The following is a 70,487-nucleotide window of genomic DNA, read 5'->3' as shown; positions in this document are numbered from 1 at the left end:
GCCGGAATCTGTAGACGTGTGTGTGTGTGTGTGTGTGTGTGTGTGTGTGTGTGCACAAGTGTGTGTATATGTTTGAGAGTTAATGTGTGTGTAAAAGAGAGAGAGAGAGAGAGAGAAAGAGGAAACGTGTGTGCGTGAGAGAGAGAGAGAGAGAGAGAGAGACATATAGAGCTCTTCTTTCGATTCGTGGCACAAAAGTAGCTTTTGGAAATTTAAACCAATTTAGTGACCTGTTTGATTTAGTGTGTTTTAAATTTTATGCCAGATATAAATCATGTATAAAATAAAAATAATAATAATAAAAAAAAGACCCGAACACACACTTAGCGACTAGGCTGCAGGCTAATTAACTGATTGTTATTTGGAAGATTTCCGACCAGACCAGTTTTAAGCCCTGATCAGGCCTGCAGGGCATCTGATTTAACAGCCTTGACAAGATTTTTAAAAGCCTGCAGTATGAAATTTGATGGTAAATACATAAAAACTGAGCCTTTTTTTATTCATTCATGCATTCTTTTGTCCCTGAGCCCTAAACTTATTCTTCCCTGTGTTGTCTGTTCTTTTAGACTACTTAAAACTTTCATTTCAAGTGCCTCTGTGGTTTTAAAGCAGTTATATGAAAGCATATTCAATACCCTTCTTGTTGGCCTTATTCTCTCCCACCTGTGTTTATGGTTGATGAAATATGGCTCAAAAAGAGCCAGGCCTACCTGAAAGTTTGAACTGCTGACCATCGGACGAGAGCAGCGGACTGGAGCTGACCACCGAGGCCGAGCAGGAGCCGTTTAGTAATCCGTCTATAGAGAAAGGGACGGCGGCCGCGGACTGCAGCTGGTGTCCGCTTGTGAGCTCGTATACGTGCTGGTGATGGTGATGATGATGGGGGCCGAGTGGGTACGGGAAACCCACCAGCCCGCCCAAGGAGCCTCCGAACTGGGCGTGAGGATGCTCGAGAACCCGACTGTCCATGCTCGCCGGGACTGCGGCGGGGCCGAAGTGAAGATACAGAGGGAGGCGGTGTGGCTGAACATGCAGTCAAAAAAGTCAGGGAGCGGAGGGAGAAGCGGCGGCTGGGAACAGAAGAAGGAGGTGCGGAAGCGGAGGAGAGAGGTGAACCAGGCAGACGGCTTCTCCCGTGGCCACGTTGGGGTCTGAAGTGAAACGGTGGTACCTGGCTTTGGGAGACACTTCACGTTTACGATCCAGTCGAGATGATAACCCTGCTCTTTCTCGCCGCGAGCCAGCTCATTAGGACTCCCCCGTCTGCTCGCGGGACCAATAGGAAACGTTAATCGCCGTGTGACGTCAGAGACCATCTTAATGGAGTAAGAAAGAGAGAAAGAGAGAGAGAGAGAAAGAGAGAGATATTTCTCTTTTTTAACTCTTCTGGATCACTCGCTAATTACCTGGGGCGGTCCTTTAATTCAGACCTGTCAAAACAATGAGGACAAGGCTAAACTGGCACCTGGAAATGATCCAAGTAACTGGAAAAACCAGCTCCATGAAATTCTACTGAATAAAAACCACAACTGCTAAAGAAAAAAAGTTACTTTACAGCAGGTCCAGGGAATGGGTCTCTCTATCTTTCCAGCAGGTGCTGCTGCTTCATGAAAATAAGTGTTTTACAGGGACGTTCAGGGGCAGATTGATCCAATAACAGTGTCATACATCCCCCCTCCCTTCCTGAGCTGTCACATCATATTTTAAACTACAAGCCTCTTTCCACACCATCACTCCCACCCGAACACAGAAACCCTTTTCTGCGTTTTCAGCTCGCAGCAGTGTTACAGTGAAACTTGGCTCAGTGATCAGTTTCTTGCAAACATAAATCACAATAAATGAGTGGCTTATTATAGCCACGAAACTTTCTTTAAATAAGATGAAGAAAAAATAAATGCATTTTTTTTAACTTTGTACAAAATTAAGTGACTTGACAAGAAAAACACTCTAAAATCTTTTGATTCATGACAAAGCATGTCCAGTGGTTATGGAATTGTAAAATATCTAGAAATCACTTATTTAAAAGTTGAGTTTCACACATCACTCTTTAATACTTTAGATTAGTACTATAAGTTTAGATGAGTTTTTAATTAGTATTAATAATGATTTTCAAAAGTAATACATTTTGAACACTATCTTTTTAATCAATGGTGAATTGGGAAAAGTTACTTCAAACCGGTGTAATCATGTCTGGAAAGACGTTTTTGTTCGCTCCAGTGACCTGTCAGTCACCTGAGGTGGCACCTGGGGCTTCCAGATTTTAGAAGGGGCTAGGATGGCACTGGCCACCTCTCAAACTTTGCCTCTGTGAGCAACTGCTTTAAATGATAACTGTAGACTGGTCTTACTTCAAGAAATCTATTGCAGGTCTTGCAGATTTCTTTACTGTCAAACACCATGCATTCAACACCTGACTCAAAAGAGTCCGTCATTGTGCTGAACGCCAGGCTGTTGGATCCTTAACATGGAAGCCAAGTGTGATGAAACAGGGATACATCAAAAACCTGCTGGAAAGCGGCCCTTGACGACCAACTTTGAACACCTCTGTAACCATATTTTTAATTTGTATAGTAAAATTAGTGCTTGTGGCTCTGCACCCCCCATTGATTCCTTTGTTTTTATTGTGTCGTTTACTTTTCTGCACTGTTGAGCAGCACTCTTTTCGCTATCTTGGTGATTAAGGGGGCTCCATAATCTGTTAATCAATTACCGGTAAGCTTTTCGTTCTTTAATCTGTGTTATGTTTTTTTGAGGAATATTTTATCTTGTAAGAATGTAATATTCAATCATTCATTTAGTTGACATTTGATCAAAGTCCTTGGTAGCTTTTCTGGGCCTGAGGTAAATCTTGACCTTTGCTTGATGATAACGTATACGCCTGATCTATTTAGCAGTCTATTTAGAATGGACTGTTTTACCAGAGCTGCTTCATTGGTCCTTGTACTGATGCGAACATTCAACGGAAGTCCGAAACAGAGATTATTAACATGATTCTTCAAAGAGAAATTTGGTTACTGTGTTTTGGTGACTCTGGCAGTTTAAAATGGTTTAAATTCTCCCATGCATGTTAAACTGAGAATGTCATACAGTGTGTAGACTGCACATCATTTTCAAACACATCGAACTGTTCAGTGACCAGTTGTTCCCAAGTGATGTTGGGAACCAGTGGAGAGCAGTGTTTGTTTCATGATACAGATGATCATTCAAAGCAGCATCGTACCGAGTTGCAGTCACCTTGGTTTGCTAAGAGAACCAGTGGACTTCATCGGTTCCTGTTGTTAAAAGTCAAGACGCCTTTGTTGTTGGAATCAAGAGTTTAAGTTTTTTTTTATTTCTTGGCTGCTGAAGATTAAGGAAATAAACATGAGAAACACTTTGTTTCATTTAGATGAATGCAAAACCATAAAGATGGTGACCATTTCATTTTAGGTATCATGTCTTCGTAATAAATGTGCTGGAATTAGGAAAAAAGTACAATTTTGACTTACATTACAAGCAGATTTTAAAACCAATTGTGAAAAGAGATTCAAACTTTTACAAACATCTGGATTTGCAGCATTGAAGACCACATTCATTATTTTTTTTGTGTCATCCTGGTTTGTATTTATAACCTTTGATTGACAATGACATTAAAACTTACTGTAGAATTTTAACCACAAGAACTGGCTTACTAAGGCAACATATTGTCACACAACAACATCATATATACACCACAGAACATCCACAGGATTAGACTACAACAGTTACATCATATATTAAATAAATAAATAAAGGGCAAAAACTTTCAAGTAAGTAGTTATTAAAATGAAAAATCAGGGCCACAGAATCAACAACAGCTCTAAAACAGCTCTAAAAGGGCTTTATTATTGTGGCTGTGTCAGATTTGAGCTGTGAAATGTTTTAGAGTTGCTCAAAGAGCTGTGCACAACACTGAGTCATAACAAAAGCAAAACAAATAGACAGGAAAAACAACCACCATGGTGTAAAAGTATAAAAGCTGGTGTAAGAGTTTCTCATTTTGTTTCATATAAGCATAGGTCTAAGCACAAAGCATTGTTTAGATGGATGGAAATAGTGTAAACTTTTTTAGGCTTTGGGTGACAAACAAAAAAAAAAAAAACAAAAAAAAAAAAACATAGATGGTGGAGTCGAATGAAAAGTAAAATAGTTTCAATTTGTCTTAATGAAGTTCAAAGCAAGCCAATTCACTTAGAACAAAAAATGGTTACCCTCAAAGTGGCAGAGGAAGGAAAACTTACTGCTTTACTGAAGTGAAATACACTTTTGGATGTTGTGAACATTGACACTTCAGTTTATCAAAAGTATAGATAGACTGATTTTATACAGTGGACCAGCCAACAGCAAAAGCTGCTAAAATACAAAGCCAAAAGTGTAGAACGTCATTAATAACATTAACAAAGTCTTTTCTAATGACCAAAGGGCCAATTCAGTCAAAGTGAGCAGAACATGTAGAGCATTTAGAGCAGTCCTCTTGTGTACAACTGGTGGATTTTTAAAAATAGGAGATTGCTGCAATTAAAATTTGAAGTTATCCTATCACGTGAAGGGTCTGGTCTATTGTGGGGGGAAATGGTGCTCAAATTGAAGTGCACATTGGAAAATGGAAAATGAAAGGTTTAGAGCTTCACAATCATAGCAGAGGCCAGGAGCAACCGAGTGTCCAGGTGGACATCTTTGGGGAAGTGATGGAGAGAAGGAGAGAGAGAAAGATTATACATATAAATTGTAAACGGTGTCGCAGGGGCCAAATCTTGCCCGAGGCAGTGACCGCTTCATTTTGTGTTAAATTTCTTGACAGAGAACCACCCTCGTGCTGGTGAATACTGAATGGTAATCAGAGCTGGTTGAATAAGTGCACCCCCCCTCCTCCTTCTTCCATTACTGTGAATTAATTCAACTTTATTTATCCAATTTCTGGAGCTGACAGAATGTTAATTTGAGTTGAGATTTCTCTCTGCTGTTCTGCCTATGACCCGTAGCCCTGGGATTGGTGTGTTGTAATAACCTGAATCTTTCACCAGAAGCTCCGATAATTGTTACCTTATTAGCATGTAAATTGTTTAATTAATATTATTATGGAGAACCATATAATCCCTTCGTTACTTGACCCTGAGTCCACACATGAGCAGGCTCTCTGCATTTCAATGTCTCGTTTTTAAATGGACTCTTTAATGTTGGCTGGTCGTCTGGCTGTTATAAACCCAATCTTAGAGCAACTTTGAACGACTTGAGTGGTGCTTTTCATGTCTGCCTTCTCTATCTCTCTCTGTTTCCTTCTTTCTTTCCTTCCTTCTTTATTTCTTTCTCTGATGTATATTTATTTTGTTGTTGCCATTTCTGAACATCAAACTCCAACGCCTCCTTGTCATTTGCTTATAAAAGCTTCAATATATATATATATATTTATTTTTTTAAATAAAAGAAAAGAAAGCAACCCCTCCCTCCACTTTCCCAGTGGCTCTGTGAGCCAAACACATGCAGTGCTGAATGAAAAGCAGCCCTTGACATGAGGTCCTGAGAGACCTCAGCATTTAAATTCGCTTTTCTTCCTTCCTCCTCCTTTTTGCTGGGCACGAGCGACATTGTCAGATGCTAGCTTTAATTAACTTGATAATAAGATGGGCGACTTGCGCACAGGCTAGGGTTCAGCCTGCCTTGCCTCCAGCCCTCCTCCCCTTTCTCATCTCTGTGTAGACAGCCCCACTCGGGGAGGAAGAGATAAAACCAAAACAACAATGTGCTCCTGAGGTGACCCATCTCAAAGCTATGTCATTGAAGATTTGAGGTAGCTTGAGGAACAACACCTAAAAAACATTAATGATTATGTCTAAAAAGGAACCAGAGATTCCAAGTTGAATGGGATTTCAAAATAAACATCAGTGCTGTTATAAGTTGATGACTAAGTGGTATCAGACCATTAAATTCAAATAAGAAAATAGTGTCTTTTTTAATATATTCTAGTATAAATGTAGCCTTTATATGATCCTATTAAGAAAGACTACTCAAATTACAACAAAAATCAGATTTTAAAAAGCTAAATTAATCAGCAAAATAAACTTTGAAGCATAAAATGGAGTAAAATATCTCACTTTTTAAATCAATGATATTCAATCAAACATTTCACATGACAAACCAATGACTCGCTTTAAAGCTGAAATCTACATATGTATGTGTTTTGGTCTGCTGAAGTCTGCACTGTCATCAAACTTTAAAAAAAAAAAAAAAAAAAAAAGCTCTCTGATGCTTTTAAAAGAGCAAGAATGCCTGTAACCTTTGCAAAGGTTAAAAAAATATCTGCAAATTATTTTAGCTGAATAGTTAATTCGTACTGAAAATCATCCGCTAGTATTATAGATTTATAATACAAGACTGCAGTGAAGTCTTCAGCATTTTTAAAACGTATTTATTTAATCTGCAAATAACTCTGACACATGTAGATGTCGAAACAGAGTTGACACTTATGGAAAGGTTACACAAATTTGACCTCCATGGAGGGTGTGCCTGTGCATAATCTGTGCTTTAATAACAGATTGATATTTCTTTTTTTTTTAGACAAAAGTGGCACAATTTAATCAACAGGTTAGACAAAAGTTACAGTTTTTATAGAGTCCAAAACACACATAATACGTGTGTATCTTGTCTTAAACACAAACAAATAGTCATTAAAGGCCTTTTTCAGCATTCATGTGATTTACTATCATTTTAAGTGTGATGTTTTGAACAAAAAGCAGAAGAAGAGTTTTAATTTCTGATTTTGTTTCTTAAGCTTAATCTTTAAAGTACAGCCATTTTTAATTGTCAGCACTACTAATGTCTTCAGCCATACATAACGGTCATGTGTAAGGATGGCTGCTCTGGTGATGCTGGAAGACCCTGCTAATGAGATTTTAGGAGAAGAAATGTTTAAAGGTCATTCTGATTTTAAAACACACTCATTTGATTATCTGCATTTCACATCCAGCAAAAATTTAGTTTCTTCTTTGTTATTTTAACTATCATGTATATTTAACCCTTTTTGGGGCAAGTGACAATTTTGATCACTTTGTTTTCTTTCATATTCAGCACGAAACTATTTTTTTTATGTGACAACAGAATAGAGGTCTTGATACATGTCAGAAGGATAATTTTGGGTTAAATTTTCTAATTTCAAGGTATTTCACTGAGTCCCCTATAAAGGGTTAATTGTGGTGCAAAATATGTTTTTTATATGTATATGATTAATTATTCATAAAAATATATTTTGTAGTTAGCGCTTAATTCACATTTCACAGTGGCTGACACTTAAAGGAGAATCAAATACTTGCACAGCTTCATAATTTCAGTAAAAAGAAGTGTGTACACAGTTTAAGTCATTAAACAGTTTTATATATCTGACCCAAAGAGTTTGAAATAATGCGTAGGGAACAATAAGACAAAGACAGTTCTTTGGTTTTGACAGCAGGCATGTTTGATGCTGGACAAAAATGGCTTTCAGAGGAAAATCTCATGACAGTTCTGAAGCATGGTGGGGGAGATATTCTGGTTTGAGGGTTCTTCACTGAATCAGTTGAAATGGCAGCTTTGGTTGATTAACTTCATTTTCAGTTCTTCACATCAAGAAACTGTCTTCCCAAAACATAATGATGACATAGCAATTCTCAATCCAATGGTTCAAAACAAAGATGTGTGTGTGCAGGGTTGGTCTAATCAAAGGCCAAATTACCAAATCCCACAGTTGGGTTTGAAATAGACAGAAAATGCAATAAAAACTTTTAACATGTTGCCATTGAGAGAACTTTTACATGAAATGGGTCTAAAAGTTATGCAAACTGTTGTGACTAGATGACAACTGTGTAAAATGCTTAAGAAATAATTAAAGCAACACTGTTGTAAAAGTGTGCACTTTTTTCTAAATAAAAATATTACTTTATACTTTTTCCTAATAAGTGGTTGAATTGGCAATGCAAACATAAATGATTCATGTACGTTCCCAAGAATTATCACTTCCCCGGTCATTGTTCTTGACCTTTTCCAATATTAGGATAATGAAACTGCTAATCGTAGAACTGGCACTGAAGTGAGCACATGCCCTTCAACAGTGTCAGATTGAAAGTCACTTCTTTTATCCTTTCTCCCTTTTAATTATAATATAAAAACTGGCAGTCTGACATACACAGGCACCATTGAAGTGTCTGATTTTGGCCCCTAAAAATGGCTCAGGCCTTTACAGTCTGTAACCCAAGGTCTTAAACAAGCTATGTTCATAAAACAAACTAAGATGTTCTAAATAAAATAAGCCTAGCAGCAACTCCTTAAACACAATTTCTGTGTATCCTTAAATTTGTGAGTTCTTGAATAAACTGTATCAATCTTTCTAAAGATGAATAAATGTTTAATTTCACTGAAGAATTTACTTTAAAAAACCTTATTAATAAATCTTACATATATGTGAGTTATATCTTAAAAACAATTCTGTTTCAAACTTTGCAAACAAATGTAGCTAAAGTATTTACTTGTATTTATTTGTCATGAAATGCCATTTTCTGACACATTATAACAGGCATTACTCAGCCAACCATATTGTCTGTCACAATTTACTCTCAAGCCACAGGGCTGAATTTGCAGAAACATCTGCAGTAAGCTGAAAGCTAAGGGTGTATTACATTTGTACTGAGGAGTCAGATTTCCTGAGTTCCCAAAGGAAATTTCAAATAGCTGCTAAAAATTCAGGAAACCGAATGAATCCCAACAAAGTCATACAATGTTGTTGTAAAAGCTGTTGTCATCTTCTGTTTCTTAGCATTTTTATTTAAATGTGTCTTATAAAATATGTTATATAAAGTAAAAGCAGGGTCAGCCCTGCTTCAGAGTTTAAATGACATAAAAACAAAACCGTTGTTATTCAGTCCAACATTCGATTGTTTTTATATACAGTCTATGGTTTAAACATGTTAATTCAATCTAAATAGTAAAAAATCAAAGCTCTCAAAACTGGATTAACATACTAATATAATGTGGCTGAAGGAATATGAACTACTGCATGTAAACGGTCAACTACACAATAACAGGTAAATTCCCCAAAAGTTTTACACAACACCATTCAAGAACAGTAACCTCAAAGACAATGTCTGTGTTGTGAATTCAGCTGTACTTACGCATATGACGATATACCGCAGTAAAAGAAGTGCTAGAATGTCTTAAAACATTTCCTCCTTACTATCCACAAAGTCATGACGAATGGCACACTGTTTTAATGGAAACTGGAAAAGCACCTTGAATGTGCATACCTCCAACAAACGGCTCCTTTCTGTCCATATTGTAATTTCCACCCCACATTATGCCCTACATTCATTTTGTATGTATACACAATTAGATCCCAAGATTTGCTTTTAATGAATCCAGTATCTTGGCTCTATTTGGGTTGTTTATGGCATGTTTATATCTGAATTTGGCTCTCTTGCTTGCTCTTGGATCCTTCCAAACATTTAATGGAATCCAAGTTAGATCAAGAGTCATTCTCAAAAAAAGAAAAAAAAAATCCTAAAATATCTGTCCACTAGTTTTTATTTAAAGTTCAAACAGACAGACAGACAGACAATTGCCAACAAAAACATTACCGCCACCACTACTTTGGTGGATATAATAACCTTATCAACCCTTTTAGTCTATGTACATTTGGTGGCAATATTTAACAGCCAACTGAAACTAACTGCAGCTCAATTCATCTGTGCACTAAACCGTGTGTGTGTGTGTGTGTGTGTGTGTGTGTGTGTGTGTGTGTGTGTGTATGTGTTCCTATTTGTAAAATACAGTGTAACCATTGTTATGAATTGTATTATTAAGCAAATATAGTGAGAGAACAAACCTCACTTTCCAGCTCGAAATGTGCTGGAACTTGTTTGACTTTGCTTTGACACTATTCTAAGCTCCATCATCTAACCTCAAAGATAAGTGGTATAAGTAATACATTACAGTATGTTTTGCATTCAGTCTGTGTGTGTGCAGAGACAAGTCAGGATAAAGTAAAGAATGGATTGGATATGTTTAGTAAGGGAAGACGGTAATTGGGTAACTTAGGCCACATCAGACAAAACTACAAACCATTTGGAGATATAAGTGAAAATTATTCACAACAATATCTAAAGGGATACAGCTTTCCCAGTAAAAACCTGGATCTAAGAATATTTTATTTTATCTTTTAAAATTAACAATATTTCCAACAGCCCATGATGTAGCAACAAAGTTGCATTTGTTTAATTTACATTTATGGAACTTTACTGAATGAATTTTGGATGCTGACCTCTATTCCTTCAACCTGGTACTGATGACTAAATTTGGTCTCCAAACATTTTCATATCTATCCTGCTATTTTAAACACCCTCCACCTCTTAAATAGTAGACACGTACCACAGCTACCTCAGTGAGGGAAAGTTATGTCTGTGGCAACCAAACAGCAAACAAGTTTCCCAACTAAATTTAAATTGGTCTTCCTCTTTTAATAACCACAGTTTAAGGGAATAAATAGCCATGTTTAATGGTCAGGTTGGAATGTGTGTGTTTGTATATAATGTTAGCATCACTTTAATCTTCCAAAAACTAGTCAGGCAGAATAAAGTGGCCAGTTAGCATTACTGGTTGACAAAACACAGAAACAACTTTCAGAGGAAGCCTACCTGCAAAATAAGACTTAGGGTTATGTATCTATTTATTTAAACATGGCTTGTGTGGATAAAGATGAACCTCTGACCATGTAGGTCACAACATACATAATGAAAATCTCTTTTGAGCCACCAAACCCTCAATCTGCCTCTTGAGAGGAAGAACCAGGTCATGTTTATTTTTTAATTAGCAAACTAAGGTGAAGCAGTGGAGAATTAATTACTCAATTACTGCTTGCCAGTTAATTTTTAACTAGCTGAAATGAAGTCAGTCATTATTTAGTCGATTGGTTGATAATTAAGAGTCTAATCTAAATTAATTGGTGGGAGATGGTTTTGATCGTGCTGCACGCTTTGTGCAGATTTTAACCTGGAAAATAGATGCAGTTCCAATTAAAAGTGAAGGGACTTGATGTATTGATGTATTTATTTATTAATTTTTACACAAATCATTTTTGTAACATGAAATGGAAAGAACCTATTTCCTCACTTGTGCATTTAGCACTTTCCCTTCATTCAGTTTTAATTATGAGCATAATTGTTCCTCTAACAGAGCACTGGGAGGAGATGCAAATTGGGAAGTTTCTTTTTTAATTCACATCTCTTGTTCTTAAGATTAAACCTTAAGCCTTTGGAATATGAGTTTGTCAAAGTTGAGAGTATATTTAAAGATGAGTGTCACTTCTTAATCTATTTCAATTAAAAATAACTTATCACCTTTTTCTAAAGTGTGTTTTTATGCCAAAAAAGCACGATAGAATCTAAAATAACATTTTAATTTTTATCAGCGACTCAGAGCCTTCTCCGTCCCCCTTTTTTCTCCCTCTTTCCTGTTTCTTTAGCCCACCGTTTCTTTTCCTTGGCTGTCTTGGCACAAACTGCATGGAAATAGACCTAATTAACCCCCTTCCCCACAGGGAAATTCACTATGCAAATTAACAGTTTCAAAATATAGTAATTTCTGTACTGGGGTTGCCAGCTTGTTATGCATTAACTCCAAGTATTTGCATGCACATTTAGCAGGACAATCAATAACTCCCTTCTCATCTCTTGATCAACTATTTGTGTGAGCATTGTGTGGAAGGTGTGGTGTGGGATCTAATGAAGTAGCACATAAAGGGAAAATGGATCAGCCGATTCGGCCACTGGCTGACTACTGGAGCCCAAAAAAACCATCTGCTGACAATGAAGATGTGAGGAGAGGAAGCGGGGTGGGCTGGGGTGGGGGTCCCCGCTTAACACCACAGAAGAACTCAGAAAAGCCTAAAGCCGCTCAGTAAACGAGGAATTCATTTAAATTTTGCATCCCATTTAAATCACTTTAATGAATAGTTCAATCAGTGGCCCATGAAACCTGACAGAAAATAACTGATGCCGCCTGGAACAAAAGCCTTTTTTCTGATGCACTTGATTCATGATTTGTTGTGAACTCTGAAAATAAATATCCTTCTGATAGGCATAATGTGATTAATGTGATAACTTTGTATTCAAACAATCCAGAAACTCTTAAAAACAACTCAAATAATCTTACTTTGCTAACATGTACATCAATCAAATGATCCAAATTTTTAATTAATGCAGACCTGTTAACAAATGTGTAAAACCAAACACAAGTTAGATGCCATAAAAGTGTGCAGCTGCTGTTCTTTATTGTTGGCTTCCTGATGAATGATTACTCCGACCCACAATCCACCAAAATCATGGTTTTACAATATTAAGGGATATAACTGTTAGATATCACTGTTGCTTGGAAATCTTAGCAGTTTTATCACTATTTTATTACTTGTTCTGCCCAATCAACAACTACAAATGTAACATCCTGTACAATGCTTACAACACAAAGTTTACATCATACAAACTTACTTTTGTGGCTTGAAACCTGATTGATTTTTTTAAGGAATACTTGGTATTCTTGAGAAAATACAAATACAAATTGTGAGAAAATACATGAGAAAAAGACAATATACATACAAAACAGCAAAAGCCTTTTCCCCACCTCACAATTAATACTCAGCCAATTGTGCTAATCCTTCAAAATACTCAGGGGCAGGTGCCATGCCAAAAGATTAGTGCTTATTACAGAAGTTGTCTTTATAATTGAAACAACCACTTTTGTTGCTGGATTTTTTTTTTTTCTCTAGAATTTGGTTTTCTCAAAGTATGACAACATGCAGTCAAGGGCGCACAGCCAATGTCTCAGGAAAGTAAAAACAACAATGTTAGAAAATATCAATGAAAGCAAATAGTTTCAACATAAACTGCCAGTCAGCCAAGAGCTGCATGATGATACCCTCTGGAATATCCCATCCTAACATATGCCTAATTGTTTACCATCACTTGTATACATAAATAGAAAATGCTGCAGGGGAAAATGGGAGAAGGGGGCAGAGGGAGGGTGTAATGGGGCGGGGGGGGGGGGGGGGGGGGGGGGGGGGGGTGTAAAGGAGGGTTTTGAGTTGGTACATTACACGATAGAGCTGGAGAATTAATAACAATTTGTGGCAAATAATTACTTATCAATTAAAGCTGTTATCCTGCCTAATTAGGCAACGTTCATTAAATTCAGCCAATTTAAACCTTAATCAGAGTTAGCGGCGCCTGACAGCAGAGCCAGGATCAGTGGAGGAGCGCCCCCCAGTGGAAACGAGAGGAGATTTATACGAAAGGAAGGGAAAGCAGTTTCATTTTTACAAAGTCTCACAGAACTCAGCAGAAATTTTTTTTTTTCACTGCTTTTACATTATTGTGTACCAAAACTTTTTTTTTTTTTTTTTTTTTTTTTTTATCAGTTTGCTGTTTGGTGGAATAACGTACTTTGCATTTAATGGGCAATATTGATATAAGTAACTCCCAAGAACTATAAAAATGCAGAAGAAAAATAAGCATTTACCTTATTTCTGAAATTCAGATGAGTAGAAGGTGGAGGAAGACTAAGCTGAAAAGTGCACACATGCTCAAATTAACATGAGCTGCCACCACACGATTTGAACAAGCTTTTACTGATTTATTCATTTACTGCTGTGTTTATCTGCAGGTGGGCAGCAGAGTTGCTTTACTGTCCCCAAATAATTTAATAAGTTAGTTCCCATGGTTCATATCAACTTAAATTTACCCTAAAAATGTGTCATAGAAGAATTAAAATTACTCTTGCCAGCAGGAGATCCAGTCGTAGTAGTAGTAGTAGTAGTAGTAGTAGTAGTTATTGTTGTTATTTTCCACGGATTATCATGCTGATTGGTGGCAATAAACAATATCAGTATGCTACTTAAAGTAATAGTTTAAGTGGTGGAAACACACATTTTTTTTCTAAGTAAAATACTTTCAGGAAAACAGCATATCAAATAGATTAAAAGGATTAGAAAACAAACTACACATATTAGGTATAATGAAAGTATTAAACTGTTGTTCTTTCTGTATTGAAGTATTACAGCTGTGTTTGTTTTGTGTTTATAGTATGCATGCTATTTGATACTATATATGAGTGTTTAGTACAATGCTATGTGCAAAATATTTATTTACAAACTCATTTACTGAGAGCGAAAAGTACATTATTTTCCCCCAAACTTAAGATCAGTAGGGTATAAAGTTTCCCATAATATTTATCAGCATAGTTTCCAAAAAAAATCGGAGCTAACTGATTTAGTTGTTTATTGCTTTTCCATTCAAACAACATGAAGCTCTGCTTTTGGGCATATAATGATCCCAAACAGCTTCTTTTACCCACTGGCCTGTATGGCCAGATTCAAACGTTTGCACTTCCAAGAATGTGGTGGCCATTTGACAACAAAGCACGCGCTTCACTGGGCATGAGGCACAAGGACTGAGTTAATTAATATTGGCTCTTGTTTGGTGTAGTTAATGAATGAGTAAATTATGCACCTCTGGGACACTGCCTCCCCAATTGCTTTAAATTATCCCCCACATACCCCCTCTTCCAACATTGTCCTCCAATTTCCCCACTCTGATCCAGCTCTGATGGGGTCCATGTCACTAACCAAACCACCACACACACACACACGCATACAGACGGCTACCCCTGCCGTCTCCATCTGTCTGTCTTTGTCCTGTTCCAGTGTACTTAGTTCATTGTGTCCTGCATATGTATTGATGCCTTTCTTTTTCTTTTTTTCCTCAAATATTCAACACTTCTGTTCAACCTTGCATCTCAAGCTTAGGGAGGCAAATAACTTCCATCCCATTAACTCATTTGAGAGGAAAGGCTAATCAAACAAAGCTTGTCCACAATCTGATCCTCTGCATACACACTCATTCATACTCACTCGAACACATTCAGTCCTGTTGGCGACAAAATAAGAATCCATATTATTTGCATTAAAAGCCTTGCACCGTGAAATTCATTTATAATTACAAAGTGGGGTACCATGTGTGTTATGCAGATCAGGGGCATGTGTGTGGAGGGAATCTGGTTTGGATTGGTTATTTTGTGATAGGCTAACACTGAATGTATGGTGACAGATTGCAATTATCCCATTATTGTAATTGTCAAAGTCACTTCACTGCAAGCTGCTTGCAGGCAGCATGAAAAAGTCAAGGATTTGTAGATCTGATTTTTTTTTAAAAAATACCATCTCAACAAGCACATTACAGTAAGGACTTTTTGCTATTATCAAATTTGGGCAAGGATTTAAGGTTGTGTTTTACTTATGTCCTATGCATTCATATTTTTGTCCAATAAAAACGTAAAGAATTTGTTTTCTTTTTTAAAACTATTTTTAAACATTAATTAGTATTTCATGATGTTAAAAAAAATGTTATAGCCCTCTACACTCATAGTGGCTTTAATACTTATTTGACCGATGTGTATTGCCAAATTAAATCCTTGTTTGTGTGGCCTAGCAGCTCAATTTGAATGCACAGTAAACACCTGGAATACCTCAGCTTCAGCTGAGCTCTTCTGTTCTCATGGATCTTCAGCTACCTCTTGTGGTAAATAAGGTACAATACAATACAATATTTCCTTCAACATTTATTCATTCATTCTTTTTTACCACCCACCTGTTTATTTTCCTGGCTACTTAGTCTGATTAAGGGTCGCAGGGAAGCTGGAGCCTATCCCAGTCATCAGAGGCAGAGTACATCCGGGACAGGTCGCCAGTCCATCACAGGGCCAACACAGAAGGACAAACAACCATTCTCTCTCACGTTCATTCCTAGGGAGAATTTAGAGTGATGAACTAACCTAACATGCATGTCTTTGGAAAGTGGGAGGAAGCCGGAATACCTGGAGAGAAGCCACGCATACATGGGGAGAACATGTTAACTGTACAGAAAGGTCACTGTTCAAATCCCCAGGCGTTGAGGCTCAAACCAGCGACCTTTACTTCCTGCATCAAGGGCACTTTGAGTATCTTGTAGTGTTTTGTTCCTGCTGATTTATACTTAGTTCCTAACTATTATTCTTAGTTGTTCTTTATTGGTTTTTGTTTTGTTTAGTTGTTTTTTTTTAAACTGTGTTCATTTCAGTGCTGTCCTCATATGTATCCCCCACGCTGGAGGCCATGTCAACTCAATCTGCAGGGTCGTAGCCATGGCATTGGCTTTAGACTGAGGGGCCCTTGTGTTGGAGCCTTTTGGCTGTGGTGTGAATCAGGGCCAACCAATTGTGGCCATTGTGGTGGTGATGCCCTCATGGGTAGACTGGCAGCTAGTGTGAAAGGATCTCCAGTATCTTCATTCCTTTTGGTTTTTAAGGCCAGATGTTCTTTTCTTTTGTACTTTTTTTTTTTTATTTATGTCATTTAAAGCACTAAGTCCGGATTTAATCGTGTAAATCAGTAGCCTATATATAAAGTCTCATTTTTACATAAGTAAACTTGCACTTGAAAACAAACTCAATCTAAAATCCAAAAGTGTGTTCATTTAAAATACCAGCAAAGCAATAAACGCGAACTATCGACTTGTGAAGAAGCCTAAACGCTTAGAAAATATTCCATAAACGCCATTGGCGCAGAGTCCGGAAACTGGCACTGATCATGCCAGGGGCGCGCGCGCACCTGCAACCACTTTTACTTAATTAGACTTTCTGTCACTCAAATGAAAGCACAGTCTTGTTGTGGCAGCAGGTAGGATGGCTGAATCCCGCAGAATTCAGCTGACTACTCTGAGTTGTGATGTGCCTCCCTTTAGTGGTGGATCCGCTGCTGCGGCCCGAAATTCTTTCCCGGATGTCCTGGAAGAGAAAGAAATCCGTTCCAGTCGGTCTGGTGACACCAGCACAGTTCGTCTCGACATCACGTTATTTGAGCCCGACGAGCAAAACTTCCCAGAGTTCAATTACTGCCAGCTTGTTGATAAGGAGGTGGGGCTGCATCCAGAGTTTATTTGAGAAAACCTGGTGTGGGGGAGTGTAATAAAACAATAAATAAAAACTGTTGAAAATGCCGGTATGTAGATGTAACTAGACGGTGTCTAAGTTAACATAGAAATTGCAGAAGTAGTAAGGCCAATCAAATGAGCACATGTGTTTTCTAGTATTGTTTTTTGTTTTGGTGAGGGGATTAGAGTTTGATAAATGGCTCTAAAAATAGCTATTATTTAATTCTCCACCCATGTCGCTGATTGTCAGATCTTGTTTCAGAAGTATGATTTGCCCCTGGAAACGCAGTATTTGTAAGTTACAGGATAAGGCATGAGCTTAAATAGTCCTTGTGGATCTTGTGAAATACTGATGGCTCCTCTCTGCTGGTGGCTCCTTTACTGCAAGCAGTCATGACTCACAGTTTGTCAGATTATTCAAATCTGACAAAAAAAAAAAAAAAAAGGATGCTCTTGCTTTTTTCAGTGTCATTAATGTAAAATTTGACAGATCAGCCAAACGGATGATTTTCAAGTGAGCAGACTTGAACAAGAAGCAAAGAGAGAAAATGATGAAATTGCTGCTGTTGCAAGAAAGTTGAAGGAAAAATATGTGAGTAACTTTTTATCTTATACCAGTATTTATTAATAATAATAATGCTTTATGTTATTTTTGACTGAAGCAAAAGTACAAATGTTTATTCTTTTGTGTTCCAGGCCGGCAACCATAAGAAAAAGGACCGTATTGAGGACTTGATTGATATTGGATATGGTTATGATGATGAGGATTCTTTTATTGACAACTCTGAAGCTGTGAGTCATTGAAGCAGCTGGGTTTGTTCATATGATTAAATCAAATCTAATAACTTTATGAAATTGTGTTGTTCTATCACTTTTGGTTGGTCTCCAGTATGATGAGTTTGTGCCATCTTCCATCACAACCAAATTTGGAGGATTCTATGTGAATTCAGGTTTGCTTCAGTTCCGCCAGGCCTCTGACATGGAAGCTGGTGACCTCCCATTGGAAGATGAAGCATCTGAGCCCACAAAAGTAAGTAGTGCATATTGCAATGGAAACCAGACTGGATGGATGCATTTCAGATTAAGATGTACAGCTTTATAGATAATTCCCAAACTTTTCTCACTCAGATTTAGTATCATGATTAAAAAAAAAACAAAAAAAACATTTATTACAAATTTTTAGAAACGTAAAGAAAATGGCGAGCTGGTTCAGCCAAAGAAGAAGCAATGCAGAGCAACTGGCGAGAGGAGAATTGATACGGATCCAAAGTTGAGGTAAGGAAGAGTAAAATATGATTTGTTAACATATCATATGGCAAAAAAAAAAAAAATTGTCTGTTTGTTTTTGTAGCACTTTATCTGCAACTGGGCCAGATAACAGGATCAAAAAGAAGAAAAAGGCCGTTAAAACACTGAGTGTTACCAGCATGCTGAAAAAGTTCCAAAGAGAAAAGGAAAAGGAACGACAGAGGATGGAGAAGGCGGCTGTAAGTGCTCCAGGGGCCCACCTGTTTCCAGCAGATGCAGCTGGCGGTGGCAGCTCGGGACTAACTGACCCTCTGCTGAGCTTGATTGGCTCCACCACTGACCATGCTCTTATCCAGGCAGCAAGCACAGTGGATTTTGATATCGATTTGGACTCCTTACTAGATGTCAGTGATGACCCTTTGTCACCAAAATCCCTTCCTCAAACTGCTGAAGAGACACAGCTCATCCAAACCAGAGCAGATGATCAGACGCAGCTCAATTTTTTGGCAGATGCTGAAGCACAAGTTGTAAAGACAAAGTCAAGCTTCCAGCCAAAGCTTCTTTCAGATGAAATCCAGTCTGAATCCAGTTCTTCATCACCACAGTGTCCACCCCTACCAGAGGATCTTCCCCCAGGACTGGAAGACAACATTAGAAAGCTCATAATGGTAGGGTTTGGGTACCCACGAAGGCTGTTTAGGATGTGGTGAAAGATAATCATTACACAAATGCAAAGTGGACGTAGATGTTCAGGCTTGATTTTCCCCTTTAGGCTGCCAAAACATCAGAAGGGGAATCAAAACTCAAGTTCTTCAATCCAGATATTAACTCAATCCTACTGGAGTAAGTTAAACCAACACTACAGTGATAATTTCTTTTAAATCGGGATTACACTGGGAACGGTAAAGACCATAAACCTGTTCTCTTTACACTCCAACTAGTTTATACATGATCAGTTGATCCTTGTATGAAAGCACACATTTGGTTCTTTAAACCCAAATTAGCTAGTTTTAGTGGGTGCGCAGTTATTGGTATGACAAGTGTCTCATATTAATTAGTGACATAGTTCAGTGATGAACATTGTGTCTTAATGATGCAGCAATGATTCTAAGCAATGTTTTCCACAATAGGTAAGCTTACAGTCTTTCAGCAGTTTATAAATAAAGCTTAAAGGAGCTCTATTATGCCATTTCTAGTTTTGAGTTTTCTACAGTGTTATAGTGTTGAAAACTTATCACACATATGAGCGACGCCGTTTTTTTTTATCACCTCAACGCATGTTTGAGTTTTCCAGCACATTTGGTTTCCATGGCAACAGAAACGGTTGGTAGTTTTTTCTACTTCGAAATTTTAGTGACGTCCCGCGGGAGGAACGAAGTGATTGGTCATCTTCTTTTGGTTGTGCACATTCGTGACAAGAAAACCACACCCACCTTCACCACTAAGGATAACTACTCCTAGCAGTTGACCAATCAGACGCAGCCCGCAGGCAGGACATAGGGCGGAGCTTTCTCTGTTCACTTGTTTCTGGCATAGGCTGATCTGGGAGGCTAAATACAAAATGAATGAAGGGGATTGTGAAAAATGCTTGATTATTTCTTGCCCTTCTGGACTTGTAAATTAAAATAAATTAGACTGAAATGTGTATAATAGAGCCACTTTAATTTTCTATCCTATTCTACAGTCGTTTAGTAGACGTTTTTATCCAAAGAGACATACATATATATACCCCAATAGGCACATTGGGAAGCAACTTAGGGTTCAGTGTCTTGCCCAGGGACATTTCGGCATGGGAAGCCTGGAGTCGATCCCCTAATTTTAAACAAGTTAAACACAACAGCAGACTATTTGACAAAATGTTAAACTATTTCCACACTAATTACAGTGTTTTAAGTGCATTGCTCCGCTCTTTCTCTGTCTTGACCTAGCATTGAGTTGCAGTGTCAGGGACAAGGTGGTCAGCTTCGTTCCAAGGTGTACCGACACCTGTCATCTTTCATGCCCTGCAGCAAAGATACACTTCTGAAGCGAGTGAAGAAACTTTTAATCACACGTGTGGTGAGCATGCTCAGTGTTTCATCTGCATTTCTGTTACATGGCAGTATTTACAAGTGACTTGCTTCTCTTTAAGGAGGACCCTCCTAGCGTGGAAAACCCTTTGCAGAAACTGAAGGAGGCCATTGAAAGATCAATGCCCGAGCAGATGGCATCTTTTAAGGAAAGCTGCCAAGTGTATGAACAAGTCAAATCTTTAAAGTAAGTTCATTATGCATTCACAATTTATATATATATATACATATATATATATATATATATATATATATATATATATATATATATATATATATATATATATATATATATATATATATATATATATATATAAAAAAAATCTGTGGGTTTTTTAATTTGTAAAAGGCTTTTATAGCCTACAGACGTGTAGAGTTGTCACCCAAATAAAATAATTTAAAAAATCGGGACCATATCGTCCCGATTATAACATGATAGTTCTTATAAAAACTTTATACATGTTTTATTATGCAATACTGTTTATTAGCATGGCTGCTATCATGTGGATCCTTCCAACAACCAAACTGACCTACATTTTTGCTTATAAAGGGGGGGGCTCTATTTACTTAAGGAAGTGTTCTTAACTGCACCAGGCTGCTATGTGCAATCAATTCCTGTAGAAACAAGAAAGGTGCACTTAGTTTACATCTATGGTTTTTTAAATATTTTTTGTTACATTATTAATGGCACCATATCATTTCTGAGGCTGCATTCAGTTTCAAAGTTGTACAATAACCTGAAGTTTTTTTGGGGTTTTTTTTTTTTTTCTTTTTGATCATTACATAAAAATGTCTCTTTTCATCTGGATCTCACTTTTGTCAGGGTCACTGAGGAGGAAAACATTGAGGAGAAAGGTGGGAGAAAAGGAGGTCCAAAGAAGTTGTTCAAATGGAATCAGGAGATTAGGTCAGGCGCATTAAGGATGACTTTCTATTTAATCCCTGAAACAATTAAACATGGGACAAAGAAAATTTTCACTTGGTCCCAACGTTATATTTTAATATATGCAGAGAGTGCCTGGGCCATGTATTGAGGGGGAAAATGGACACTTTTAAAGAGGGCCAAGAGGTGGAGGAATACATAAAAATACTGCTGGACGACATCAAACCTCTTTGGCCGAAAGGATGGATGCAGTCTAGGTATGCAGCCTTAAATATATAAGATTTAATACTTTAAGTATTCTTTCACATAATTTCACTGGTACATATAACATTGTGCTATATGTCTTGTTTCAGGGTGCTGATAAGAGAGAGCAAGAAACTGTTGGGTCTTACAGCCCTACCGTGAGTTTGACAGTGCATGTGGAGTTAAATTTTGTCAGAACATAAACTGTTTGCTAACATTGTAAACTCTTTTCAGAGGGAATAAGGCAAAGATTCTAAAGGGAACATCTCCGGTCTGTAGTACTTCCAAGCCATCAGACGGCTGCAAAAGTCTTCAGGACACTCCAGTGCTTTCTAAAGTCACCCAAAGAGCAGATCTTATTCTGTCTGAGGCAACAGATATGTCCAGCTGTGTGTCTCTTTCTGTTGACCAAAAGGAAGATGCTGCTTTTAAAAATGGTGAGGTTAAAGTGGAGTTGGGTGCCCATTTCTCACCACTTGCAGCTGGAAACAATCTTCCAGTCAACACCACATCAGATGACGCATTTGCTCATGAGCCTCCAACGCTTTCTCAGAACTCCTTTGCAAAGCAGTGGAGCTTCTGTGTGGACTCCAGTTGTCCTCCTCTCCCCCCTTCACCTCCTCAGTACCGTTCAGTTGATTTCCCAGTGAGCAGCATTTCTCAGGTTATCCTGCCAGGGCTGCAGCAGGTCAAAGATGTGAGAGTTGAGGGTTCCAGCCAGGCAGCGATTGGCTCTGATGATGCTGCTGTGACCGTACGCTGACAACTCTTCTCATGGACATGTGGTAAGTGTTACTAATCTACCATTTATTTTCTGAGGGAAGCAGAATATTTTACAGAGAAAACATGTGGACTGAGAAGTCATGTGGTGATGTGTTGGCTTCTGTAGATCTACATTAGGTAGGCATGAAGGTTTAACAAAGTTTTAACAGTATAATTAGTTTATGATTCATTAAGATATTGCATTATGTAGAAAACATGCTAAATTGCTGGATTTGGTTTTGAGTTCGTTCTTGAGCCAGTATTTTACGTGAGCAATGAAAATGCATCCATCCTGGAGCACCTCAGGCTTTTTTCACAAATGCATGCAGCCTTGTAATGTGTTGGAGGTTAGTGGCGTCGTTTGTGAAAATGGAATAACCAGGTTATCCACACATCCCCTGAGTGAACAACCTGATTGACTATTGAGATGAAGCTAAGTGGCAAATCTTACATCCTGTATTTAAGTGTGCAACCTGCTTGCTGCTTTCCACTCTTTGTTGTGTGTACATTAGGCATTAAAATCAACACAAGATAACCCTGGAGCTATTTAACATATTGACAATAAAACTGACTTTTTCAGTGTGTTGTCGGCATCTTGTCCTGCCTCATATGCATCTTTCACAGATGCTCCATCATATTTCACACTGTGAGCATCTCCAGTAGAAAATCTCCCACTGTGAAGTACATCTGACGGCAACTGTGAGAAGTCTGGAACCAGTTGTCTGCACATTATTTTGAGCATCTCTGGTTTTCTGTGAAAGCTTGATTGTAGATTCAATCAAGTTGCTTGATTGTATATAGATGCTTCTTTGAACAAGTAAATTAGATTTTAATTTGCTTGATTTTTAATAGAACTAATGGTCAGTATCAACCCATTTGTTATATAGCTAGAGAATGACACAATATTTCCTATCTTTCTAGATTGATGCAGAGTTTGGATGATGGACTAAACTCTAGAGGATCCTATTAAAGCAATGTGATAAAGAACTTTCCAGGCTTGGGATGCAAAGTTTGAGTTTGTATGTTTATTTTGATTTGATTTTTCATTGCTTGTTTTGTTTTTTTGTATGCCATATGTAATGTAGTTATGTTTGCAATTGGACAAAATATGGAGGATTCTATGTTGATCCAAACAAAATGAGATGAGTCATCTGACATCCCATTCATCATGTGATGCCAATAACCTTCCTTATCCAGTGGATGACAACAAACTTGAAATAATGTTTAAAAATAAACAAAACATGCATCCTGTGAAGAAAGACGGTTCCAGTATTGCTGCAGACATTTCTGCTTAATATTGAAAATAAGTATATTAGGAAAGTCTAAACCTCACATGGTATTGAAACACAACTCTACCACTTTCAGCACTTGCTTACACTGTTTACTCTTTTCTTTTTAAGGTGAAATTAATATTGGAACTTGTTTTATTGTCCTTCATTTCAACCTATTAGTAGTAAGGTTTGGTGGGGTTTTTGGTTATTCATGTACTGAACATAGACCAGCAATTGACTGACAGAGTTCAGACTTATAAAAGGAAGCGTGCTGCTATCATAGAAATGTCTGTATTGAACTTATCTATACGGTATGATAAAAATGTAAATTTCTTTCAGAGATGTTCTCGGTGCCAAAAGCTGAAATTTCCTGAGAAGAAGAATTTAATCTAGTCAGAATATGTACCTAAGTAGCATCTTTTTGCCAGACATCTGCTTGTAGAAAAACTTGTGCTACTCTTTGGAATAAATGAAAATGAAGATGGAAAGACATACATAAACAGGAATTCATTTGAACAGCAGATGCAAATCAGTGAGCATTCCCATTTGTTTCATGTGGTCATCCAATAATGGGGAGAAGTTTTAAAGTCTGTTTATCATCTGAGCAAGAAGAGCAGCCAACAAGAAAAATCCCTTATAGCTGTTTGTAGTCCCTAGAAAAAGAAAATTCTGATCAGTACAACATCACCATGAACCCTGTTTACCCATTGATCAGGTAAAAATTAACATTTCATAACCACTGAGAAGGAAAAATTTATATACACTTGTAACTAAGTTTGTCAAACAAAAGTTTAAAATGGTTATAAAATTGTCATTTGAGACCTACCACTGCCACCTAATGGTTCTGAGTTCCTTTCTACCTCACATTTGCCATTTGCTTTTGGCTGCTGTGCTGTAGGATGAGGGATCTGTGGACTCGCTGAAAAGGATGAAAGTTACAAGTTTAAGTAAAGAGACTTGTTTATATGTATGTATAATAAATGTAAATAAACTTACAGAGAACAAGTGCAGTGAGACTTTGTGACTTCACCACTGGAGGCTGCTGTGGTCCTTCTGGTCCCAGTTCCAGCTTCACTTCACACCAGTACTTAGATTTGTTATGTTCTTTACAGGGGATGATGCTCAGATTGAAGCTTTCATTCACCGGTGTTTTCTCTGTAATGTTGTTGGACTGGAGTTGAGCCAGTCTGGTTTGTCCTCTGTAGAAGGTCACGATGACTTTTTCAATGGGTGCAACATCCTGAACTATACACTGCAGATTGTAATAATGTCCCACAAACATTGGCCCTGTATGATTTACAAATGTGATGGAGACCTTTTGTGGAGGCTCTATGGAGACAAGAGTGACTGGTTAACTAGGTCAGAGGGTCTGATTTATAGTTTCACATGTTGAAATAAAACAGTTAACTTACGGTATACTATTAAGGAAAGATCTACGTTGCACGGCCCCGTCACATCGGAGACTGCATAGCATGTAGGCTTAATGTCCCATTTAGTTATGCTGTCCTCACTCCAGATCAGATGATCACTGAAAGTTGGCGGAGTTTCCTTCTGGAGTTGCATGAAATAACACATTAAAATGAATATTTAAAAGGCCATTATTAAAAAAAAAAACAAAAAAAAAAAACAAAAAAACTTGTGGTTCAACAGCTATTGAGTACACCTGCACAGTGTGATGAAGAAACAGCTGCTCATTGGTCCTTTTGGCTAATATAACCTGTGATTTAAAATGTAAGTGTATCTCTGAGAAATCATGTTATTTGCCAAAAAAGTTGGTGGCATAAAGGGACGAATTTTATGTGAGGCATTCTTGGCAAAGATTAAAATTTAAAAAAAAAAAAAAAAAAAAAAATTGAATTTAAAAATTCACAAAGGAAAAAAAATTAAATTGAAAAATTATTTATCCTGAAGGGAAATTTCAGTACATAGGGGGAAAAAAGTGTATCATAAATACAATTTTAAAAAATAACATTTGCACAAAAACAATCCAGACAGGTTGTGTTGGGACTAAATTATTTAAAAACGGAAAAGGACACTGGTAAACTAATCTGCCGTCTCAGCTCAACATTGTCTTTTTTTTTTTTTTTTTTTTTTTTTTTATAAATTCAAACAACCACCTTGTATTTAAGATAATTTCTTGTATCCATTTCTTTGAGGTTAGATTTTGTTAGACTGCATCATTAGATTATATAACATTTTATAAGTTGTACTTCTGTGGTACTAATACTAAAGATCAACAGATGGCTGCATATATTCATCTGATTATTTTTGCATTAAAAATTACTATTTCGATCTTCCCTAAACTTCTCAAATTAACTTTCTCTTAAAAAATGTTAATATATTTAATTTCATCATTTAAAAACTCTTACGAGTATCAGATTCACTGAGGTGTGTTTCTGGAAGTCTCATACAGAATTACGTACCGGTGGGACCTTCCAACCAAGCATTGGAAACCCAATCCTCTCTTTCGAGCAGTTAGCTTTCACTGGATCGCCAAACCTAATGGAGTTGACAATTAGTTGTTGCCAAGTCCTCTTTCACACATTTGGTCCTTTTATTACTTTCACATGAATACTGATTTTCTATTGATTTAAACGAGTAACTTGCTTTTCAAAAAGTTACAACTGCTATTGTAACACAGCCAGTCTAGTGATGTTCATAACATTAATTCACATTTACTTTATGTAACTGTGTGCCTCAAAATTAGCTGGTTTTTATAGAAAACACTACTCAGAAAAAGTTTAATATTAAGCTTCAGGGTGAAATTTACAGAAAATTGACAAAGTGGTATTGTAACAAATGTACAATGTAGAAATATTGTGCAACATTAAAACAGTTGCCCATGTTATATCCGTTCTGGCATGAGCCCACTTAAGATTCTTTTTACCCAGTATCAGTAGAATATCTTTATTTATGACCTGCTAAAACCTTGCAGGCCTACTTATTATGGAAAACATAGCTTAGAATTATTTCTGCATCATTAATACACAATGTTCCTCACTGATTTATTTCATAAATTCAAATGTGAACCATAATGATTCACAATGAGCTGATGGTTCATTCATCAACAGAAATTCATTTATAGATATTCTATAATGGTACCCTTTGGTCAATGAAAGAAAAACTCACAATGATCAAAGAAATAACTTGATGTTCCTGTGACTTATTGCACATATTCAGAAATCTAAGATCCATCCCTGAAGCCAACCTCTCTGGATGTGGCTGTAAGAGGAAAAATAATGACATAACGAAGAGACGGATAATTCGAATGGTAACAAAAGAGCCCAGAAAGACTTAAGAGATTAAAGGTGAACTTTAAGCTCAAGAAACATTAGTGTCAGATCACACCATTCGCTTTTGTTTGTGCCAAAGTGGACTTAATGGAAAACACCCAAGGAGGATACCATTGTTAAAAACAAACCCAAAAAGCCTGATTGGAATTTGCTAAAGCTAAACTACATGTTGACAAGCCACAAAGCATCTGGGAGAATTTCCGGTGGATCGATGAGACAAAAGTGGAACTTTTAGCCAAGCCACATCAGCTCTATGGTCAGACAGAAAAATGAAGCATGTGAAGACAAGAAGACTGTCCCTACTGTGAAACATGTATATTCTGTTATATTCTGGGGCTGCTTTGCTGCATCTGGCACAGCGTGTCTTGAATCTGTGCAGGATACAATGAAATCTCAAGACTATCAAGGAATTCTATGGAGAAATGTTCCGACCAGTGTCTCAATTGCAGGTCATGAGTCTCAAAATAGGACAATGACCCAAAAAAGCACAACTAAAAACACCAAAGAATGGCTAAGAGGAAAACTTAAGGCTATTCTAAAGTGGCCCTCTATGAGCCCTGACCTAAATCCTACTGAGCATCTTTGGAAGGAGCTGAAACATCGAGGACTGCCTCAAAAGGTTGTTCAACACGATATTATGTTCAGGGTACCATAATTTTTGTCCAGGCCTATTTCATGAGTGTATTTTTTAATATAACTCTTGTAAGCATGGTTGAAAAACAATGTCTGATTTTATGTTACATTTCAAAGATTTTTTAAACTCATTTATTACTTTTGTTAGATTTAAGTTATTTCTGTGATCATTGTGAGGTTTTCTTTTATTGACCAAAGGATGTCAACAATTTTGTCCACGTGTATATATCCCGCAATAATTCAGCATAAGTCGTGTAGTAACCACAGATTTTAAGTACATGAGTTGCACTTTTATTGTAAAATATTAATTATTCATGGAATTGAAAGAAAAAGAAAAGATATCATTTCTGACATCCACTGCTTTTTCATCCATTGCCCACTACTTCATAATTTGGTGTGAAGTGTTCAGATAGTTTCCTGAAGGAGGGTACTTCTTAATTTACACAAGAGTTTCTGTCATTTATAAACAAGCAGGAGAAAAAGTTCTTAGTACATCATGCATATTTGTAACTAAGTCACCACCCTCAAGTCATTCCCAACATACCTGACCACAACCGTGGGAGGTGATATCTTCAGATGACACTCAGCTTTTTCTGTTAAATATCCAGGGCTGCTTACAGAAGGGGTTGAAGGGGATGGGGTACTGAGAGATGGGGAAAGTAGAGACTGATCGTTTGTTGGTGACAAAGAGGGAGGGGAAATTTGTGATGGAAGAGGAGGCGCAGATGTATGATAGACAAGAGGAGATGAGGTGGCTGAGGAAACAAGAATAATTGGGAAATGAGAGACGAAAGAAAATGATTAATTAATACATAAACACAGTATATACAGTACAAATGTCATGCTGCCTCCAGATCATTGAGCATTAGGAGTTTCAACACAGTTAAGCTTAGAAGAACTGAAGTTCAGTCTTCTTGTATTTTGTATCTTGCGTTACATTTTTCTGAGGACTTGTCACAGTGAAACTGAATGGTGCTGATAAGGTTCATAAACTACAAATTTCTTCTTGTAAATCTCATAATTCGTCAAATTTCAAACTAAACTAAGTAAATGTAGCCTAAGTAAACATATAATACTGGCTACAAATTTATTTATTTATCGATGCAAGAGGTTTTATAAGGTGTAAATAACCAATATGAAATTATGAAAACCATAAATTTATACCAGTACTTTTTATACCCTATTTTTTACTCTCTCTTTTCCTGCTTTAGCTTTCTCAAAACTAAAGATTTGCCATATTTTAGATTAATTTTTTTCCATGGTTGATTCGCTTGTTGTGATCATGTCTGGGTGCTGGACAGTTTGTAATTAGGGGGGAAAATATTGTAACGGATCAGATAACAGGATTTTGTTTTCATGTTTATAGTTTTGTTGTGTTGTAATCATAGTTCAGTTGGGATAAGGTTCGTTCTATAATAACTGTTTCTTGTTTTGAGTGTCACAGATGCCTCAGAGATCACATGACCTGCCAGTCAGGGCAGTTGGGATCAGTGATTGGACAGTTGCTCCTGTGTGCAGGGGAGAAGAGAAAAAGCTGTGAAACTGCGGGCTTTGAGGTTTCTGTTTTCAGTGTTGGCTACGCATGTTATTATTTCTGGGTTGTTGTTTTTTTTTTTTTCTTATTTATTTTGAGTTTATAGGAGAAACGCAGCAGAAACCAGATGTCAGATGACTGCTTTTTCTAATTATTGTAAAAGTATAATTATCACATGTAGAGCAGACATATTTCTAACAATTATATATAAACTAATTTAAACTACAGATACACTGATGCAAGTCTGCGCATATTTATTTTGGCATCACACACTATGAACTTATGAGTCACCTTTTCCTGTCTTAGCAAAACATAACCAAGGGTCAACTGAATTTTGCCATCTTGTGAAATAATACCCTTTTTGCTGATGTATTGTGTACCATTGTTTCATAGAGTACTGAATACACCCAGTGTGTTCCTCAGAGGAAGGAAGGACACCCTGCCCAAGAACTCACTCCTCTTTTGAATTAACCATTGTTCCGTCAAATCCTGAGGTTGTTCTCTTGCCTATCGGATGATCTCACTCACAGGAGGCATGCTGGCTGTCAAGATTTATTGTTATTTTTCCTACATGCCACTCTGCCAGTTACTAGCAGATATGCTTAAACAGATAGAGTCTAATGGAAGGGATTAAATACCATCTAAATTTAAATTGAATTTAATTAAATCTATATTTACTGATTTACAGATTTACTGTGATGGAAAAAGCCCTGTATGCATAATAAATGTCACTGAAGGCTAAATAAACAGGAAATATATGAATATATAAAGTCTGTAAATTATAGTATCAATTATGCTGCTAAGATAATTTATTAATCAAGTGTGTAGTAAACAGCTTTTAATGTCAGCAGACTACCATTAAAATAATTAATTTGTATTGAATTGTTGAAGGTTATCCAAACAGTTAAGTACAACAATCTTGCTTAAAATATTGGCAATGTGAGAGTTTTATGAAAATATAATCTTAAAATAATCTGAGCAGGTAAGACACTATGGCTGCATTGCTTACATCGATGTTGTGAAGATGTTATGTGGAGCATCAAGTTATCCACTCTAACAAAAGCTTTTCCAATTTCTGATATGTATCATCTGATCTTTTTCAATACAGAGTGTTCGTCTGATTAAATACTCAAAGCATTCATGCAGATGCTGTTTCACTTACCTGAGCCAAAGAGGCGAATCAGCATGACTGTAATCGGCCATCCAGGAACACGCATCCTTCATCAGTTTCTTTCTCTTAAGATGCTGGTTTCTGCTGAGATGGCACAGAACAACCACCTGCCTATTGATGCTTGGACACAGACTGAAGCTTCTGAGAAAACACTGAATACTTCTGGTTTTTATGGACATGTGGGTGTGTGCTTTGGCTTTACTTCTGTGTCTGAAGCTGATGATCAGGCAGTTCCTTTGCTATGGCTGAAACCCACCCTGGGCGTTCTCTGTTGGTATATCAGGAGAGGAAGGAAGGGAGTGTCAAGAATAATTCAGTGCAATGCTGCAGTGTAGAGGCCAAGAAAAAGTGTGTCTAGGTTTGTATGTGAGCACTTGTATGCAATAAGCCTACGTAAAAATAAAGTACAAACATATACAAATGAGAAGCACATTACTCAACCACATCATTTCTCTGTACAGGGTCAGGCCACAGGACTTTATCCAAATCACAGGCCACATTTAGTATGTCCAGTAATGGAGGACCCCCATGTCAGGAAAAAAAAGCCGTGCTGTATCCAGCCTTGGCATGCCTCCACACCTATGTCACCACAGGCAAGTTCCGGGGCTTGAAGGTGACTTATGCTCATGTAAGGTTGGTGCTCATATACCTTCCACTGCCATGAGGAGAGACATTCTTCAGTGAGTTTAAGTAAAGGGGAGTATGGTGGAAGGCAAAGACTGACAAAACCTTAGTTCATACTGAACCACTCTCTAACCTGAAGGGCTCTGTGAAAACTTGCAGTGTCCCACACAAAAACATAGATGGGATGCTCAATCTATTGCCCAAACAGAGCATATCAAGTGACTGAGGAAAATGAGGAGCAGGTAAGTGTTGTTTATTTAAGATCCCCACTAGAATTTGCGTAGCAGCAGCTATTCTTCCATATAACTTGCAATGTAAGAAATATACGTTCACATAACTCAACAAATAGATTTAACCCATCGTAAAATAGTGGATATCAGTAGATGCACACATATGGCCACATACACATATACATATAAACATATAGCTATACCTATACATATAATCATGTATGTAACCCATATACAGTATATATATATATATATATATATATATATATATATATATATATATATATATATATATATATATATATATATATATATATATACACACACATGGTTATATGGATGGGTATGGGTGTATGTACATACATACGCACTTACATATATATATATATATATATACATTATATATATCCATGTGTATCACGATTATTCACACAATTTAACCAATCCCAACACAAAATTAAAACATTTCCAGGCATGCTCCTCTGAGATCTATACAGACATAATACAATGCTCTTTTAGGATCTATTTAAAACCATACATGTATGTTTTGGCCCTGCAATGGACTGGCGAGCTGTCCAGGGTGTACCCTGCCTTTCACCCAAAGCCAACTGGGATAGGCTCCAACCCCTGCGACCCTGAATTGGATAAGCGGTTAGGAAAATGAATGAATGAATGTAAGAGAATTCCAACATACATACAGTCTGATGAAGACTTCCAGACAAGGTGTACCCTGGCAACCTATCCAGGGTGTACCCAGTCCACACAGAGACAAACAACCACTCACACACAGAGTAATTAATTAACCTAACCTCTTCAGACAGTGGGAGGAAAGGACCCACACCTACGTGGGGAGAACATGCAAACTCCACACAGACAGTCCACTGTCCAAGGCTCACCCCAGCCAAGGATTGAATCAGTGACCTTCTTGCTGTGAGGCCATAGGCTAACCACTATGCCACTGTGCAGGCCATCAGCGGCATATTCAGCTATAACCAGAAAGACTCCTGAATTCCACTGGATCCATTAAAAGTTGTTTTCCAGAGCAACTGTCTCTGTATTTGTTCATGATTTCATGAAAAAGGCTGTAAAATTTCTGTTTCTTCATTATATTTTCTTTCACAAGTAATCTATAAGATTCCCCCCGACAAAGCAGCTCACATGTTGTCTGCTGTTCCAAGGAGATTATTTAGTGGTATTATGCTTCAGTCTGCACCCTGATCTGCTGCCTCAATAAAGTTTTGACATGAACTAACATGCACTGAACTCTGGTGGGTTAAATGTTTTTAAGCAGATATGGTGTCCAAATATAAATAGTTTTTACAAAAAGGTTTTTTCACAAAAGGACTGTGATTTACAGGTAAACAAATGAGAGTGGAAACAATGGATGTAAATACTTCCACATAAGTACACTATATGATTAAAAAAATAAGTCAATTAACATTCAATTTTGCCCTGGGGAATAGTAAACAATACCGGGCTGGCCCAGCTGATGGTGATCTGCTATACAAAAAAAAAAAAGAAACAAAGCGGAAAAGATCTCATTCCCTTTGATGAAAGGTTCATAACTGGGATACAGGACACACAAGCCTCTGTTGTAAACACTACTCAGCCGGCCGGTGTCTTAAACAGGAACAATAACAGAGGAGACATCTGTGTTTAGACTTAAGTTTGATACACACATATAGATTTTTTTTTTTTTTTATTTTAAGAGGTTTTTGGGCAGGCCATAAAAAAAACGTAGCATAATGTCCAGAGCATGGAGGCACTACCAGGAGACAGGCCAGTACATCAGAAGACATGGAGGAGGCCATGGGAGGGCAACAACCCACCAGCAGGACCGCTACCTCCTTCTTTGTGCAAGGAGGAACAGGAGGAGCACTGCCAGAGCCCTGCAAAATGAGCTCCAGCAGGCCACAAATGTGGATGTGTCTGCTCAAACAGTCAGAAACAGACTCCATGAGGGTGGTATGGTGGCCTGACGTCCACAGGTGGGGGTTGTGCTTACAGCCCAACACCGTGCAGGACGTTTTGCCAGAGAACACCAAGATTGGCAAATTTGGCCACTGGCGCCCTGTGCTCTTCACAGATGAAAGCAGGTTCACACTGAGCACATGTGACAGACGTGACAGTCTAGAGACGCCGTGAAGAACATTCTGCTGCCTGCAACATCCTCCAGCATGACCGGTTTGACAGTGGGTCAGTAATGGTGTGTGGTGGCATTTCTTTGGAGGGTCGCACAGCCCTCCATGTGCTCGCCAGAGGTAGCCTGACTACCATTAGGTACCGAGATGAGATCCTCAGACCCCTTGTGAGACTATATGCTGGTGCAGTTGGCTCAGGGTTCCTCCTAATGCAAGACCTCATGTGGCTGGAGTGTGTCAGCAGTTCCTGCAACATGAAGGCATTGATGTTATGGACTGGCCCGCCCGTTCCCCAGACCTGAATCCAATTGAGCACATCTGAGACATCATGTCTCACTCCATCCACCAACGCCAAGTTCCAGACTTCCATGGGTTGATACATTTGATTTTCATTGATAATTTTTGTTGTCAGCACACTCAATCAAGGTATATATATATATATATATATATATATATATATATATATATATATATATATATATATATATATATATATATATATATATATATATATATATATATATATATATGTGTGTGTGTGTGTGTGTGTGTGTGTGTGTAATTATAATTATTATTATAATTATTCATAGCAATAATAGCAGTTTGAAGACATAATATATGTCACAACAGGAAAGACTTTATTATATTAAACCTTTATACATTTCTAAACCCCATATTATGTGAATACAATGAGATGGATGGATGGATGGATCGATAGATAGACTTTATTGCCTCGTACCAAAGCAAACATCAGTCTTGGCGGAAATGCAGTTCTCTGAAAGTCACCAGCCCTGCAGTTTCACACTCTTTTAAACCGAAACTAAACTAAATGTTTGCGCCATTTTAGAAGAAGTCTGTGGTGTATCCGCAGCTGAAGGTAAGTTTTGACCATCTGATGGCAGTCTGTACACTTATATTTGTACTAAACAGCTGTTGCTTGCTTCGATTTGAATAAATTCCTTGAAGTAAAGCTAGACGGCGTGATCGGTTCAATGTTCAGCGCGACAACACACACACACACACCAGTATGACCATCCAGGCTACTTTATAAACCCGAATGTGCTGCTTGGCCACTTCTGTATTCAGTTTTATTATTTGGAGTTACTTTTAGATGAATATGAATCCAAATGCCGTGATAACGTGGTTTTATCACACGGGCAAGAATCCGTTTCTTTGGACTAGGTGAGGGTGAGTCTTGTTAACTTTTAAGTCCCTTAGCCTATATTTTATTATCATAAATTATCACCAAAGTTATCCATATGTATAAAGGTAAACTAAATGTAATGGATGTGTAGCTACTATCTGTGGCTTATCTGGCGTTCATACTTTTAATGTGTTTACTTCCTGATTCTCTGGGATCTCAGTTTGTGGCAAACATTTAGAAAACTACAGCAATCACATTCACTGCAGCCATACAACTATTCCTGACATTTACTTCTAACCATCTAAAGAAAGAAAAATCCCACAAAACATCTATCCTAAACATTACACTAAAACGTAGGTTACGTCTGATCCGAATCGCCTGGCGTCACATCTAAGAGGAAGGAATTGTGGGAAATGTAGGAACTTCTTCCAAATTTTCAATCATTGTTCACCAACTATGTTGCTCGAGATCTACAATTCAGCAGGTTTTAGTACTTTCCTGGTACAACACACTGTATTCAAATGAAAATGTTTTCTAATAACTTGTCAGCTTCTGCAGCAGTCTGTAAATGAGCCAGTGACTTGAGGAAGGTGTGCTGAGGCAGGGAAACCCTAAAGCTTGTAAGATGGTATAACTGGAGGACCACCGTTGTTGACCATACTAAACCACGGATGCCAGAAAATAGCTCACAATACCTTGATTTAGACTGTTGTCTCAATTGTGATATTAGAAAATCAGCTAAACTTTTCTGATAGATGTTGCTCAGAATTAGAAGCAAAACCCCTTTATTTAATCAATTACTTGTTTCATTTAGAGTGAAAATATTTGTTCTGGTGTATTAACTTGGTGAAAATTACTTTTTTATTGGAAAAATGATAAACATGTAATGATTTACGGCCTACTGCCTTCCATTCATTAAAAAAAATGTCAGAAATTGATGAATGTTCAACAATTTCTTAAATACTGAATCATGTTTCTAACTGCAGGCTGGCTGACTGAAAAACAGTTTGAAATAGTGCATTGATATCAATCTTCTTTTTAAGAAACAAAAAAGAAAACCAATTTCCTTTTCCTTTATCTGTCCAGTAAACAGACATGCTGGTTCCACACCTGATCCTTGAAACTCTGGAAGACATACTTGAAGATGACTTCAAAAAATTTAGGTGGTACCTTACAATAAAGGCCTCAGACAGCTATCAGCCCATTCCAAGGGCCCGTGTAGAACATGCATGTCGGATTGATGTTGTAAGTAAAATGATAGAAAGCTACGGTGAAGAGAAGGCTGTGCAAATCACAGAAGACATCCTGAAGAGGATGCAGCTGATCAATGCTGCAAAGAAGTTAAATACTGCTTACACAGGTAATTGTGACAGGTAACCTGAAATTGACCTATTATCACCTTTGATCATGCATCGTTTAATTTCCATCATTCTGTCTTTTCCCTTGCAGAGGGGATAAAAGCTGCACCTTCCAACATTTCTTCCACAGTGACACCTCCTTCTGCAGCTTCAATATCAGCTCAGCAAGGATCTGTGATCATCGCTCCAACCCTCAACAATAGCTCCACTGGATCATTGAACATAACCTTCAGTAGACCGTGATCACGGTGGCATCACATTTTAAAGACTTAATGATTTACAGGGGGGGGGTTGGTTAAATTAAGCTTCTCCAGTGGTTTCACAACCTTTGTGTGTTACCAGTTTACCTATGAGCTATTTTACCTATTAGCCGGTGAAACATATTTATTCAGATCAGATCATTTTTTTAATTTGCTTTAATAGTGCTTCACTTTTCAAGTCCCTTTTAATATGACTACAAAATATTCACTCACGCAACCAAATAATTGAATTCAGGTGTCGTGCTTAGTTCCAAGACCACGTGTATAAAATCAAGCACCTAATGTGAACGTAGCCTTCACTCTACAGGCTGAAGTGACCCAAATCCGGTGTTTTTGCCCCTATAAGACCTGTTACTGATCTGCGACCCAGGCCGCTTGGATATGTGGTCCTAAACCTGATGCATATCTGATTTTTTGCTATGTGACTTCAGTCTGAACAGCCAGGTTGCATTCAATGTGACTCTGACATCATTCTGGAGCTGCTAGAGGCAGATGCATGGAATCAGGTATGAGGACATGATGCACAGCTCTGCTAAAGTTATGAACTACAGAGCAAACAGTGGATCTGATGCCATGTATTTCTTGACATCCAAAAGTTTTGGAAGAACTCCAGCATTGTGAAACCACTCACATCTGGATCCCACCACACCTGGATCCAACGCTGCATCCACATACTTGTAATAGTTTTTATAGTTTAGAGATAAAAAAAAAAAAAAACAATATCAACATTTTATCTGCATAAGTTGATTCTTTGAGACCTGCCACCATGTTTCTAGAGAAATTATATTCCAAAGACTCCCCCAGTTGAGATTTTTATTCATTTCAGGAAAGGCTTGTTTTTGGTTTTTTTATACTAACAATCATGTTTTATTCCCAAACTGACCTCATGCCTCCAGCATGATCATGAATTTACTTGTGTCATTGTGGCTTACTGCAGACAAACTGATCCCGCAGTAATAGAAATTAACTACAGTAGTTTATATTAGATGATAGACTTTCAGAGGTGTATCATATTGATAACTTCCCATTTCTGATGCTCAGTTTGAACATCAGCAAGCTATCTTTGTTCTGTGTGGATCAGGAAGTTGAAAAGAACTGTATTATAGTTGAAGAATAAAAATGAATCTAAACTTAAACCACCTTCATCAGCCTTGTGTTCTTAAGATACTGAAACTAAAATATTTCTTATTAAAATTTCTGACTTGCTGGGCATATTGAATAGCATTCATATTATTAGTATTTCTGATTAGTTATGCATTTTAACAGGTAATTTTACAGGTGTATCTACTAAAATGAGATTTAAATGCCTTATTGAACACCTGGGTCAATTTCAAGACAGAATAAACAACAGATCTTAATAAGAAGGCTAAAAAATAATAAACTACAGGAAAAATTAAAGTACAGAGCGCAGGTACATCACCAGAACCAGCCACAAATAAATAAATCACCAATTACTTCCATTGTCTCATTCAAAGATATTTGAGGTCTTTCAGCTATATGTCTTCACATTTTTTAAACAGAAAACTATTTAAGTAAATGAAGATGTGGGGAGTTCTATATTTACATTAATGAATACAAAATTTTGCTAAGGTAAATGTTAGATTTATGACATTTGTTTTATTTATATACATAAAATTAAGGGTTAACTTACTTAAAGGACCGGTGTGTCCATGTGTTACTGATGGCTGGAAAGGCAACGACCTCAGGACGTGGATGTTCAACCCACAGACATGATATATGTAGAGGCCTCATAGTGTTACGCTGCCTATACAAGCTGACATATCAAAGCGCCGACATCTTGGATGAGTATCCCATGCGCCCCAACCACAACAATAATTTCACAAAGTTTTACCTGATTTTTCTCACAGTTTGGTTTGTTACAAAGGGCAGAGGTTTTATGATTCAGGTCACCATCAAACATAAAAAAAAAACTGCTTTATGTTAAAATAATTTTTATAATGCAATTTAACAGACATGCATAAATTAATTTGATACTGAAGTTTGATTGTTTATTGGTGGAATTAGATTTATCTGTTATATGCACACACACACAGGGAGCTAAAACCCTTGAAAAATGGTTTTGCACAGCTTCTTTTGTGTGCAGTCTGTAACTCCAGGGTAGTTACTTTTGCAGCTTTACTTTGAGAAATGCAGAAACAACAAAAGACAAAAGCATGAAATGTTCATTAAGTCCAAATTGTATTTCAGCAATATGATGCCAAATTAAAAACACATCCTCTGAACCAATCACAGCCCCAACAAAATGGCTGACAAAAAAAAAAAACACCTTGATTTGAGACATTTTGGCAAATGACATTCTTGACTGCTTTGACCGCGTGCACTGTTCCCTCTGGGGACCAGCAGTCTGCCCTTGCTTTTTAGTTGAAGCAGGTGCTAGCTCTGGTCAGTGGATGAGGGCGCAGCTGGTTTGAACGGCACACCTCACAGGACAGTCGTCTCAGTTCATTTCTGACTTTGTCCACAAGACCACCAGAGCAGACGGGCAGGTAACTGTGGTCATATACGACTGCAGAAATGTTTGCAAATGGTGACGGGAGCTCTTTCTCTGCTATTAAAGCAGAGTGAATGTCCGCAGCCGAAATGGACACAGTCTCGTCTGGTGCTGCCACATTGCCTGGAACTGTCCTGCAGTGGGATTGTTGTTTCAGCGTCCTAAAAGAAAACAACACATCAACACACTTAGAGAGATGTTTGGTGAGGACAGTGAGTCATTAAATATCTTTTAAGGGTGAGTTAGGAAACTATACCAATTTGTCCCCACAGGTAGGGTATAAAAATGTAAGAAAGATAGTAACTTATATGTAATTCAATATTTATTTTACCTGGGCAGAAGTAAGGTTTTCCTTTTGACTGCTCATTTATTAGGTTCTTTTTCTTAAGATCATCCAGAAGACTCCTGATTATTTTGTTTGCTCTCCGTACTCGGACTTCTGCATTCAGTTTCTCCTGCTCTAGACTTGCCACTCTAGCCAAGGCTTCATCGAGTCTGGCCTTTAAACGAGTGGGAGAACTTGGCAAAGCATAGGGGTGGTCCTAGTGGATAGAAGAATGAACATGTTTTTAGTGATATTTATATCATATCACTTAAAAATATTAGGTGCATTACACATCGAAAATATTAGGTGCATAACACGGCACTCATTCTTAATTTTATAACCGTAATATCACTGCTACCACCACGACGATGAGTGTGAGACACACACACACTGAGAAAGTGTGTGTGTGTGAGTGTCAGTAAATTGGGGTGTGGATGTTTCATTCATTTATATTTATATATGACCAGAGCCACAATACTCACAGCTGTGTGGGCTCTAACAAAATACAAATACTCACATCATTGGGCTGAGGTTCGTTTTCAGGCAAATGCTGAGAAAGGTCCAATGGCAAGTCCTCTTCAGCTTTCCTTGATGTTCTTGTGCCCCTTTTTGCTACTGGCTAAAATACAAGAAACACAATGTCCCAAAATAACTTGCTTAAAAACAACTTGAAAAGGTCTTAGTATCAGACAGTGTTCTGTATACAATGTTATATATTTTATATATCAATCAGTCCTAAACACGCAGAAAGAACTGATGGTTTTTAAACAAAGGTTTAATAAAGTGTACTCTTAACTTTTGTTTTAAACATGAGTCATACACATCTCTGCGAGCACAATGAGTAAAAATACACCTACTTTTTGGAGATGAGACTGGAAATTGAAGACCGATGGGATGGAACCATCTCTAAGCCTGACAGTCTGACCTGTCCTATCAAAGTCATCAGTCTTGAAGTGCTCACTACAGAGCTTGGACGAGTCGGTTGCAACAAAACCCCTCCTTCTCATTGCAACTACCCACCGCTTCCTCACAGTTCTGTTACTGGGAAACCTTCAAAATATGAAAGAGGGGGGAAAAAACAACAAAAACAGCACGACATAAAACAAAGATAGAATAGAACTTCACATGCAAGATCTCGTCTGCAAGAAAGGCGTTTGCTAAATGACTTCGTAGACTTGTAGATAACGCGGCGTACCAGCTTCTCCTGTTAGCATTTTGTTGGTGGCCAAAACGACGTTAGTTACAACTGTATATTATAAATGCCAAATAACAAGTTATTCAATCTTACTTGTGAAATGTAATGCCACGTGATCTGCTTTCATTGTTTCGCCGGTTATTGCAACCGCATGCGGAACAAAATACAGGCATAGTTGCTGGCTTTTTCTTGGCTACAGTTGCCTTTGAAGCTAGCCTCGAAAGCGGAGACCCATCCAATATGGCGGCGACGTTCAGTCGTTCGTAAAAAAAGTCCACAACCGGAAGCTTGATCTTAAAGGAGAACCACGTGACCAAATCTAGGACAAATTTTCCAAGGTGTAGACAGAAACCGAGAACTAATCTGTTTGTTTGATTGGACAGCAACATTTAATTGACTTTTTCTGAGCTTATGTAGAACCGCTGGAACTTATTTATTTCCACCTATAACATGTACACATGTCTAATAGTTTTGAAAGCTAAAAAGCGGTATTGTTCGCGATAGTTGACGATTGTGTCCGAGCCTTGTTCAATGCTCTCCTCGTGAATCATGACGAGGAAGTAAGATCGAGCCATCGCTAACAAGCTAGCTGTTATGTTGCTCGAAGAAAGCACAAAAGAATAGCAGAATATAATTATAATTCAGCAATTGACTACGAAATTGAATTTTTATACGTTTTTAAATTGCGAAACGACCCTGTAATTGAAGAACAAGTAGCGAAGCTCGTTAGCCAGCTTGTTATTTAGTCTTCTGGCTGGATTGTGGATTGCTAATTTAGCCAGGTAGACACCGTTAGCAAGTTTGATTATGGCCCTGATACACAAATACTGTTGTGATGTAGGATTTCTACTCAGTTTGCTGCTGTCTGTGTGCAACGCAAGGATACATCAGCTCACTTTGAAGGTAAGTAAGCACAAATGTAGCAGCTGTGTCACCTTTGGCGAGGCAGCTATCACGTTGAAGTTTATTGCGCATCCGGACGGTATTTTACTAGCTAGCTGATGACTTGATTCTCTTTGGTCACATAAAGTTGGTCAGAAATGTGTTATGTTGTTTTAACCTTTTCAACGTTTTGCTGGTCTAAAGAGACACGTTGGCTAAAACATACGGAGTAAGCCGTGGTTATTTGCTCTTGCACCTGAGTTGCAGGTCGATGTTTAACCAAACAAAAAATGTCTCTGTTCTTGTTTATCTTCTCAGAATGAAACGCGGTTTGCCGTCGACCTCAACAACTTTGGTTTCTATGCTAATGGGACTTTGAATGTGAACCTGTCTTCCCTGTGGCTCACTGAAAAACTGGTCAACTACAGCACTTATCCGGTAACAAATGCCTGTTTTTTGTGCTTCTGTGTTTATTATAGTAAGTTTTAGGGGTCCTATTTGTGCTCCTTTCGTATTTAAAAGTAATAGACAAGTATGTTCACACAGAAACCACAGCCTCAAAGAAATGCTATATTTTCTAAATGTATAGATAACTTTTCTGTTGCCACAGGTGTTGATGTACCAGGCTACATAATACTGATCACTGTTTAGTTAGATTTCCAGGAATGTGACCTTTAAGAGACACTAGTTGATATTAACCAGTAAGGAATCGCCCCAACCAAAGACAGTTAACAAGATAACTGGCTTTATTACACTGTCAACAAAATGTGATCAATTCAGGCTTCACAAATTAAGATTTATGGCTGAACAGTTGTTTTAATTGGATTACATAGAAGACAAGCACAGCATCTTTCCTGTAAATATTGGTGTATAATAAAAATGAAAGCAGTGATATTCCTTCAGAATTCAAACCAACACTTGAGACTGGAAGATGGCTCAGAGTTTGGCCATTCATTCAAATAACCCTTAAACAGATGTTGATCAAAATGTTTCTGTGACACCACAACGGACCAGACAGCGAAAAATGCCCTGGACCTGTCCTGCAGTGGGATTTCTACTTCAGCCTCCTAAAAAACTAAAACAGATCAACACAGAGAAATGTTTGATGGGGACAGTGAGTCGTTGAATATCTTTAAAGGGTGAATAAGAAAAATATACCAATTTGTCTGCACAGGTATGATATAAAAAGGTAAGAAAGATAGGAACTTTAGATAGATAGATAACTTTAGATATTCAGTTGTGAGAACTTAAGCACCTCAAATTAAATCTGTTTGTTTAGATGGATGGTAATAGTGTGACACATATCCAGGGTCCACTCAGAACAAAAAAACCCAAAAAACAATGACTTTGTAAAGAACGACTTCCCACTAGGAGTGAGGCAGTACCCTGAGTTAAACAATGTGTTTTGGACTAATTGAATAGATATGAAAAGGGGTCACTTTCAGAGGCTCCACTTGGTGGTACAAACTGATTATTTATTGTGACTTGTTATTCTTCAGACCTTCAACCTGCACTTAAAGTTTGTTCTTGTTTTCATTTAAAATAAAAAAAGAAGAGGAAAAGACAGCCACACATTAGGTATAATAAAAGATTTTATTTTAAGCGGAACCTGCTCTTGATTTATTTATTTATTTTCACTGGCATGATATTGCACTGAACCACTTGACTTCCTCCTGATAGTCTGTTATTGCCCCCCTTTTGGGCTTTATTCACGTGATTGGGAGATTGCGGTGGAAACAAGATATTATCCACCATCCCTGGTTTCAACTGTGTTCTCTTTTCTTGAATCACAAAAGCATCAACAGTAAAAATCGTTCACTGGCTGCGCTGGATGCCAGCATGGTGTGAACTTTCCTCGCAAGTAGAGCAAGGTTTAGATATCCTTGTGTCCACTAAAATAGTAAGAAAAGAAGGAGTAGAAAAACAAAAATCCAGCAATGTACCCACACTAATACATAACTGCTCATATCTGCACTTCTGACATTTAATCTGTCATTTTTACCTAAAAATCTCTGACCAATCCAAACATTTGGACTGAAATGGAGTTGTTAATTTATTATAAAAAAAAAAAGAAAAAGAAAAAGCCTTGGATCATGCAAGGAGTAAAACCAGAGGTGTAGGAGCCAAGACAGGGTGCCCCTTTAAAATCTTGCTAGCTCTCCAACATTGCCTACCCCAGCTCTAAGTGCAGTTTAAAACGATAGAGCTAACTTTCTGTTCTGACAGTTTTTAACCCAACTAAAGTTATTTTAGTTTGTGGTTATTTATTGGATGTAGAGATTTGAAAGAGTCATTTGCATTGTGTCTGAACTGTGGCTTTAAACTCACTGTCAACATTTACATTTTGTTTAGGTTGGTTTCAGCTTGTCCAGATCACGTGTTAATGGCGTCTTGTCCTACACAGTAAGTACTTTACATTGTAAATATTTGTTTTTTCAGTGTTTTTAAATGTTGGATATGCTATTATGCTGCTTCTTGACATTTTTAGTGTGTTATTTGGTGTAATGCTCTTACTTTCGAACACTTTGGTTAGACATGTTCAGAGGTTTGACTGGTGGCTGTTTTCCTTCTAGGCAGAGGAGACAGAAGCATGTCCACTCTCTCTGGCAAAGCCAACCAATGACGAGCCTCTTATTCTTTTTCTTATTGACATATACAGCCACAGGTGTGTAGATTTCAGTATCAGCATGTTTTGATATTTATTACAATAATCTGATGCATTTTTGTCAAGTTTGACTGAATTATTTATTTTTGTGTAGTGTTTTTGTGAAATCTATGGGAGTCCAAGACAACACTTTGATAGCCAAGATCAAGCCAGAACCAAGTAAAGGTCAGCATTGTTTCACACTTGACACATCTTCAAAATATACTGCTGTATAAAGAATAGCATCCTACTAAATGGATTTAACTGGTTCTCTAGGTCAGAGGAAGGCCAGAGAGAGTGCTCCAAAAGCTGATTCCTCTGTGGGTGAGCCAAAAACAAAGGAAAATGGAAACGTGCCCTTGGATCAGAAGAAAGAGGCGGAGTTAAATCCTGATGCAGAATCTAAGAAAGCTGAGGGAAATGTATTCCATGTAAGCTTGCTTTTGTGTCTATGTGTGTGTGTTTGGTCTGTTCATGAAATAAGTGCCTCAGCTAAACAAAGAAATTCATTTTCCTGTAGCTGGACAAGCCTACCCAACTGACTTTGGCCCTGGACAAAATTAATGGCTCCTACAATTTCAGTGTAAGTGCAAAGTACTTTTCTATTATATGTGATGTAATGCAGTATTTGATTGAGTATACTAACGTCCAAAATATTTTCTCTCTCCTGCACAGTTTGACATTGTGGTCGGCTTGAAGGCGCAGGGTCTGTACAGCCTGAAGTTCCACTACTGTCAGAACAGGGTACCTGGAATCAAACTGCCTTACTCGTTCAAAGTGAGTTGACTTCATTAGTTTATTACAACTTTGTTCAAGTGTGTGTGTGTGTATGCATTAATGTGAATGACACCCCCACAGGTGGAAGTTACAGAAGAAAATCCGGGAAAGAACTATTTGTCTGCAGCAGAGATTCCTTTGTCTCGCCTTTACATTTTCATGGCTGGTGTTTTCTTCACTGCTGCCATGGTTTGGGTGTACACACTCATGAAACACAGGTAAATGTTCACACAGGCACACTGACATGAATGTTTATTACTTTGGGCTGCAGAGTCATAAAACGTCCTTGTTTAAGAATGCCTCATCATCTTTCAGTGTTTGTGCGTTTGGGTAATTTACAGAGTCATTTCTTTCTGCAAGGTTATTACAACATGTCTTTGTAGCAAGATTAAGATGTTGCATTGTGTTTCTTGAGTTACTGACTGCGTATTACTCTGCTTACAATTGCACAGTTTACAACTTCATGTTTAAAGAACCAGGCAGATATTTTTTATGTTACCCACTAGCATTAAATTTTTGATGAAGTTGCAGCTTTCCAGCCATTAAGTCTCAATGCTACATTTACATGGGAGTTTTAATTCCTGTTTAATTATAATAAAAGTTAATTCCGTTTTAAACTGATGAAAAATGACCATGTAAACACTTAATTTCTAATGCAAATTTCTATTTGGAATTAAACTTAATTCTGATGTAAGTGGCTGGTTTATTCGCATTTTAATTCCGAACTATTTAATCCTTCTGTCATGTAAACCTTCATTTGCTCTAAATTAATTCCGGTCGTTCTGTGCATGCTCGTTACCTTGTCCTGTCCCAATGACGCACGTTGTTTTGCTTCCCGTGTTCAGTGGACTGTCTTTTATTTCTTCTTCTTCTCAGTTGCTGCAAAGAGTGAAGTAGTATGCTCGTGTTGAGGTGGTACTTCAAATTTATAATAAAAATAGTACTGGTACTTATTATGTAGTTTTTACAAGTTAGGACTGAAAAGACGAGAAGCAGGGAGCCACCTTTGTTTATTTCCGGTTTACGTCATACGTCACATGCACCCCCTGTCAAATCAGAACTCTTCCCAACCCGCTGCTCTAAAGAGGAATTAAGTAAGGACGTGTTTCATGTAAACCTCCATTCGGAATAATTATTTTCATGTAAACTTGTTGGAGAATACGTTAATTCCGAATGATTTAATTCCAAATTATTTCATTCAGAGTTTTAAAAAAAAAAAAACTCATGTAACCATAGCCATTGTCTTTTACAGAAATCTATATTTAATTTACATATATCAGTCAGATGAGTCTCTTTCAATAAGGAGGCTAAAATAATTTTAGATTTATCTTTTCTAAGGACCTAGCATAAAATTGAGCAACTTCAACAAACATCAGTTACTTTCTGTGCAAGACTCTAACCCTGTCTGCCTCTCACTTCAAACAAATTGAGTCTTCTCATGTTCACACATTATCACACACTCATGATCATAAAATGGGCATACTCTAAAATTCTGCAGCAGCTAAATGGATTAAGAAAGTGTGGTCACCTTCTGCACCACAGTCTGTTTCACTAAGTCACTGAATGAAGAAGAAGCTGCATCACAGCTGACAAAAAATATGTGAGGTCTGTGTTTATTTAAAACTATATAAACATCCTAACCCCTGAAATTGTTACAGATACAGCGTGTTTAAGATCCACTGGCTGATGGCTGCTCTGGCATTCACCAAGTCCACATCCTTGGTTTTTCATAGTGTAAGACCCTCATCACCACAGTGCACATAACACCCAGCTTTATGCATCATGTCTTGGTCTGACTTAAGTACTTTCTTTCTTCACTAGATCAATTATCACTTTATCAACACTGAGGGGCATCCAATTGAAGCTTGGGCTGTCATGTATTACATAACACATCTGTAAGTACAGGTTTTGTACAGTAAGTTCAGTAATCTATTTTCCGTTGGATTTTTACACATTTGTTTACATATACTAACCAGGCTGAAGGGAGCGCTCCTCTTCATCACACTGGCACTGATTGGCACTGGCTGGGCTTTTGTCAAGTACATACTGTCTGATAAGGAGAAGAAGATTTTCATGATAGTTATTCCACTGCAGGTACAGTACTGTATGTATGTATGAAGCCTCTGTGTTTAATTTGTCTGCGAGAATGTATTTTTTGATGGTTTCCTCTTCTGTAATCTTCCAGGTTCTGGCTAATGTTGCCTACATTATCATTGAGTCCACAGAGGAGGGCTCCAGTGAATACTATCTGTGGAAGGAGATCCTATTTCTGGTCGACCTGATCTGCTGCGGTGCCATCCTCTTCCCTGTTGTCTGGTAGGATGCGTGCTTAGTCTGTCGAAGCTCTTATCAGTTGCAGTTTATTCATTTAAGACTTGTCCACTTGTTAGGGCCTTATCTGTTTCAAGACAGGATATTTAGAATAAGAAATGTTCCTTCTTTTCTGTGCCTTCTTATTGAGACAAAGTCAATTGAATTTATTGAGAGTCTACTGAAAGATTAAGATGACGAGGAGACTGAAGGTAATGCTAGATTTCAGGTGTAATGGGAAGCTGGACTGGTTCTTCCAGCCAGACAAAGAGAAGTCGAGCCATTGAATAAGTTCCTGAAGTATTAAGCCTAACACAACAGTAATTCTTTTACGTTTTCACAAATGAGCTTAATAAGCACCATTAGCCATAATTTAATCATAATATTGAATATTTTTTTTATTGCCAAACATAACTATCTCACAGGTCAATCCGGCACCTACAGGAGGCTTCTAGCACTGATGGCAAAGGTATTAAACAATTTGGATGTTTGCTAACATCAACAAGGTTATATGAACTGTTGTTGGTTACGTAAATACTAATTGTGGTCTGTGTTTATTGCAGCTGCCATGAATTTGGAGAAGCTGAAGCTCTTCCGGCATTATTATGTGATGGTGAGAAAGACTGGAGTTGTGTATTTGTCTCCTCATCAAATATGACTATTATATTCCTGTTGAGCAGAAACTGCCAGATGAGTATAGACAAGGTGTTTAACAATAATCTAGTCAGTGGTTTTGCTGATTGCTTCGACCTATTTAATCATTTTATTTCTTTATTTTCGTGTCTTAATTCTCATCCAGCTAAGGGGATTATACTGAGTCACTGCATTTGGCAAAGCCTCTCCTGGCTTTTTATCCAGCCATCTTGGCTGCAGAGCACAAAACAAAGCTTTTGTTGTGACTCTTTATACTTTCTAACAGTTTGGAAAGTGTGAACTTTATACTTCACTGCAGAGCAGGGTTGACTAACATTTAACTTGATTTTAGTCAAAATATTTTATTGTAGATTAAAAATGGCCTTGCTTGAAAAAAAAAAATTATGGTTGTGTACTTAATTTGGTTTTGTTTTGTTTTTGTCATTTTAGATTGTGTGCTACATCTACTTTACAAGGATCATAGCTATTCTGCTCAAGATTACCATGCCTTTCCAGTGGCAGTGGTGCTACGAGGTAAGACAGCAGCGGTGTACGATAACAATGTGACTTCACTGCAGAGGACTTTTTCCTAGAAGGTCGCAAAAGACATTCTGGAGCTGACTGAATCAACAATGACTAAGCAATATTTTATCATGCATGTCACCATCATTCTTAAAGCAACATAATTTCTTTTAAGTCCTATACTTATTGATTATGAATGTCATTCCTGATTATCTCAGCAGCTGATTTATATATGATAAAAAAAATCATCAGAAGTAATCAGGATTTTATTTTAAAGCAAAAAAAAAAAAAACTTTGATGGTTCCTGTTAAATTTTTTATTTTTTTTATTTTTTTAGATCAGTTTGGCTGGATTAAAATGTATGCACTTGCTGTTTCCTCAGTTTCTGGTGGAGGTGTCTACTTTGATATTTTTTGTGTTGACGGGCTACAAGTTCCGACCAGCTTCCAACAACCCCTACCTCCAGCTTCCCCAGGACGAAGAGGACGTAGAGATGGATGAAGTGTAAGCATGCACATCTGTCTACAGCCTCATTTAACCCTTTAAATTCTACTTTCTCCTCTCTGCATACATATAACCTAAAACATCATCACATTTCCTTATTCTTAAAAGTAGAGTATTTACTTAAGCCATTGTTGCAAATATTAGTTTCTCCCAATAATGTTGAATAAACTTTTGGATCCTGTTCCTCTTAAAAACAGATCTGAAATCAGACTTAAGCGCGGAGATGTGATTGCTATCGAAAGTGAATCAATCTTTTTGTATGATTAAATGCTTAAATATATATGTAAATATTCAGTTTTAATTCTGGGTTTAGTACATCAGTTTACTTAGAGACAATGTCCTGAATGTTCTTTACAAGTTTGCTGCAAAAGCTTTCATTTTGTAGTATTTTTTTTGTAGTCTTATAAATATCATGTTTTCTGTTTTTTTTTTGCTAAGAAGCACAAAAAAAATCTATCCAGTGCATATATGTGCTGCGTCACCAGGCAGTTATGAAATGGGAATTATTAAATCCTGATTTCAGTTTAAAATATTAAGACGATAGTCTCTTGTCTCTGTTTGTCCATCTTTGTTCAGGGTGACTGAGTCAGGTGCACTTGAGGGTATTTCTAAAGTGAAGAAGACTTCTAATGGACGGGAGCGCCAGAAAGAGCCCACCTTGTGAGCAGGAAGTTGTATCTTCGTTACAGACCAACGAAGCACCCCCAGGTCAGCCAGTGCTAAGGGGTACACATGGACCAAGGCTCCCTACTTCCACTGACAACTCTCCTGCGAAACTCTTTCAGTGGTTGTGCCCACTGTCTGACTATGCAAAAAAGAAAAAAAAAAACCATATGTTGGACATTCTCCATTTACTTGGAACACTCCACCCAGAAACTGAAAAATTTCCTGAGGCGCTGCCCACTTGAACGGGTGGAAATATGGAGAGGAGCTTGGATATCCTTAATCGTTTTCATTTCTCTGTTTGTCTCCAAAGATAATTTTTATTTTAGAAAGACTTGCTTTTGAGTGTGTTTATATCAGCTATTTAAAAAGGTACTTCTGCAAGCCTACTAGCTATACCTTTCCATGTGTGACTTGGGATGTGTGTGTGTGTGTGTGTGTGTGTGTGTGTGTGTGTGTGTGTATGTGTGTGTGTGTGTGTGAGAGAGAGAGAGAGAGAGAGAGAGAGAGAGAGAGAGAGAGAGAGAGAGGCATCGCAGGATATTAAAAACAGATTTTTCCTTTTGGGGAAGATGGCCATACTCAGGTAGGCGGCTTGTCACTGTATTTAAATTTTACTTAATAAAAACCAATTAATATTCTGAATATTTCGGCAACAGCCATTTCAGTCTCACTATTCAAGGGTTAATAATTACACATCATCACCACACACTTAAATTTCTTTCTCTTACATATTTGATTTGTATATTGAAATATATAGATGTCAGAGGTTGTATATTTCAATATATTGACTTATTGCATATATGAGTGGTTTTATTTTACTATTGTCTATATTGAAAGGATAGGTTCTCAATCCAATCTGTCATTTTGGACCGCTGCTGTAATTTAGTGCTTTAGTGGTTGAGGACAATTGACATCTCTGTGAAATGAGCCCACATGGTGGCCTGTGGACCTCTTGTTGGCTCTGGATCAGGCTCTGAAGTGATCAATGACTGATTGTGTGATAGCCTTGTTTTCCTTTTGGCCTGCCCGTGCCCTCCCCAACTGAGAAGTGACCTAATGGATATTTTTAATTTACCTGCTTTTGGTTTTACTGTTTTGCTCTTGATGTGAAGCTTATTTGATTAATTATTAATGACTTCTTGGTTGATGGCAGATGTGTGCAGCCAGGCAGGTAGATTGCCATTTGTAAATAATACTGGATCCAAAAAAAGAGGTGCGTAACACTTGAAAGGATTTTCTAGTGTTTCAGACGGTGATGACAGTTGAATTTCAGTGAGATACCTTTTGATTTCTTTTAATAGATGCTGGTGAGGGGAAAAAATAAAAGGTTATGAGATTTAATCACCCGTGTCCAGAGAGGGCAGAACAGCACAGTGTTTACACACAGTTAACATTTCTCCAGACACTGAGTGTTCAGTACCTGGGTGAGGAGTGAACAGTCAGTTTGTATTGACTTCAGGTTGGTAAGAGTTTCTTCTTTTTCTTTTTTTTTTTTGTTGTTTTTTTTTGTTTTTTGTTTGTTTTTTTTTGCTAATTATAAAAAGATGTTTGATGTTTGTATGAAATGTCACAATAAAGCTGGAGTTCTGGAAAGGTCTCAGATCACACTTATGTATATAAGCTACACTGTGTGCACAATAATTCAAGTGGAATTCCTCAGGATGACCTTTAGCTGATGTAAAATTCTCCCAGTTCAAAGCGTTGAATCTCTGACCTTTTTAATAGACGTATTTGAGTAAAAAGACAGACTATGTAAAAGAAATCTGGTCAGCATTAAAGCAGGTGAGCCTAACAGCACCTGACTTGGTCTCCTCTCTGCCTGGTAAATGCTTTTCAACTTGGTGTCTGTGGAAGGTTTTCTGTTTAATCGCTAAAAAGTAATTTGCCACTTGCAGTCACCGATTTGTCACTTATCAATGACAAGAGTGAGGTGGGACGCACTTTTCAAGACAACTTGTATGTAAATAACGTAACATTCAGATTCAACCATTCTCCATGTGGATTCAGGACTGTAAAGGACATTCTCATTATACAGAATCCTATTGGAAATGAGAGTTTAATTTTCTTTCCATGATTGTTGTATATAATATTACAATACAACCACAGTCGGATTGTGTAAAAGGTAGGGCACTGAAGATTATATAAGTCATTAACCAGTTGTTTTATTCACAGCACATCTATTGTTGAAAGTGAGCTGACTTGCAATTTCATGGTGAATGAAAATAATGGCTTTTTAAAAAAAAAAAAAAAAAAAAAAAAAAAAAAAAAAGCACCTTGAGGAGGACTCATAATTAAGATGGACAGATGTTCAGCCCTGCATCCATAAACTAGGGAGCAATTTCAGGGTGATGTTTATGAGAGTACGAAATCCCAAGACTGAATTTTCCATGCAGTAAATGGTCTTTTCCAAACATTCAGACATCTTTTGGAGCATCAAATATTCGGTAGCTTAAAATCAGTGTTGAAAGCCTATGATCTTCAGGTCCTTGCATGGTGCTGCATTAAACTCATTCTGTCACAAAAACTACTACATAGACTTGGACGCATTGACAGAAGCAAAGTGGAAAATGGCTCTTTGGCAAGATGAACTGGTACACACTTGGAATTTCTGGTGTTGAAGTCCATAGAACTACTGAGTTGTACATCCATCCGTCATGAAGATTTACACAGGTTTGGAAAACCATTTGTTCATATCCAAAATCAGAGATTGCTTTGAATATTTCAGCAAGACATGGTTGAACCCCATTCTGCATCAATTAGTTGTTTTTTTTTTGTTCTTTTTGTAGAAATCTGTGCTTGACTGGGTGCCTGTAGTCCAGAACCTAAACGTTTGGAGGACCATGAAAGGCAAATATCTGTAAGAAGACCCAGAATTGTTAAACAGACAATAATGGGACAAAGTTTCGTTTCCAAAAGGTCCAATTTGTCTCTTCAGTTCCCACACCTTCATAGAGAGCTGTAAAAAAGAAAAGGGGGTGTGGTGGAGAGAATGGCCCTGCTGTGACTTTGGTTTAAAACATGTTATTGCAATTAACTTTGCGAAAAGTGTTTCCTTGTCAGCACTTAATGTTTTCTGTCATATTTTGAATAAAATATTGGTTTGTGTGATTTGCAAATAATAGCATTTTGCTTTTATTTACATCAGCCTACACAGCATCACATATGTATGTACTTCAGATTAATTATAACCCGTTAACGGCCTGCTCTACCATTTAGTAGAGCAAAAAATTTGGGGGGCTCATCAATCTGCAGTAAGGCTCAGCCATAATTTACATTTCAGTTCAGGGGAAACATGCATCACAACCAATAAAGTAACAGCATGATAACTTCTAAATAGTTAAAACTTAGCATTTTCTCTTTGTTTTAGTATATATGATCAAAATGTTAATATTTAATGAAAAGTATCATTTTAGAGAATGTTATGAACAATCTGAAATATTTGGAGAAAAATAAAGTTTTGATAATATTTTGCTGCAGTTACACATTTACATAATTGTTTTAATTCTACTTGATTATACATATTTGAGATGTGAAAAAAAAATTTTTATGAAATATTTATATGAATTCCTCAAATATTTTGTTTACAGGCTCATCTAGAAATTAAGTTAATAAATATGCGATATTTTTACTTTAAAATATTACATAAGCTATGTACCATTATAAAATGACCTATTTTGTGTTTTATTTACATTTTTTATTCTTATGTACACGTTTGAACAGTTTTATAGTTAATACTTTAATCGCAGCTTGGAAATCACAATTGATCTGTAAAACCAGCAACATTTATTCCCAGGTGTCTGAAAGTGAAAAGTCCAGTATTTCACAATATGAAACGATAAATGATTATAAATGTACAATACGTGTAGCTACATTTCCAGAGGTGTGTAGTAATCTGACACCCACTGCAATGGAGCATATCTTAAGAAAAGTTCAGATGTGAAGCATCGTTTAACCTTATTGTTTCATAGGTGATGGCGGATTTTTGGCAGGCACGTGCATTTGTCTGGGGCTAGGCAGCCGCCCCCTCCCCTGCTGTGGACTGTGGGCTGTGGGCGGGTCCTGGTCTCAGTTCCTCACTGCAGTAAATCCACGGGCTCCCGTCCGACTGCTGCACACTGCAGTCTCCATCATCTGCTCCGCCCTGCGCTCCCCTGGCAGGTGGAAACACACACACACGGGGCCGCGAGAATGTGAGTAGTTCATCTAAAAATACAAATATGGATGATGATCCATTTTCATGGCCTGTTATCTACTGCTAAGTTTGATTTAAAATGTATTCTGTTCATGCTGATACTCATGTAAAGTTTTTTTTTTTTTTTTTTTTTTTTTTTTTTTTTTTTTACTCAATTCTTTATCGGCTGAGCATGCAGGAATGACTCTGGTTTATTTTCCATGCTGGTGGGTTATGGTTAGAGTTCTGCTATTACACTGAGCAAAAATGAAAATTAAAAAAAAAAAGTGGGGATCCTCGTGAGGTGCGATTTTATTTTGAACAATTCACCCCCTTTAAATAAAAGAAATAGTCCTTAAAAACAAACAAGAAAACGTGTTTTGTTGTTTGCTGGGCTGAATGTTTGTCAAATTGCTCCAAAATGTTCCTGTCAAAAGGATGCAATAAGATTTTCAGCCATGTTCCTCTGTGACCTCAAAACGCCTTTGATTTAGCAAAGAAGGAGGCTGATGATGCAGCAGATGTGTTCTCCTCTCACCTCTGTGCGTCGCTCCGGCATCAGGAAAGCGTGTCCCGTTTCATGCCTGCAGTACCGACTCAGGGTGCTGCAGACTGGCACAGTTTCAGGCTGCCAGCCAGGATGTCTCTCCTGACGTTTTCACAGATTTCAGACGACAAATAGCCAATACTTCCATCATTTTCACTATCTTTTCATCTTCAGATTTAAAAAAAAAAAAAAAAAAAAAAAAAAAAAAAAAGAAAAGTTTAATTAATCACGTTTGACTTGTGTGTCCTTTTTCCAGGACTCTCATTTCAGTCTTTGTCGTTTTGGCCCTTGTGGCTTCATCTCAAGCCAGTGTTGGGTAAGTGTTGTTTCAGATATAGATAATTATGACAAATTAAAGCAACCAAACCAGATATTAAGAAAAAACAAAACAAAAGACCCATACATTTATCTGAGACAAACATCACTTTGGCTACTTTATAAAACCGTGAATGTTTTTTTTTTTTATTTTACCCTACAGAATTTTGTCCTTTTAGTGAAGTGAAAGCGAGCCTTTGGTATGAAATCGTTACAAAATGTTAGTTTTGATAAGCAAGGCACATGGCAACATCCTTCTGCATTGAAGATTTGTGTCCTCTGCCAGTTTGTAGATGTCTCAGCTAAACAGAACACCAGGCTTGTGTAACATGTTGTTCAGTGTTCAAGTTGCTGAGAAGCTAGAGTGACACTATTATTACTCGAAAGGTTGTTAGAAAATCATTTATATGGACTCATGTAACTAAACATTGTCTCCTCAGTGTTGAAACACCGTCCAAACTAACTAACTAGTCTAACTGTAATCATTTGATAGTTGATACTGAGATTCTTTAAAACCAGTTTCAACAGGGATGATTTGGTTTTACTTCACGTTCAGATAAGATGCTTTCTTTTCATCATCTTGACTAAACAAAATGTGAAAAGGCAGGAAGGGAGTTTGATGCTTTTTAGGAGTGGAGCCTCTCCCTGAGCCGTCACCTTATCGTGGTGGAGGGGTTTGTGCGTCCCGAAGATCCTAGCAGCTATGTTGTTGGGGGCTTTATGCCCCTGGTAGGGTCACCCATGGCAAACAGGTGTCTAGGGGAGGGACCAGACCAAGCACGGCTCATAGACCCCTATGACGATGACAAACCTGGGCATAAATGTTCCCTTGCCCGGACGCGGGTTACCGGGACCCCCCTCTGGAGCCAGGCCTGGAGGCGGGGTACGAGAGCGAGCGTCTGGTGGCCGGGCCTTCGCCCATGGGGCCCCGTCGGGCTCAGCCCGAAAGGGTTACATGGGCCCCACCTCCCGTGGGCTCACCATCTGCGGGAGGAGCCGTAGGGGTCGGGTGCAATGTGAGCTTGGCGGCAGCAAGGGGCGGGGACCCTGGCGGTCCGATCCCCGGCTGCAGAAGCTGGCTCTAGGGACGTGGAACGTCACCTCTCTGGTGGGGAAGGAGCCTGAGCTTGTGCGCGAGGTTGAGCGGTTCCGACTAGATATAGTTGGACTCACCTCGACGCATGGCTTGGGCTCTGGAACCAGTACCCTCGAGAGGGGCTGGACCTTCTTCCACTCTGGAGTTGCTCATGGTGAGAGGCGCCGAGCAGGTGTGGGCATTCTCATCAGCCCCCAGCTTGGTGCCTGCACGTTGGGGTTTACCCCGATGGATGAAAGGGTAGTTTCCCTCCGCCTCTGGGTGGGGGGACGGGTCCTGACTGTTGTCTGTGCTTATGCGCCGAACAGCAGTTCAGAGTACCCACCCTTTCTGGGGTCCTTGGAGGGAGTGCTGGAGGGTGCTCCTTCTGGGGACTCCATTGTTCTGCTGGGGGACTTCACTGCTCACGTGGGCAATGACAGTGAGACCTGGAGGGGAGTGATTGGGAGGCATGGTCCCCCCCCTCTGAACCCAAATGGTGTTTTGTTATTGGACTTCTGTGCTCGTCATGGATTGTCTATAACGAACACCATGTTCCAGCATAAGAGTGTCCATATGTACACCTGGCATCAGGATTCCCTGGGCCGCAGTTCAATGATCGACTTTGTAGTCGTATCGTCGGACCTGCGGCCACATGCCTTGGACACTCGGGTGAAGAGGGGGGCGGAGCTGTCAACTGATCACCACCTGGTGGTGAGTTGGCTCAGATGGTGGGGGAGGAAGCCGGTCAGAGCTGGCAGGCCCAAACGTGTTGTGAGGGTCTGCTGGGAACGTCTGGCTGAGTCCCCTGTCAGAGCGAGCTTCAACTCCCACCTTCAGCAGAGCTTCGAACATGTCCCGGGTGAGGCGGGGGACATTGAGTCCGAATGGGCTGTGTTCCGTGCCTCTATTGCTGAGGCGGCCGGCCGGAGCTGTGGCTGCAAGGTCGTTGGTGCCTGTCGTGGCAGTAATCCCAGGACTCGTTGGTGGACACCAGCAGTGAGGGATGCTGTCAAGCTGAAGAAGGAGTCCTATCGGGCCTTCTTGGCCTGTGGGACTCTGGAGGCAGCTGATGGGTACCGACGGGCTAAGCGGCATGCGGCTTCGGCCATTGCCGAGGCAAAAACTCGGGCATGGGAGGAGTTCGGCGAGGCCATGGAGAAAGACTTCCGGACGGCTTCGAGGAGATTCTGGTCCACCATCCGGCGGCTCAGGGGGGGGAAGCAGTGCTCCATCAATACTGTGTACAGTGGAGATGGGGAGCTGCTGACCTCAACTCGGGACGTTGTGGGTCGGTGGAGGGAATACTTCGAAGACCTCCTCAATCCTACCAACACGGCTTCCCATGAGGGAGCAGAGCTGGTGGACTCAGGGGTGGACTCTCCTATCTCTGGGGCTGAAGTCGCTGAGGTGGTCAAAAAGCTCCTTGGCGGCAAGGCCCCGGGGGTGGATGAGATCCGCCCGGAGTTCCTTAAGGCTCTGGATGCTGTGGGGCTGTCCTGGCTGACACGCCTCTGCAGCATCGCGTGGACATCGGGGGCAGTACCGCTGGATTGGCAGACTGGGGTAGTGGTCCCCCTTTTTAAGAAGGGGGACCGGAGGGTGTGTTCCAATTACAGGGGAATCACACTCCTCAGCCTCCCTGGTAAGGTCTATTCAGGGGTCCTGGAGAGGAGGGTCCGCCGGATAGTCGAATCCCGGATTGAGGAGGAGCAGTGTGGTTTTCGTCCTGGTCGCGGAACAGTGGACCAGCTCTATACCCTCTCTGGGGTCCTGGAGGGGGCATGGGAGTTTGCCCAACCAGTCTACATGTGCTTTGTGGACCTGGAGAAGGCATTCGACCGTGTCCCCCGGGGGCTCCTGTGGGGGGTACTCCGGGAGTATGGGGTACCGGACCCCCTTGTACGAGCTGTCCGGTCCCTGTACGACAGGTGTCAGAGCTTGGTCCGCATTGCCGGTAGTAAGTCGGAATCGTTTCCGGTGAGGGTTGGACTCCGCCAAGGCTGCCCTTTATCACCGATTCTGTTCATAGCTTATATGGACAGAATTTCTAGGCGCAGCCGAGGGGTTGAGGGGATCCGACTTGGTGGCCTCAGGATTGGGTCCCTGCTTTTTGCAGATGACGTGGTCCTGTTGGCTTCGTCTGGTCGTGATCTCCAGCTCTCGCTTGAGCGATTCGCAGCCGAGTGTGAAGCGGCTGGGATGAGAATCAGCACCTGAAAATCTGAGACCATGGTCCTCAGCCGGAATAGGGTGGATTGCCCTCTCCGGGTCGGGAGTCAGGTCCTGCCTCAAGTGGAGGAGTTTAAATATCCCGGGGTCTTGTTCACGAGTGAGGGAAGGATGGAGCGTGAGATCGACAGACGGATCGGTGCGGCGTCTGCAGTAATGCGGGCTCTGCGCCGGTCTGTCGTGGTGAAGAAGGAGCTGAGCCAGAAGGCGAAGCTCTCGATTTATCAGTCGATCTACGTTCCTACCCTCACCTATGGTCATGAGCTGTGGGTCGTGACCGAAAGAACGAGATCTCGTATACAGGCGGCTGAAATGAGTTTCCTCCGCAGGGTGGCCGGGCTCTCCCTTAGAGATAGGGTGAGGAGCTCAGTCATCCGGGAGGGGATCAGAGTAGAGCCGCTGCTCCTTCGCATCGAGAGGAACCAGTTGAGGTGGCTCGGGCATCTGGTCAGGATGCCTCCTGGACGCCTCCCTGGTGAGGTGTTCCAGGCACGTCCCTCGGGGAGGAGACCCCGGGGAAGACCCAGGACACGCTGGAGGGATTACATCTCTCGGCTGGCCTGGGAACGCCTCGGGATCCCCCCCGCAGAGTTGGCAAATGTGGCTGGGGAGAGGGAAGTCTGGGCTTCCCTGCTTAGGCTGCTGCCCCCGCGACCCGACCCCGGATAAGCGGCAGAAGATGGATGGATGGATGGATGGATGGGCTTGTTTGTTAGAAATGTTAGAGGCCAAATTTTGATTTACATTGTGTTATGTGACAAAGCCCTGGCAACAAATTTAAACAATATTTTACACAAGAAGTTTCCTAATCTGATAAACTAATCTTTGAAGCTTGCCTCTGAACTATTATATGAACTAACTCAAGCCTCACAGGGCTGCTGTACACGGCCCTTGTTTTATATATTGTTTTATATATACTGTATTAGTTTTCCTGCTTACAGCAAAACCCAGAGGTTCTGAACTAGACTTGTAGAGAACAGTATGAATAATAAATGTTTTGTCTTTATCACAGACCGAGTACCAACACCAGCTTCTGCACAGAGTCTAAGGAGTGTCTGGAATATGAGCTGGTCTGCAAGACAGATGAGTATGAAGTGAGTGTACAACCTCCCTCCCCCAGGAATAAAATGCTTTCTTTCTTCCATTTTAGCTTTTATTTCGCACAGTGTTAAATTGTTTGTGTGCATTTGCACGTTCAGGTACGACACTACAGCCCAACTCGCTGGGTGTCAACGGATGCTGAAGCGTATTTCATGGGTGTCGGTGCAGCCATGGCTTTCAGGAGACTTTTCCAGTACATCACCGGAGCCAACGAAGGAGGTCAGGACAGGACAGAAAGGGGGGAATTTAGACCGAGTGATGTTTGTTTATCGTAACCCTGTTTCCTTTGGATAGGTGTTCAGATGGATATGACTGCACCTGTCCTTGTTAGGATTCCCGAGGAAACCAAGATGTGGGAGCCAGCTATTTACACACTTAACTTCCCACTGCCTGCAGCCTATCAGGACAAGCCTCCCACCCCCACAAATGACAAGGTGAGCTGAATGTTGCTGAGGAATGCGAGAGGGATGCAGTTTCTATGGCGATTTCTATGGAAAGCTGCCCTTACCTATGATGAGGTCAAACTCAGTTTAGCCTGTCATAATCTGTGTGCAGTTTGATCAGAGATCTTTGCTTTGAGATCAATAGAGAGCATTGTTAGTATAAAGTACAAGTGACTGCAGGTCTGCTCATACTCTACAGAACAAAAATAAATGTTCAAAGCAAACTCAGACAAATAACTTGAGAAAATAAATGATAATAAACTAATTAATTACATTTATAATGCCTGGTACAAAATTAGCGGTAGGACGACAGCAGCTTAAATTCTTATGTCAATGATTAAAAAAATTTAAAAAAAAAACTGATTAAGTTCTTCAATTTAATCAGTCTTTGATTTTTTTTTTTTGTATCCATGTTTCCCCATCTGTTTGTTGCGTTTTTCATGCTGTGCTGCCCTGCTGCTCTGCACTTGCTTGCTCTGCAGCATTATCTGTGATTTACTGTATCTTTCTGCCTGCTGAAGTTTTTTCTATGCCGATCACACAGCTGTATTTCACTGAGATGCCAGAGATGGATGTGTATGTGAGGAGTTATGGGGGCTGGATGCTGTCAGTCACGTCCAGGCTTCATGCTCACCTGCTGACCAAAGAGCTGGAGAGGGTGCGAGCTTCCTACAACCACAGTTACCACTATGGAGTCGGCTACGACAGGTGTGACAAGCATTTATTTACTCTTTCTGGTGGTTTCTAACTTTGTTATTGTTCCCTGCAAATTACTCACAAAGAAGATTCTAGTGAGAAATGTTATTTTAGGAGGAAACGGCTGCTATAATCTGTGTTAATTATGCAAAATCTACTTTACAGCAAAACTTAACACCAAATGCATGTTTCACTCATTTCAAATGTTATATAGGCTAACCTTATAAAATCAGTCAGGTTGGATCAGACATCTTTTTACATACTAATAACTGATGTTTCCATCTCTCTGTTGTTCTCTCCTTATGTATTTGTGTGCACATTTTAGTCCCTTGAAGCTGTTGAACAGGCACAATGAAGTTTGGTACGTGTCCCAAGGGGAGCTGGTTTGCACAGACCCACAGGAACCAACTCCTGCACACACACCCCGGCCGACTCCAACCGGCTTATCCAAAGACTTTCTGTCCGAACCTCTCCCAGACACCCTCTCTGATTCGCCTTCTCTCCCAGACACCCTCTCTGATACACATCCTCTCCCATACACACTTTCTGATTTGCCCGCACTCACTCCTTCTAACCTGTCCTCAAATGCAACACTCAATTCCTCTTCACAGCTACCTTCTGACACGCCGTCTGTTCCTCCATCTAATGCTCCAGTTAGTCTTCCTTCTGACCTGCCCGCTGAGGTCACCTTCAGCCAGCCTCCCCCTTCTGCCCAGAGTTCACTTGACCCAACAACCAACTCCTCTGATCCTGCTTCTGTGAGCCCATCGCTGGAGCCACAGGCTGATGCTGGTGTATGGAACAGCACAACCCACGGCTCTGTGGACACACAAACCGAGCATGACGCTGAAGCTAATACAGATGACGCCCATTAGCAACCACTCCAAGTATGCCAATATGGAATTTGAATAAAGAGCAAACACTGTAGGTGACATGGATTATGCTCGATAGGTGGTCATGTTGTTATTTTTGTCCTTAATCCCTATTTCCATGTATCACCCCGGCTCTTGTGGCACTGAATATTGCATATGTTCTATTAACAGCTTTGCTCCTGCAGATTAATGTGTCTCCAAACATACAGCTTTCCACTTTGTCGCTTTACAAATCAGCTTCATCATAGAACTAAGTGAGGATTATGTGTTAGTTTGAAAGTTAACATGCAAAATTATTACATTGATTCTTGAAGCAAGCACTGCAGAAAGGAACAGATGTATGTTTAGCAGCAGTTGAAGCCAAAACGTGATCGAACTTGATCTGAGTGTAACTGATAAATATAATGCTGGAAGTAATCACAGTAGGCTATAATATCTGTAGAGATGTATCTTGATGTGAATTTTGACACTACACTTAGTTATTCTTGGTACTTCCTGTCAAGCTTTAACGTCCTCTGAGCGTCATCAGTTGTTTTCACAGCACTATACAGCAACATGTTGGTAAATATCACGTTCAATGTGCATGTTCAGTGGGATCTTGGCTGCGATGTTAAACCCTCATAACAAATTATCATTTCGAATAGACTTTGGATCAAATGTTTTTTGCTCACTTATTCTCAGTATCTGTGTTTCAAAGTGTGTGCTAAACACTGGCTATATACAACCAGTTAAAGGTTTGGACACATTTTCTCATGAGGAGGGGAGTAAAAACGTTTAACTGTTGGTGTATGATGTGCTAAATGTACTTTAAAATAAACTCTTGAGGCAGTTTAGTGAATCTCTTAAATGCAATGAGATAAAAATGAACAATGACAGGGGGTGTTATAACACACTGTCTTACAAGGACAGCTTAGTATTCAACGTTCCTTCAGTTTTCAGCTGCAATAAATAAAATACACAAATATTCTAATTTCTATAAAGAATAAAAGCAAGACATTAGTGATTCAACTTTCAAGCTTTCATATTCTTGAGTATAGGCTCGGATTTCTTATTATTGAACACCATTAATTCTTTTTTTTTTTATCTAAACATGTTCTCCCCTCAAACTTATCAATTCAATGTTATCTTTGCTGGTGGAAATTTTGACTACTAGAAGTGATGCAGAATAATGTAATGAGCAGCTTTTCCTATTTGTATTTATTTTTTGTTTGTTTTTTAAATTTGAAAATACAATTTTTTGAAAAAAGTAATGTTGAATGAAACTGCAATTGTCTCCAAAAGAAAGATTACAAGTGTATTACGTGCACAGCCCTAATACTGTCCCATGTGAAAAATATTCTCAAACCTATTGCTGTATTTGTTTAAAGAAAATAGTTGTTTCTTCAGCTAAAGTTTTGGCTTAGATTGGCTCTGCGAGTTGTGTTTTAATAGTAGAAGGGCTGCAGCAAAAATCCCAAAGAATCACGTGTGATCAACCCAATGCAATAACAGCTGCATATGTTAGTAAAAGACCTTCTCTACAATGCATCATCACAGAGCTGCATACTGAATGTTCTGAAGGTGCAATAAAACAAAGATATATAAATGTTCTCAGTCTCATTATTTTATTTTATTCGTATTTTTGGACTTTATGACTAGATAATCGTCCTTATAGTTTTATTTCAAATACTTGTACATTACCTCTTCAGCTAAAGGCTTTAAAATTCCAGTTGGTGTCAGGTGGAAGAGAACAGACACACACACACCGTCTACTTTAGTTGATATTTATAACTAACATTGCTGATATGCTGCGAGTGGTGGTCTTTAGATCCTCATCCTATCTCAGGCTTGAGGATCTTCAACCATTACAGGAAGAGTCTTGGTTTAAAAATAATCAATTACAATCTTTTTCAAACATTTACTTTTAAATTTTCATATCTTAGTACTGTCCCGGGACTCTTAAAAACAGAAAAAAGAAGTCTAAGAACTTATGTGTAGAGGTCAGATCGGTTCATTCATTCCTTCCATACCACTTAGGCTGATCAAGGGTCGCGGGGGAGCAGGAACCTATCCCAGCAGTATTTGGGCGCGATAGGGTCAGATCAGTTATTAAGTCATATTTCCATCTGGTGCTGTCATATAACTAAAATGTTAACATTATCAAGCTTTTCTTACACAGTGGCTGTCTAACATATGAGAACTTTTTATACAAGGAGGTAAGTATGCTAACTTTTACATTTTTCAGAATCCCTCAATTGTATGTTTCTGTCATGGCCAGCAGAGAAAACCATATCAAAAGAAGATGCATTACATGTGACTACCAGTTGCTATACGATAGATTGATAAACATTTAATTTGCAATGTTGTAACCTAAAGATGAGTTCTCCACCGCCTCAGCTAAATGGGCAGACTGTTGCTGCTGATAGCAGTCTGAACAATGAATCATTTTCATAGTTTACTCATTGAGCCCGGTGCTTAGGTTTAGTAGAGACAGTTAATGTGAGGTTTATAGCCAAAATAGCCATTTTGGAAACAGTTTGGCTCTGCATTCTCAATGTCCTCCATCTTTTGGACTCCAAAGTTTAAAATATTCAGGCAAATATCCTGAAATGACATGTGATACATTCTTTGAGGTGGTTTGTTTTCATCCAATATCTCAAAATTCTTGCTTTTTATTTCTGGAGAGGCGAAATCTGTACCAGTAGCTGCACTTGGGAAGAAACAAACTACCGGTACCTTGAAAAGAAAAGAAGCAAGCTAACTTAGAGTGTAATGTAAATATGTGATTTATAATTGACAACTTTATCTCATACAGTGAGAGGAATTAAAATAGGCAAATGTGATCTGTCATGTTTAACACCTACATACTTCTTAAATTAGAAAAATGTAGCAAAGGCAATTTAAACTTCAGAATCACTGCAAAAAACTCGAATGTCATTTACTTTTTAAGAAAATAAAAGTTAACACCTTTAATAATTCAGGTGTGGAAAAGGAAATCAGTGAAAAATAAAAAGAAAGCTACATCAAACAGTGAAAATACAAAGACAGAGAGAAGTACCTTATTAATTTAAGTTTAATCCAGTTTGTTATTTCATACATGTATGCAGTGCTGGAACACACCAGTTAGCAGTGTACGTGCCACCTAAAGTGGAGATGGGCTGAAATAGCATTTCATCAAATCTGAGTTCAGCTTATCAAGTTCCATTGAATCCCTTACTGAGTCTTTTTTCAGGTTTGTTTAGGAAATACGAACTGCTTTGTGGCATCATAAATGACTACATTTTCACCCTTTCATTTCTGGAAAGCTCATCCCTACATGAGAAAGTAAAAATCCAGGTATCTCTGAACAACACTGGAAATAATATTCATATATGTATAATGTGAGTACTAACATGAAACAGAGACTGTTAACAATCCGGTACACTTCAATTTATTCATGTCCTGTTTATCAAACAATCATTTCCCTGAGTTAGATCATGTTTCTACACTGTATATCAAAGAAATTTTCTCTTTCTAAATAGCTGAAGTGTTAGAAAGAGGCAATAAATCACTTGAAAATAAAAAAAAGATTCATTATGGGATTCAACAGCAACAGACTTTTGCACTAGTTCAGAAACAGAAGCAGCTACCAGTACCCATCATTACCCAACAACAATGTGAGCATATTATCACTCATCACTCCCCATGTGTTGTTGGGTTATTGTACAAAACTTGCTTAAACTTGCATCCAATGCTCACATATCACCAGATTCATTAAACTACACATTTTTACTGTGATATCATATTGAAATAAGCTTATACCACACACAGTAAACAACCATTCATGCTGTGGCAGTCCTCTGAAAACCGCCAACAAAACAAAGGTTATTTCTCCATCACATTTATGGCCATTGTTCATTTAGAAAAAAAATGCTTTCATTCACCTAACTAGCAGATATTGGTAGAACAAGTATACAAAACCAAAGCTGAGTCAGTCACACTGACATGAAGGCATTTGCTCTTTTGTTTGGCTTTATTTATAAAAACGTCTTTTTTTCAGAGGACTTCAGTCAGACAGGAACAGAAACCAATATGCTTTTTTAACAATATGTCAAAAGGAAAAATTAAGTTTGCACTTCAAACAATTAAAGTATACTGTATGCATGAGGCTTTTTGAAAGTAACGCCCCCGTGCGCTCAGTAAATTTCCTTCCTCTCTAAAAAGTTGTGCAGTTTTATGGACATAAAGGGGAATGGGAACACTTTTATATTTTGGAAGAATCGGAGGGTGAGCGAGGTAAGGTGGACACATGCACACACATGGACCCATCTGTGTGCACTGTAATGACTACTTTGTGTTTGACTAGTTTCCACTGTAATTACATTGTAATTATAGTGTTTTGCTAAATGACATAATAGTCTTTTATCCCTTTCTGGTCCTCACTTGGAAATGGCCACCTTTTTTGTGATGCTTGCTCTCCGGCTCCCTCCTCCCGCTCCTCCTCCTCCTTGCCAGAGGTGACTGGGGATGGTGAAGGCATCTACGGTCATGCCCATAGTTTTTGAGGGGATGGCACTAAACTGCTTCCTGTCTGAGCTGTATTTGTAGATGGATTCCACCTGGGTGGAGCTGACTGTTCGCGGTCCCACACCAGCCAGTCGTACGAGCTCCTGGGAGTCGGGGTTCATAGTGTAAACACCTCTGAACTGACAGCTGGAATCACGGAAGAGAATGAGGAAATGGTTGGCAGGACTCTTCTCCATCTCCTGAGGTTTCAGTAAATGCAAAAGAAAAAACAAAGATCATATTGGTTTAACTTTTATAATAATCAAGCATAAAAAATGGTGGGAAGCAAAGTGGTTGAAAATCTAAACGTCTACCTCAACTATCTTGCTTTTTTGAGTTTCATTAACTTTCCCAGCAAGGCAGCAGCGAGACAGAGCGTTGTGGATGATGAATTTGTTGGACTTGAAGCTTGGTTCTTTGAAAAGCTTTGGACCTGAAAATAAAAATACAGTAAGAATCTTTGTAGCTAAACCTAATCAAAACATGCGTTTAAAAAAACTTAGTAGGAAACCACTCCGTTTAGTGGTCTACCTGTGTATTCTGGAGCAGGTGAGTTACCATTAGATCCAGACTCCCAGTCCTTATCTCCATTCTGATTTGCCAGTCTGCTGGGTGAGTCAGTATTGCTGTTGGAGATATGCCAAAAAATGAGCCAATAAGCATTCACCTCAGTAAAATTCAACAGCAGACTGTAAAATAGTGAGTAGTAACTTGTCTTGGATTTAATAACTAAAAACAGGACAACCATTAAAAGCTGAACCATATCAAGGCAAGAAGCATTCATCATAACATTAGTACAATATCTGCCGAGCTTGAATTAAACTTGTTGTCATTCAGATTTTGTGTCAGGTTAGGTATCAAATTCAAAATTAGAGACTATTTTCAAATAAACTTTATCAGTTTGAACATTAAATATCTTTCCTTTGTAGCGTGTTCAACTGAATGTAGGTAGAAAGATTTACAAATAACTTATGTTTATTTAAATTTTACACAATTTCTCAACTTCATTGCAATTGGGTTTGTACTTCTATACTAAACCTGTGCTTTTGCACAGCTAGTGCATTATTTACCAGTATTAACTAATGACAAATCCTGCAAATGATATTCTACAATGTTCACCTAACAAGTGACATTCTTAAGGAGGTTGGATGGTGGAGACAACTATTTTTCACTCATGTTTTTAGTCATTTTGCTCCTAATTAAGCTTTCAATCGCTGCTTGGTTAGCTTTTAGACATCAAATATTCTTAAATTTAAGGGACATACTGAGCCAGAGTAATAATCATATAAATATAGTTATAATTTCACAACATTGGTATCTTCAAATATTCATTTATTGCCTGAATTGTTCTTCAGTTTTTAAATATCTGTGAGCACTGAAAAGTTGAGAATCTTTCTAAGTTAATTTTTTTTTTTCCCCAAAACATCTGTATGAAAGAATTTGTAGCAGGTTTAGAATGAAATAATTTAAAACTACTATGTTATCCTGATGTTTTCTCTTATCCAAGGAAAAATTATACAAATTAACTTCATGTTGTATCAGCCAAGAATCTGACAACCAAAACCATCTGTAACTAAAACAGACTAGATATAATTAGCCGAATACATTTTATCATTAAAAACCACCCCAATATTTTCCACTTTGTAATGCATCCTTTGGGGGGTTCAACTGGGTCACTATCTGGGAAATAACCTGCACGTTACAACATGATGCAAAAGGCTGCTAACCAAACTGAGACAAGCTGTTGGGATGGGTTGACTGCGGGGCCGCTGATTGAACATTTACCTTCCTCCGATTACAGGATACTACAACACACAAAGCTTCAAAAAGAGGTGTGTTTGCTTTTATATGTAATCTGCACAATTCTGCTACAATACATAACATAAGCCTAAGTTTAGATCAGTCTAATTCACCCTTTGAAGTAACACACCATTTGTGATCCGATACGTTAATTGTTCTTAGTGAATGTGAACACATCCATATTTGGTCACACAAAGTGAATGACAGCATTTCCTGGTCCATGCTGGAAAATCTGACCAGTACTTCCATCTTTCAGTTGTGACACACGTGGCTAAAACAAAAAACAAAAAGTGAAAAAAATGAGAGTAAAGTAAAATGAGATACAAGACAACAGTGTACCTCTGGGTTTTCTTTGTGGAGGCACCATCATTGTTTCTTGACTCATCTGTGGCGCCAAGGTTTAGTGAGGAGTGAGAGTACACTTTTGTCAGCTTAGAGCCTGGAGAGACAAATGTTAACGCATTAAAACAGTTGCAATAATGTAAAAATATTCTAAGTCACCAACTTCTTCCACTAGTGAATTTACCAGTTGCTCCCTTGGCAGGGCTCAGAGACAGCTTTGTTTCCTCCCTGGTCATGCTCCGAGGCCGTGTGCGAGTTTTTCTAAGGGACGGTTGGCCTTGAGTGGTTGATTTCTGTCTGAGGACTTTGCCCAGGTCTTCCATTATTCGGAGTTGTTGTCGTCGTGCATACTCCACTCGTGTGAAATCGCCTCGGCGAGCTGGAGTCGCTGGAGGCGTGTGGGAAGGCGAGGTGGTGCCTGCAGGAGGTGTGTTGGAGGGAGACACCCCTCTGTTGCCTGTCGTTGCCAATCTGAAACCAACCAAGAAGAAACAGTTTAATACATCACGTGCAGCTCAGTTTTTGTTTGGATAACAATAATTCAAGAGCTTCAATGTTTGGATGAGCTATTTATGCAGATACACAGTGTACATGGGGTATATTATTAAATGTGAGTGTTACCTGTTTTCCCTTTCTTGTTCATGCCACTGTCTCCTCTTCTTCAGCTCTTCTGTCCTCTTCTGTTGTCTTTCCAACAGCAGTGCCCTACGCTGGGCCATCTCCCCTTCACTATGTACCTCCTCCTGCAAACACATTAACAAAGCTGGTGAGACTGGCAGGAGCCCTGGTGAGCAAAACAGAAAAAATGAGAAGAAACACAAATGATCAATTCAATATCAGCAGTGAAAAAAAATTGAAAACATTATTTTTTGTTAAACCTGTCCAGCTTCTACAACCATAAAGAAACAATAAATATGATAAAGCTTCTAAGAAAACACAACCGACATTACAGACATTATCAAGAGTATTTTTGTAGGAAAAACTGCAAAACACACGTGTGGATATGTCTGTACGCAGGGGTGTGTCTGTACTAAACATTAGGGGTGTGTTGCGTTGTGTTGAGCAATCATGTCACGCCTCCTTCATAGATCAAGCGGACCAAGAGGGTCCCAAGTCCCAGGCAACATGCAGGGACGATCACACGCCGCCTGGAAGGAGGCAGAGGAAGGCCGCAGCTTCATGGCCATGATTGTGAAGTGTGTTTTTTTTATAGTTAAATTAAGAGCAGTAACCATATTATACTGTCAGCAAGGCTCAACAAGCAACCCCACCTACGATACACTACAAGACACTCCCCTCAGAAGTTGTTTATGTGTTGTGTTTCTCATGTTTTCATGTCCTAGTGTCATTAAAACTGAAAAGGGAGCTGACACCAGGTGTAAAAAATGTTGCCACTTAGTTTATCATCTTTAAAAGTCTCACCTGGAAGAAGAATCCAATTCCTCCTCTGGCTCCAGGTGGATTCTGCTCTCCACATGGCTCCAGGGTCTCATTATGTGTCACGTCTTCTTCTTTGGCTTCAGTCTGCTGTTCTGGCAGATCTCTGGCTTCCATAGCCAGATGCAACTGCTCGATTGGATCCAAGGGCTCTGATGAGATTCTTCTAGCAGCTTCTGTTGCAGATTCTGTGTGGTCGCTCATAGAGTCAGAGGAAAACTCTTGTCCCTCATCTGTTGGTTCATCACTGCCTCCTTCTGGTCCTCCAGCAGATGACAATGACACCTCAATCAGGCTGCAGGGTTTCCCTGCACCTCCACCTCTACCTCCTTCTGCGCTGTACGCAGCTGACAGCGATAAGGTGTCGCTCTCAAATGAGCACTCAGAAGGAGCACCAGAGCTGCTGCCTCCAGCAGCCCTCCGGCGCTCCTGTCGGGATTGTGGCAAGACTGGCAGCCCTCCCACTGCTTCCACATCCTCCTGCTCCAGCTCCAGACTGAACTGGGTGGGTGTTTCACTGGAGGCTGTATCTGAAGTACTCTCCTCAGGCTGTGGTTGCAGGGTAGGCTGAGGAGACTCTTGAGGGGTCTTGAGCCCACCAATCCGGAAAGAAGAGGAGGTCTGGACCTGACACTTGCTGGGTGACACGCGCCGTAGGTGAGGAAGTGTATCCACATTCTGGGTTGGTGTTAGGACACGATTGAGGGGAGGAAACTTGAGCTCGGAAGGTCGTGGGTGGGGCTGATGCTGAGAACGGGGGTTGTGCTTGGGGCTTCGTGGAGTTGAGGAAGACTGAATTTTGGTTCGAGGTGCTGGGCAGGAGGAAGAAATGATTATTTTTGGAGAGGTGGAAGAGGAATGAACATGAGAGCGGCGTGATGGGGAAGACGCTGAGGGAGAGTTGGGAACAGCAGGAATCATCCAGGCTTTACTGGTAGCCCTGGTAGGCGTCCGTGTCGGGGTTCTTGGTGGTGTCTTTGATGGGGTGTGAGGAGGGGTTCTGGGCGGTGTTTTGGTGTTACTTCTTGGAGTAGTTTTGGGTGCATTTCGGGGTCTTTGGTTGCTCATGAGCTGCTGCTGCTGTTCTGTAAGTTTCTGCATGTCCTTCTGCAACGACTGCAGGGCTTCACTCAGTTTCTGCACCACTTCATTGTATTCCACTATGACAGTCTCACCTGCTTTTTCACCTCCCTTTTCTTTCTCTTTCTCTTTCTCTTTCTCTGCTCCTTTCTTACTTTCAATCGAGAATGTGACCTGTTTCTCTAACCGCGGAGCGTTGGAAGACGATGCCTTCTCTTTATCGTTTTCCTTCTCATTTTCCTTTTTTTCTTTCTCCTCCTCTTGTTTGAGTTGTTCCTCCACGCGAGTGAGACGCTCCTCCAGGGTCAGACTATCCTCCTCCGTTCCCTCTACTCCTCCTTCTCCTTGCTCTCTTTTCAGCTGAAGGAAAGCCGTTTTTCCAAGCCTCTGTCTGTGTTTGGCAAAAATGGCTTCAATGCGCTTTTTTTGTGCTTCAATGCTTTTGCGCTTTTCCTCCAGGCGAGCTCCCAGCTCCCAGGCCTCTGAGCCGGGTTCAGGCCCTTTGGGGGTCAGGCTGTCCTGGTGACCAGAGGCCCCTGCTGGTGTGGAGGGTGTCTGTGGAGTTCCTGGGGTTCCTGGGGTCGGAGATGAAGCCGACTCATCTCCAGAAGCAGCAGGATGTCTTCTGCGGTTGTCCCGTCGTTCAGCAAAGCTTGTCATGCGTGGACTATTGTTGTTACCATGGTTTCCCTGGCGACTATTTGTGGGACGAATATTACCAGGGGTTTTTCGAGGTGCATCATCTGATGCTTCTGAGGAATCAATGCTGCCATCTCGTAGAACAGAGTCATCATCCCGGGACATGTCTGTGTTTCTACTGGATCTCTCCTTCCTACTCTGCTTGTCAGTATCTGCTTCCCCTCCAACTGGCCGACAGAGGACTCCTGAACGACAGGGAGCAGAGCTGCTGAGCTGAGGGCTGTCATCTTCAGGGCAGTGCAGAAAGAAACCTGAAGGTGCTCCCTCAGGGCACAACCGGGGCTCCGGTCTCACTGCTAAAACTCCTCTCCCACATTTCTCAGCT

The 70,487-nt window shown here is 39.2% G+C and overlaps 7 protein-coding genes and 1 long non-coding RNA gene across 8 annotated transcripts in view; 4 read left to right on the top strand and 4 right to left on the bottom strand.

The window, feature by feature from the left end:
* The window catches only part of LOC306774569 (homeobox protein unc-4 homolog), a gene marked incomplete at both ends in the record, with an annotated part of 4,477 nt that extends 3,508 nt beyond the window's left edge, over positions 1–969 (bottom strand). Inside the window, 2 exons of the mRNA XM_079264661.1 lie at positions 1–8; positions 711–969. The exon at positions 1–8 is cut by the window's left edge and continues 168 nt beyond it. Of these exons, the coding sequence (XP_079120787.1) occupies positions 1–8; positions 711–969 (267 nt within the window). The remainder of the gene's footprint in view (positions 9–710) is intronic.
* A 15,777-nt stretch (positions 970–16,746) lies between these two features.
* On the top strand, positions 16,747–22,200 carry ubn1 (ubinuclein 1; the record flags this gene model as incomplete). The annotated part of the gene is made up of 12 exons (XM_079263282.1): positions 16,747–16,977; positions 17,691–17,786; positions 17,884–18,024; positions 18,178–18,269; positions 18,346–18,910; positions 19,015–19,085; positions 20,171–20,300; positions 20,374–20,498; positions 21,135–21,218; positions 21,323–21,451; positions 21,548–21,595; positions 21,672–22,200. 12 exons carry the CDS (start codon positions 16,747–16,749, stop codon positions 22,198–22,200), a joined length of 2,241 nt encoding a protein of 746 aa, XP_079119408.1.
* LOC306772476 (uncharacterized protein) lies at positions 22,092–30,266 on the bottom strand. Its single transcript, XM_079261962.1, has 7 exons — positions 30,093–30,266; positions 27,941–28,151; positions 25,894–25,969; positions 24,883–25,021; positions 24,467–24,799; positions 24,297–24,389; positions 22,092–24,123 (listed from the first exon to the last, which is right to left on the bottom strand). The coding sequence occupies exons 1-7, from the start codon at positions 30,145–30,147 to the stop codon at positions 24,053–24,055; spliced, it is 978 nt and encodes a 325-aa protein (XP_079118088.1). The 5' UTR covers positions 30,148–30,266; the 3' UTR covers positions 22,092–24,052.
* Positions 30,267–33,876: 3,610 nt separating this feature from the next.
* Positions 33,877–36,880, top strand: LOC306774851. The gene is made up of 3 exons (XR_013771840.1): positions 33,877–33,973; positions 35,327–35,600; positions 35,690–36,880. It is a non-coding gene; the product is annotated as an uncharacterized lncRNA (long non-coding RNA).
* A 1,123-nt stretch (positions 36,881–38,003) lies between these two features.
* LOC306774962 (THAP domain-containing protein 6-like) lies at positions 38,004–40,100 on the bottom strand. Its single transcript, XM_079265155.1, has 5 exons — positions 39,984–40,100; positions 39,553–39,745; positions 39,213–39,314; positions 38,702–38,912; positions 38,004–38,531 (listed from the first exon to the last, which is right to left on the bottom strand). Exons 1-5 carry the CDS (start codon positions 40,061–40,063, stop codon positions 38,524–38,526), a joined length of 594 nt encoding a protein of 197 aa, XP_079121281.1. The 5' UTR covers positions 40,064–40,100; the 3' UTR covers positions 38,004–38,523.
* Positions 40,101–40,456: 356 nt separating this feature from the next.
* On the top strand, positions 40,457–51,004 carry gpr108 (G protein-coupled receptor 108). Its single transcript, XM_079264905.1, has 18 exons — positions 40,457–40,793; positions 41,091–41,210; positions 43,125–43,175; positions 43,346–43,437; positions 43,532–43,602; positions 43,693–43,847; positions 43,937–43,999; positions 44,092–44,193; positions 44,275–44,411; positions 45,852–45,927; positions 46,015–46,088; positions 46,170–46,287; positions 46,379–46,509; positions 46,929–46,972; positions 47,067–47,116; positions 47,587–47,670; positions 48,041–48,162; positions 48,739–51,004. The coding sequence occupies exons 1-18, from the start codon at positions 40,698–40,700 to the stop codon at positions 48,824–48,826; spliced, it is 1,674 nt and encodes a 557-aa protein (XP_079121031.1). The 5' UTR covers positions 40,457–40,697; the 3' UTR covers positions 48,827–51,004.
* Positions 49,398–60,283, top strand: soul5l (heme-binding protein soul5, like; the record flags this gene model as incomplete). Its single annotated transcript, XM_079263272.1, has 7 exons — positions 49,398–49,411; positions 53,803–53,862; positions 58,181–58,262; positions 58,368–58,488; positions 58,564–58,703; positions 59,257–59,420; positions 59,734–60,283. 7 exons carry the CDS (start codon positions 49,398–49,400, stop codon positions 60,281–60,283), a joined length of 1,131 nt encoding a protein of 376 aa, XP_079119398.1.
* A 4,394-nt stretch (positions 60,284–64,677) lies between these two features.
* LOC306754267 (calmodulin-regulated spectrin-associated protein 3-like) overlaps positions 64,678–70,487 on the bottom strand; it is a gene marked incomplete at both ends in the record, with an annotated part of 17,733 nt that continues 11,923 nt past the window's right edge. Inside the window, 7 exons of the mRNA XM_079238218.1 lie at positions 64,678–65,004; positions 65,119–65,237; positions 65,336–65,430; positions 66,944–67,043; positions 67,131–67,417; positions 67,568–67,689; positions 68,369–70,487. The exon at positions 68,369–70,487 is cut by the window's right edge and continues 345 nt beyond it. Of these exons, the coding sequence (XP_079094344.1) occupies positions 64,678–65,004; positions 65,119–65,237; positions 65,336–65,430; positions 66,944–67,043; positions 67,131–67,417; positions 67,568–67,689; positions 68,369–70,487 (3,169 nt within the window). The remainder of the gene's footprint in view (positions 65,005–65,118; positions 65,238–65,335; positions 65,431–66,943; positions 67,044–67,130; positions 67,418–67,567; positions 67,690–68,368) is intronic.

The sequence above is a fragment of the Telmatherina bonti genome, assembly GCF_933228915.1.
Source record: "Telmatherina bonti genome assembly, chromosome: 3".
In the NCBI taxonomy this organism is placed as follows: domain Eukaryota; kingdom Metazoa; phylum Chordata; class Actinopteri; order Atheriniformes; family Telmatherinidae; genus Telmatherina; species Telmatherina bonti.
Note: the sequence above shows the minus strand (reverse complement) of the source record. Positions and strands in the feature narration are given on the sequence as shown.

What these genes read in the sequence shown, in the direction of transcription:
- LOC306772476 (XM_079261962.1), bottom strand. Translation starts at nt 30,147, where the DNA reads ATGCGTGTTCCTGGATGGCCGATTACAGTCATGCTGATTCGCCTCTTT. An exon ending in GATTCGCCTCTTTGGCTCAG is followed by an intron (nt 28,152 to 30,092) that starts GTAAGTGAAACA and finishes TTGTTTCCTCAG; the next exon opens with CCACCTCATCTCCTCTTGTC. An exon ending in TCTTTCCTTAATAGTATACC is followed by an intron (nt 24,800 to 24,882) that starts GTAAGTTAACTG and finishes TTGTCTCCATAG; the next exon opens with AGCCTCCACAAAAGGTCTCC.
- LOC306774962 (XM_079265155.1), bottom strand. Translation starts at nt 40,063, where the DNA reads ATGCCTGTATTTTGTTCCGCATGCGGTTGCAATAACCGGCGAAACAAT. An exon ending in CGTGGCATTACATTTCACAA is followed by an intron (nt 39,746 to 39,983) that starts GTAAGATTGAAT and finishes CATATTTTGAAG; the next exon opens with GTTTCCCAGTAACAGAACTG. An exon ending in TCCAGTCTCATCTCCAAAAA is followed by an intron (nt 39,315 to 39,552) that starts GTAGGTGTATTT and finishes CTTGTATTTTAG; the next exon opens with CCAGTAGCAAAAAGGGGCAC.
- gpr108 (XM_079264905.1), top strand. Translation starts at nt 40,698, where the DNA reads ATGGCCCTGATACACAAATACTGTTGTGATGTAGGATTTCTACTCAGT. An exon ending in TACATCAGCTCACTTTGAAG is followed by an intron (nt 40,794 to 41,090) that starts GTAAGTAAGCAC and finishes TTATCTTCTCAG; the next exon opens with AATGAAACGCGGTTTGCCGT. An exon ending in ATGTATTACATAACACATCT is followed by an intron (nt 46,089 to 46,169) that starts GTAAGTACAGGT and finishes TATACTAACCAG; the next exon opens with GCTGAAGGGAGCGCTCCTCT.